At 35.3% G+C, this 71,910-nt stretch overlaps 6 protein-coding genes across 7 annotated transcripts; 2 read left to right on the forward strand and 4 right to left on the reverse strand.

Annotated features, from left to right (window-relative positions):
- Positions 1–10,996: 10,996 nt before the first annotated feature.
- Positions 10,997–15,667, reverse strand: LOC145135978 (uncharacterized). The gene is made up of 9 exons (XM_079070190.1): positions 15,372–15,667; positions 14,859–15,281; positions 14,271–14,418; positions 13,941–14,182; positions 12,912–13,852; positions 12,494–12,837; positions 12,142–12,408; positions 11,843–12,048; positions 10,997–11,743 (listed from the first exon to the last, which is right to left on the reverse strand). Exons 1-9 carry the CDS (start codon positions 15,642–15,644, stop codon positions 11,042–11,044), a joined length of 3,546 nt encoding a protein of 1,181 aa, XP_078926316.1. The 5' UTR covers positions 15,645–15,667; the 3' UTR covers positions 10,997–11,041.
- Positions 15,668–17,034: 1,367 nt separating this feature from the next.
- LOC145138887 (uncharacterized) lies at positions 17,035–22,171 on the reverse strand. The gene is made up of 9 exons (XM_079072899.1): positions 21,936–22,171; positions 20,938–21,326; positions 20,428–20,847; positions 20,207–20,354; positions 19,863–20,104; positions 18,867–19,786; positions 18,447–18,790; positions 17,887–18,359; positions 17,035–17,797 (listed from the first exon to the last, which is right to left on the reverse strand). The coding sequence occupies exons 2-9, from the start codon at positions 21,205–21,207 to the stop codon at positions 17,069–17,071; spliced, it is 3,546 nt and encodes a 1,181-aa protein (XP_078929025.1). The 5' UTR covers positions 21,208–21,326; positions 21,936–22,171; the 3' UTR covers positions 17,035–17,068.
- Positions 22,172–27,900: 5,729 nt separating this feature from the next.
- On the forward strand, positions 27,901–30,153 carry LOC145140800 (protein ORANGE-LIKE, chloroplastic-like). The gene is made up of 8 exons (XM_079074189.1): positions 27,901–28,300; positions 28,550–28,667; positions 28,774–28,887; positions 28,976–29,062; positions 29,152–29,228; positions 29,319–29,446; positions 29,521–29,657; positions 29,840–30,153. The coding sequence occupies exons 1-8, from the start codon at positions 28,083–28,085 to the stop codon at positions 29,915–29,917; spliced, it is 957 nt and encodes a 318-aa protein (XP_078930315.1). The 5' UTR covers positions 27,901–28,082; the 3' UTR covers positions 29,918–30,153.
- Positions 30,154–31,747: 1,594 nt separating this feature from the next.
- On the forward strand, positions 31,748–33,011 carry LOC145138742 (ubiquitin-ribosomal protein eL40 fusion protein). The gene is made up of 5 exons (XM_079072771.1): positions 31,748–31,906; positions 31,999–32,085; positions 32,321–32,423; positions 32,596–32,662; positions 32,779–33,011. The coding sequence occupies exons 1-5, from the start codon at positions 31,804–31,806 to the stop codon at positions 32,803–32,805; spliced, it is 387 nt and encodes a 128-aa protein (XP_078928897.1). The 5' UTR covers positions 31,748–31,803; the 3' UTR covers positions 32,806–33,011.
- Positions 33,012–35,219: 2,208 nt separating this feature from the next.
- LOC145135955 (beta-fructofuranosidase, insoluble isoenzyme 2-like) lies at positions 35,220–37,257 on the reverse strand. Its single transcript, XM_079070173.1, has 4 exons — positions 36,400–37,257; positions 36,142–36,300; positions 35,789–36,048; positions 35,220–35,630 (listed from the first exon to the last, which is right to left on the reverse strand). Exons 1-4 carry the CDS (start codon positions 37,255–37,257, stop codon positions 35,360–35,362), a joined length of 1,548 nt encoding a protein of 515 aa, XP_078926299.1. The 3' UTR covers positions 35,220–35,359.
- Positions 37,258–38,509: 1,252 nt separating this feature from the next.
- LOC145140778 (beta-fructofuranosidase, insoluble isoenzyme 1-like) lies at positions 38,510–42,375 on the reverse strand. Of its 2 annotated transcripts, none has more exons than XM_079074166.1 (5): positions 41,983–42,375; positions 39,619–40,481; positions 39,376–39,534; positions 39,025–39,284; positions 38,510–38,928 (listed from the first exon to the last, which is right to left on the reverse strand). In XM_079074166.1, the coding sequence occupies exons 1-5, from the start codon at positions 42,182–42,184 to the stop codon at positions 38,658–38,660; spliced, it is 1,755 nt and encodes a 584-aa protein (XP_078930292.1). In that variant the 5' UTR covers positions 42,185–42,375; the 3' UTR covers positions 38,510–38,657. The 2 variants fall into 2 exon arrangements, with proteins under 2 accessions (XP_078930292.1, XP_078930293.1); XM_079074167.1 differs by lacking the exon at positions 41,983–42,375 and adding an exon at positions 40,585–40,712.
- Between the last annotated feature and the right edge of the window lie 29,535 nt (positions 42,376–71,910).

A 71,910-nucleotide genomic window follows, 5' to 3' on the forward strand; every position in this document is an offset into this window, starting at 1 on the left:
TTGGAAACGAAGCTACCCAAAGTATATGCAAGACATTAAAGATGGCAAGGTGAAGCCGACTTCTGCAGGTATATACACTATTTTATCTAAAAACTCATCATCTTCTCGTTCTTGGGTCCTTGATACATGATGTGGTATTCACATTTGTTCTGATTTGCAGGGGCTAAGAAGAAGTGAGGACGTGGAGCATGGTAGAATAAACTTGATCATGGGGAATAGGCGATCTTCACCTATCACCAAGGTTGGAGTTTATAGTCTAGTGCTTAGTGATGGAGTTAGTTTATATTTATTGAAATGTTGTTGTTCGTCAGAAATGACATGAAACATTATTTCCTTTCATGCATTGTTTAAACAAGGTTTTAGATATTTTTTTAATGTTGTGAATGGTTCTATTTCTGCTTATAAAAATAATATTTTTTATTTTGAAGCTTTACCTTGTGATGGTGTGCATGAAACTGTGATGTGTGTAGAAAATTTAGGCAATAGTGTATTTCCAATTGATTAGTCTAATGGTATAGACAAAGCGTTCTTGTGGCATTGTCGTCTTGGACACATTAACAAGAAACGCATCACCCAACTCCAAAAGGATGGAGTGTTGGAATCGTTTGACCTAAGGTCAAATGATGAATGTGTAACATACATAAAATATGGTCCCAAAAATTTCGGTTTAAATTATTACATAAACAGTAGTTATCAAAACATTCCATCAAAAGCGTGTATCATAACAATAAAAATCAGAGTAAACGTCCCAGACTAAGTCATCATGGTGTGTGCAATGCAGTCATCCCGAGCTCTTCCCTTTGCAACTGGAAGTACCTGAAACCAAAACTAAAAACCGTAAGCACAAAGCTTAGTGAGCTTCCCTAAACTACCGCATACCATACACATAATCACATATAAACATATCGTGGGCACCGCCCATTCATCGGGCCCTACCCGGCATCGGACAATGTCCGACATCGGGCCCCGCCCGACATCGGATAATGTCCGGCATCGGGCCCCGCCCGGCATCGAGCTGAGCTCGGCATGCATATAAACATATCAACAATACACATATAATAATCACATAACACAAGCATACAAACATTCATCGGGCAATACCCGACATCGGATTGTAATCCGGAAAGCATACAAATCTTCATCGGGCACTGCCCGACATCGGGCCTTGTTCCGGAAGCATACAAATACAGACACATGCAAGAATCACGAAGACATCAGGCATACAAACATTCCTCGAGCATCGCCCAGCATCGGACCGTAGTCCGGAAACATATAAACATACATCGGGCACCGCCCGGCATCGGACCGTAATTCGGTAACGTAAATATCATATATACATCGGGCCCTACCCGGCATCGGACCTTAGTCCGAAAAACATATAAACATTCATCGGGCACCGCCCGACATCGGACCTTAGTCAGGAAAACATACAATCATAGATACAGGCCGACATTGGTGCCTTCGATTCGTTCAAACAGGAAGAAACTCACCTCGCACTGCTGAAGTCCCACTGATATTTCTCTGGCTGCCGGCTGACAAATCCCCGAACTGTCAACAACAAAACAAACCCAATTAATCATTTGGGTTTCAATGCATAACCATAAATCCACACTTGGGGTAAAAGGACCATTTTACCCTTATCCTAGCTTGGTCCAAGACCAAGGCCCAAACTCACACTCTGAAGGCCCAAAAACCAAATAATCAACCAAGGCCCAACTATGGCCCAATTTTCCAAATTGGGCCCAAACCCTTCATATGGTCCTTACCCTAAAACCCATCCAAAAACCCTAGTCCATATACTTGTTCTTATATGGCCCATCAATAAACCAATCACCAAAGCCCAAAAGATGGCCCAACTTGAAGCCCAAACATAATTAGGCTTTCACATAACATGACGATTAGGGTTAAGTGTTCTTACTTAACCCATTAAGGACTTAATCCATTAAGTCCATCACTCCACTAGGCTAAACATACAATGTAATCGGGTATAGGACATAACTTCAATCCAATGGTCCAAAACGTGGGTCCCGGCAATCCAAAACTAACATCTCCAAAATTAGGGTTTTCTAAACCCTAATTAGGGTTTCCAACCCAAACACAAGTCCATTAGTCCCAAAATCTGAGTTTTAGGCTGGTTAGGGTTTCACCAAGTCAGGCACCACCCACTTCCACCTCGGGCGGTGGTGGCCGATGGCGGTTCACGGCGGAAGCCACCACCTCACGGTGGTGGTGGCGATGATTCTAGGCCAAAACAATGACAAAAGTAATCCAATCACTCACATAAATACATAGCCATCAGAGATGGTGGCTAGTGGCGGTAAAACGATGGCATCCACCACCTCACGGTGGTGGTGGTGGTGGTGGGTTTTTCGGCCAAACATTGCTCATACAACAACACAAATACCGAAAGCATTATGTACACTCGAACACACTCACACAGCCACCGCCTAAGCGGCAGAAGTCACTGGAAAAGACGAAAACATCGGCCCAAGGGCCACCGACGACAGTAACGACGTTTCCAACGTCGTATCCACAGAAAAGAACGAGAGAGAAGAAAGGTAGGTTGCGGTTAGACTTACCGAGAGCTTCCCGTTCGATCACGACCACGCAACGACGAATACAGCCCATTCCTTGGTCTTCGGTTGTCCTCCCGGCTGCTCACTACGTTACCGACAGCGGGGTTGTGGATGGTGGCACTCGACGACGAGGTAGCAGAAAGTAGGGTGGTGGTCGGACTCGGCATTTCAGGCGGTGGCTGAGAAGGCTCCCTCATGGTGGCGGCTGGTGAAAAGCTAGGGTTAGGGCTGCATCAAGAAAACGAGGGGGAAGGGATACCGGGTTAATCCCGTGTCTCATTCTCAAACATATTCCATTTTTTTCAAGTTTGGCCCCTCCCTATAAAATCTTTTTCATAATAAGTCTATATATTACCATTCAGCCCCCCAACTTCCAAAATTCTTTTCAATTTAAGCCCAAAAACCACAAAACACACCCAATTGATTATTCTTTAGCCACATGCTCAATTATTCTTTAGCCACATCTTCAAGAAGAAGACCGGCATGGATGGAAAGGTACACACTTTCAAGGCTCGGCTGGTTGCGAAGGGCTTTACTCAAACCCTATGGGTTTACTATGATGAGACCTTCTCCCCAGTGGCAAATATAAAATCTAGCAGGTTAATGCTCGCCATAGCTGCGTTTCATGACTATAAAATTTGGCAGATGAATGTCAAAACCACTTTCCTTAATGATAAGTTGGTTGTGGATGTTTACATGAGTCAGCCAGAGGGTTTTATTGATGCAAAGTATCCAAATAGAGTGTGTAAGCTTGAGAAATCAAACTATAGATTGAAACGGTCATCTCACAGATGGAATCTTTTCTTTGACGAGAAGGTCAAGGAGTTTGGCTTCTATAGAAGTGAAGATGAGTCTTGTGTATATGTCAAAGCTAGTAGGAGTATAGTAACCTTCCTGGTATTGTATGTTAATGACATACTTCTGATTGGAAACGACATTACAACTTTGCAAAAGGTTAAGTCTTGGCTTGGAAAGTGTTTTGCTATGAAAGATCTGGGAGAGGCTGCCTATATTCTGGGAATAAGAATTTTAAGAGACAGGAGTAAAAGACTAATTGGACTTAGTCAGAATACATACTTGGAAAAGGTACTAAAACATTTTAGTATGGAGAATCCCAAGAAAAGAGAACTGCCTATATAGAGTAATACCAAACTGAGTAAGACTCAGAGTCCGAGTACCAATATAGAGATAACAGAAATGAGTAGAGTTCCATATGATTCCTCCATTGGATCTATCATGTATGCTATGACATGTACTCGCCCTGATGTGGCCTTTTCTTTGAGTATGGTCAGCCGTCATCAGGGAAATCCAGGTAGAGCTCATTGGATAGCAGTTAAGAATATTATCAAATATCTGCGAAGGACTAAGGAGTGGGTCCTAGTACTTGGTGGCAGTGATACATTGAGAGTAACTAGGTATAGTGACGTCAGATTTCAAACAGACAATGAGAACCTCCGTTCTCAATCTGGATGGGTGTTTACCTTAAATGGAGGAGTGGTAACCTGGAAAATTTCCAAACAAGAGACAGTGACTGATTCAACCTGTGAATCATAGTACATAGCAGCGAGTGAAGCATCAAAGGCGGTAATTTGGTTGAAGAACTTCATCGAAGACCTTGGAGTTCTTCCAGCCATTAAGGAGCCAATGGGAATTTTCTGTGATAACAAATGATTGGTTGCCTTGACAAAGGAACCAAGAGATCATGGCAGATCAATACATATCGACAGAAAATACTATTTCATCAGACATAGAGTAGAAGAAGTTCACATCGTAGTGAAGAGGGTATCATCAGAGGAGAATACTGCAGATCCACTCACAAAGGGTATGAGTAGGGTCAAACACATTCAGCATGCCAAGAGCATTGGTCTGAAAGATGATATTAGTTTTAGTAGTTAGACAGTTAGTTTGAAACTTGTAACAAAGTAAATGTAATTGACTTTTGGTGATTAAATAATAGAGAATTATTTATGAGTGTGTTTACTACCTTTTGTCAATTGTTTATTATTGTGTTTCATTTTGCATGTTTTACTTCCCGAATAATTCGATTATTCAAAACTCCACAGTCGTTCGTACTTTTGGAAGTAAGTAGTGAATTAAGACTGTCATGAATTAGATTTTAGATTGTCTAAAGAGTTTTAGACATTACAATGGTATTGTTGTAATGTTCATGAGTACTTTGAAATGGAGATTTAAGTATTGGATTAACGCTCAGAAAATTACTTCATGGAATTCATCACGAGTAATTTTGAGACGATAATATCTTATAATCTTAAAACGGAGATATGTGAGTTGTAGTTTACAAGTCAGTTGTGCATTTATGATACGTAAACGCATCAGTAACTTGATGTTATAAAACGTATTGGTGTGCATGATCTGATGAGTAAATGGTGCAAGCATATAAGTCAAAGTTTATTCGTTCCTTTTTCCCTAACAGGAAAAGTGATATATTTGGGGCCCTCGGTTATTTGGTGTTGACTTATAGTGTCGGGTCCGGCCAGGACTAAGTTGATGTGTTCGATTAGAAGTTCTATATCATTACAAATCAGAAATCGGGAAACAAAGTATTGGACAATGAGATTGATTTTGTTCCATGTCTCATGTCCAAATGATATCTTGCAGAACGGAGGATTATATGATCACTTATCTTAGGACACGTAACTTATTGGGTCAGAGTTCGACAACGGCTTTTGGAAGCTACAATTTGCTGATCAGTTTAGAAGTTATACTGGTAATTATAGTTATTAGACTTATCCAAGTGGGAGACTATTGGATTAGGTGTCTAAGCTCATAACTATAATTGGTATATACTTGAATTGATAGTAGCATAGTCCTTTTGGGTTGCCCTCAAACCTAGTAACTAGACATGATGATTTTGGAGAGAGAGAGAGAGAGAGGTTGATTTATTATTTGAGTAATAAATTGAAATAATTGATTTATTAATATATTATGAAAATAATATATTAAATAGAAATCATATTATTTAATTAATAATTAATCAGAAATTAATTGAAATTAATTTTGGGATTAATTAGATTAATTAAAAGTGCAAGGACTGTTTGGTTATTTATTGAAAGTTGAAGAAAGAAGGCCCAAGGACCTCATTGGATGAGGTGGACGAAAATCACATGGGAAAGCCCAAGAGTTTTCGTCTAAGCCCCTTGAACGAGGGGAATGGGCTGCTTGGTCACCAAGCAAGGGAATTTAGGGTTCCTCTTTAAACCTTAGCTTTGGCACCAAGTTACCTCACCTATATAAAGGACCTAGCCCTTCACATTTCATGAACTCCTTCCCTCAAGAAGCCTTGGATGAATTTGGATATCCCTTATCCTCTCTCTATTTTCATGCTCTTGCTAGTTTGGGTGTGATCCCATTAGATGCGCGACAATTATGGTGCTTGCTTCCAAGATATCAACAAGAAGGTGTTCTTTGTTATTTGCTACAATAACAACAATGTATGTAATCCTTAACCCTACTTTGGTATTTTCGAAAATAGGCTGGTGTTCTTAGGGTGTCCTTTTGATGTTCATAGTTATAGATTCAATAGTGAAAACATAGATCTTTATTAGGGTTGCATGCACACTTAAGAGTTTAAGTTTGTTTGTTTTGCATAAAACCCATCAATATGTTCCTTCTTTCAAATATAACCTCTTATCTGTTGCTAAGCTTACCAAACAACTTCAAACCTTTCTTATTTTTACTGATCATACTTATATGATACAGGACCCTTCTTCGAAGCATAAGCTTGCATTTGGCATTCTTGGGACAAAAATCAATGACTTATATGTTTTTTTATCATTGATTCATAAAGTCAAATGCGTCCTTTAGTTTCCTGTTTTTAATATTCCAACTCAAGTTCAATCTGTTGTTTCTAGTTTGGATTCAAAAGCCTTGTTATGGCATCGCCGTTTTGGGCACTTGCCTTTGAATAAACTTCATGTTCTTTCTTTGATTCCTAATTGTAATAGTACTGCAATTAATCCTTGTGTTGTTTGTGCCCAAGCTAAACAGCCTAGATGTTCATTTCCTATAAGTAATTCTGTCACGGATGTTGTTTTTCAACTAGTTCATATTGATGTGTGGGGTCCCTACAAACATCCTACTCATGATGGTTATAAGTTTTTCTTAACCATTGTTGATGACTTTAGTCGTCATACATGGATTCACTTATTGAAAAATAAAGGATATGCATTCAGTCTCATGAAGGCTTTTGTAAAGTTTTTTCAAACACAGTTTAACAGAACTATTCAGAAGATAAGGACTGCTGATGCTTATGATTTAGGTTCCAGCAATGAAGGCATAGAATTCTTTCAATCTCAAGGGATTATTCATCAAAAATCTACACCTGATACACCTCAACAGAATGGGCTTGTCGAACGTAAACACAAACATATACTTGACACTACTCGATGTTTGTATTTTCAATCCAGTATTGGTGTTCAATTTTGGGGTGAATGCACTAAAATAGTAGTGCACCTTATTAATAGAATGACTTAAGAGCTTTTACAAAATAAGACTCCTTGTGAAGTTCTATTTCAAATCAAACATTATTTGACTTATTTGAGAAGTTTTGGATGTCTTTGTTTTGTTAATACAACCAAAGTAGGGAGGGATAAGTTTATGCCTAAAGCACATCTATGTGTTTTCATTGGTTATCAGTTTGGTCAAAAGGCTTATAAAGTTTACAACATGGTCACTAAGAAAATTTATGTTTCAAGGGATATTCGTATTTTTGAAGATATTTACCCACTTCATGCTATTACTATCAAACCATTACTTCCCAATCCATGTTCTTATATCCCATCTTCTGTTTGTGATACTCAATTCTCTTTTTCTACTGATAATTCAAATAATGACCTTGGTGGGATGTCAAGTCCACCAAGCAAATTACACCCTTTGTTTTCAAATAAAACGTAATATAATGGTAAAAAGGGGTATCGATCATCGGGGAAATGGTTGTATTCAATCACTAATGCAATCTAAAAGAACTATTGTAAATAAACTAACTAACTACAATTAAACTAAAAGGGGGGGTGTTATGATTGCTTGAAAACTAAAAGACTTGAATAACTAAAAACTTGCAATTAAGCAAGAAAATGAGATGCTCAAATATTAGAGAGAATTGGTAAACCAAGGCAATTCAACACAATGAACATTTGTATGTTTATCATTAGGATTTAACATGAAGATTATCATTCACCCCAAATTGGTTATAACAATCATGAAGCATGATATGCCAAGATTTCTCATAGGTAGTATGGAGGTTGAGGAAGCCCACAACACACCTTCTTAATCAAAATCAAAGATCCAATTGAAGCAATTGAACCCAAGAAGTTGATTAGCCTTAAGAATGAAGAAATCCCCAATTCCTAGAGGATGTCAATGCTTACACATCCATAAAGGAGTTATGATTCATAAGCTAGAGATGATTTCTACCATCATAAAGCCCTTGTTCTAAGTAAATTCAATGATTCAATGCTAAACCAAAGAAATAAACCAACAATTGCTTATTAAAGTACCAAGCTCATGATCAAAGCACTAAACAAGCATAGGAAATATGAACTAGAATCATAGACATAAGATAAATGATAAATAAGCATAAATCCTTCAAAAACCCACAAACATTCAGAGGTTTTAGCCAAGGTCTACCAAAATAGAGAGTTTAGTCACTCATGGCAATAGAACAACAATCACAAAAGTCTAATTGCACAAAGAAACTACCAATAACTTGGAAAGATGAAAAGAAATGAGTCTTGAGCTTCAAAATCGCCTTCGTCTGGTCTCTAATGGTGTAAAATCGAAGTGATGGGTGATAGATCTGATCCCCCAAGGTTATGGTGTGCCAAATGACCAAAATACCCAAAACTGGACAGTTGTGCGGGTACCCGCGCAAGTGCTGCTGGAATGCTATTGGCTCATTTTTCCTCCACTAACCATCCCATTACCAAAGATTCTCTTAATCCCCTCCATATCCCACATGATTCAAACTAGCCAATCATCTTTTAGCTTCAAAAATGGATGCTCCAAGCCCAAATTAACTATCCATGATCCATCTTCACAAGCCCACTTCATCCAAGCCTTTATCTTTTTAAGCCCAAATCTCCCTTGGTGGATCCGCAAAGCCCAATAATGCATCGAAAAGCCCACTAAGCCCAACTCTAGTCAAACCACAACCGCAATGAGCTCCAAAACCCTGCAAAATTCCTCATGCAAAATAAAAAGTCCCCGATATGATCCATGATAAAGAAAATAAAGAATATACAATGCAATATTAATAAAAAGAGCTAAAAATCTAAAAATAAACTAATAAAAATAAGGAAATAAAATAAGCTATCAGACCTAAATACCCTATTTCATAATATTTCTCCACACAATAGTCCATCTTCTTCATCAAATTCTGATCAAAATCCTCCAGTACAACAATAGGATTTAAGACGTTCACTCAGAATCCTAATTCCTTCAACACGATTAACAGATTATGTTTGTAATCATGTTCACACAATTGATGATTCTAGTGGTTGTACTCATACTTTGACCAATTTGTGTGTTGGTTTTTCACCTCCTTTGGAACTTTCCACTGATGAAAGTACTTTTTCTTATGTTTTTCATACTCAAAATGTTCCCATTGAACCGGCTTTTTACCATCAGGCCAAGGGTGATCCTGCTTAGGAAACAGCCATGGCTAAAGAACTAGAAGCTTTGCAGATGAATCAAACATGGGAAGTAGTTAAATTACTAAAAGCGAAGAAACCCATTTCTTGCCGATGGGTTGACAAAATTAAACATAGGTCTGATGGCTCAGTTGAACGTTATAAGGCAAGATTGGTCGCGAAAGGTTTTACCCAAAATCAAGGGATTGACTTTCACCGAACTATTTCACCGGTTGTGAAATTCATTATTGTTCATTGTTTAGTATCTCTAGTTGTTAAAAAGGGATGGGAAATTCAAAAAAATGGACGTTGATAATGCCTTTCTTCACGGTGATTTGTACGAAGAAGTTTACATGAAACCTCCACCTGGTTTTTCAGTTCCTTCACCTTCTATTGTTTGTAAGTTGAAGAAATCGTTATACGGTTTAAAACAAGTATCTCAAAAGTGGTATTCTAAACTTTCACAGGCTTTACATGATCAAGGTTATGTTTTGTCTCCTAATGATTCATCATTATTTCTTAAACGCACTTCAACCACTATTTTCATCGTTGTTGTATATGTTGACGACATTTTGGTTACTGGAAATGACACTCAAGCCATTACAGATCTTAAAAGCTATTTGGATAATCGTTTTCAAATTAAAGATTTAGGACAAATTCATTTCTTTTTGGGGTTAGAGTTCAATTCTACCTCAAAGGGCATAGTGGTTCTACAACAGAAATTTATCAAGGATCTTTTGTCTCTTTATCCTGTTGATGATTGTGCGACTGTTTCTTCTCCACTTCCTTATGATCTTAAAGCATTGTTCAAGTATCAAAATTTACTACCAGATGCCACTTTATATAGACAATTAATAGGAAAATTAAATTACCTTCTTCACACTAGACCTGATTTGGCTTATACGGTGCAATTCCTAAGCCAATTTAATCAACAACCTTGTCAAGAGCATCTTGATGCTGCTATGCATGTGTTTTGTTACCTTAAAGGAACTATGAATCGTGGGTTAATTAATAATTTTAGTTGAGGCGCTTTGTGACAGTGACTAGGGTACTTGTCCCTTAACCAGACGATCTGTAAGTGATTATTTTATACTCTTTGGAGGAGCCCTAATCTCTTGGAAATCAAAAAAGCGGGTTACTCGTCTCCCTTTCTTCAACAGAAGCTTAATATCGCTCTATGCGTAGGGTGTGTGCTGAGTTGGCATGGCTGAGTCGTCTGTTACACGATTTTGGTATTGATGATGTCACTCTGATTCCTCTCAAATGTGATAACCAGGCTGCTATCCATATTGCTCGTAATCTAGTATTTCACAAGCGCACAAATCACATCAATCTTGATTGTCACTTTCTGCTCGAAAAACTTCAAGTTGGTTTAATATTAGTTTCTCATGTTCCTACAACCAATCATCTTGCAGATGCTTTAACTAAACCTTTGCATGGATCACAAGTGCACAAATCACATCAATCTTGATTCAGGGGCATTTTAGTCATTTAGTAGAAGAAGTTTGTTACTATTAGTTAGAACGGTTAGATAGAGTTAGAAGTGGAGATTTTTTTTATATATATTAGATAGTTTGCTTTCTTTGTAATGTAATTTTCTTTACACAATTGAATCAATGAAAGATTGAAAGATTTGGTTCATCATTTACTTTGTTTCATCTATTTCTTCATTTTAATTCTTACAGTGTATCGTGTACAAGTATTAAAAAAATGGCGTGAAGTAAATATATAGTTTTGTTGCATTTACACGCATATGGCCTAGAAAGACGAAAATACATCTAAACATAGGTCATTTATTTTTACCATAATCACTTGTGTTCAATGGAAAATTACCAAACACAAAACCAAAAACAAGAGGAACCAAATAATTATGGAAGAAGAGACCCAACTCTTAAACACCAATTCACCATCCTCAAATTGACCATATCCACTAAAATACTCTTTTTCATTGCCATCATATTCAAGATTTTCCTCCTTTTCAGCTAACCCCATATGAGAGAGTATATGAGGAAAAACTTTCTTACAAGATTCTTCTCCAATCAACAGATCAGAATGCCCAAATCCCTCCACAACCACCCTCTCATGTCGAAAATTAGGTTGGTGCAACTTCATATACTTGTTACCAAGCAAAGAAGTCTGAGGAGTAGAAAGAAGTGTTCTTCCACCCGATATGTAAAGTGTTGGAAGACTTATTCTCTCAGCGTGAATCAGATATGAGTTGTTTCCTTTGCTATCAACTATAAACCCTGCGTTACATATCTTTCTGAGGTGTGGAAAACCAGCCATAGGGAGACTTGGAAGATTTTTCTTATTTATCCAACTGTGAAGACTTGATGTTACATTGTTGTGCCAAAAAGCATTCCCAAATATGCCAGAAAATACTTCACATTCGTCACAATTGCATCTTTCATAACGTGGGATGAAACGAGCTACAAACTTTACCAGTTTCTGATTTAAATTTGTTTTTGTTGTTTTGAGTATAGGGAGGATGGTGTTTCTTCCTAATATCATCATTGTTATCTGCATGTTTATGGGTCAAAAGTTTTCTTGTATTACTTACTACATTTACAAAGTTAATTAAACATGTGACAGAAGATGATAATTGTTTTGTATATTTACCGGGAGTAGAGGAAGCCACATCTTGAACCTTGAAAAAGTTGTGAGCTTGAAGAACATGGATGAGTTAGTGCAAGAGAGTGAAGCGATTCTTGCTGCAGAAACATGGCCTCCCATTATAGCTATGTGAATGGCTAGGCCTCCCACACAGTGTGCTACCACATGAATCTTAGTTGACTTCTCATTCAATTTCAAGATTTTATCAATCGCTGACAAGAATAACAAAATATTAATACTAATAATAATAAAAATATTATACTTTTTTATATTGGAATGAAATGAGCTATTCTGTGTTTCTCTACCTGCTGGAATATCGAATCTGCCAATATCTTCAATAGTGAAAGAATTTGAAGAATTAAGAGGGTGTAACCTTGGTTGAAGAAGCCATGTTTCATGTCCTTTGTCTAGTAAAGTTCTAACCAAATCATTTTCCTCGGTTGGAAGCCAAAAACTGTCAGTGGAATACCCATTAATAAGTAGTACTGGATACCGATTTTTCAATCTTCCAAATCTCAAAGAATCATCTGTTTTGATCTTCCATTGTCTACAACTAATTACAAAACCATCCTCTGCATAAATCAATAAAAACCTATTCATATTTCTAAGATTTTCAAGGTTTTGAGAGTTTAATCCTTTTGCAAAAGGAACACGTACCTGTTCTTATCTCATGGAGGGTACTGCTAGGATATGGCCCATCTATGGGTTCTACATGGGGGGAACCAATGAAATTTCCTCGAGGTTTCTGTATGACATATGTTCTAAAGATAGATTGTAATAAAAGCAACACAAACTTCATTTTGTTGTTTCCTTGCATACTAATCAAACTCCTCATGAGTGCAAACGTGGATATATGAAGCACTCCTTTTAAGTCTACCATTTCTTCACTCGGATCATTCTTCTTGACTTTCTTGAAGGTCACTTGCAATGTTGTTGACTCTTTCCATCCATATAGTCCTAGGAGAAAAGGTTTCATTACCTTCTTCCCTTCAAGAATGTATCTGTATCAAAATGTAGTTTTGTTTAGCTTTAAGAAAGATATATATTTAATGGAAAAAATGAATAAAGATTGTACCTTGAACCAGAAGAAGCTACAAGAAGGAGGCGATAATGCATGAACTGTGTGTAAGGAGTTCTAATGTCTACTTCACATAAATCCACTTCTCCATCGATTACATATAATCTGTCCCTCTCTAAAGCATTGAAGTCAAGATATCCACTGACTATTCCTCTTAGAAGAGGATGAGATTTTCCAAAATCCATACTTCCTTGATCAAAATCTTTTATTGATTGTGCATTCATTTTCAATTCTAGATGAGCAACACAAGGCATACCGTCAATATGCCCTCTCATAACTTCTGTAAACCGAACATCACTTCTTGATTTCCCCTCTAGCTTCCAAGAACATATTGAACCACGTTTTTTATCATCACTTTCATCCAAGGAATCTTTTCCGTCATCACCCACGTGAGTTTTGATAATATCTTGGATAAGGTGTCTGCTTACATGCTCAGAGGCAGTAGCAATAGTAAGACAAGGATTTATCCCGATAGAGCAAGGGATTAAAGACGCATCACAAACATAAAGACCCGAGTGAACTGAGGAAGGAGACTTGGTGTCAAAAACCTGACCATTTGAGTTACAAACTCCACTGAAATGATCGGAAGAAGCATTACAACCACCTAGAAGATGAACCGAGGTACTTCTATACCTAGACATGAACAATATTCCTCCTAGTTTCTTGGTTAGTTTTTGTAAGGACATGATTTTGCGTGGAAGCAAGGGATCGTTTGGTGGGGTGAAGTTTATTTTATCTCTGCTTTTATTGAATGTGATTTTTCCATCACTCTCATCATGCCCTATTACATTCAAAGTCATTGCTTGAGTGCTCTTTAGACCGAAAGAATGCTTCAGTTTGTCTATAAGTCCATGTAGAAACCAGAAGCCGGTTGGCCATCCATACGTTAAAATCCCTTTAAATATCAAGTATGGATAAGCTGTTGGTAACACCCCACTCTGATCCAAAACCGTATATAGTAATTGTTAATGTGAAAACTTGGTTGCATGCTTTGAAATACATATATACAAGAAAAGTGACAAAAACCTGAATTGTAAACCCCAAAGAAGAAGTGTATGATGAGGAAATGGCAGGCCCAGGCCTTTCTTGAAAGGATATTTTGGAGAATTGCTCTTTGTGTAAGCCATATGCACCTAGAGGTGTTGTGCATCCAGCAAGATAAGCAGAATTGTTGCCATTACAACTGAACCCTTCACCAAGTCTGCTTGAGAGCTCTAGTCCTCTAAGTTGTGAACGGAATAGCAAATCAGCAGTACCAAACACTCCCGCTAAAAATACCCAAAAAGAAAACATTTCAGCATCATGATATATAATATGCATAAAAACATTTCATTTGTTCGTAGTTTCCTGTGTTACCTGATAGAATAACAAAATCAGATTGTAGATAGTCAGTCTCGTTAAGATATACAAGCCACCTACGAGCTCGTTTCCCAAGTATATTTGTGTCCTTTGGGTTTTTCACCACATATCTAACTTCACAATCTGTTTTGATAATACATCCTGCCTGCAACCCAACACCAAATTAATTCCCATTTTTGACATTATTTCTTAATTACGCCATTTTGTTCTAACCCAACACCATTATTTGCATGATTTTTGCATAAATGAATATAACAATACCAAAGTATATAGCATCAAATTTTGTGTCATACTATTTCCTTACACAAAAAACAGTGTCAAACTTTCATGTTTTAGGTTTCTATTTCTGTTTTATTTAGTCCTATAGATAGCTATATTTAAAATGTAACAATTATTACTTATAATCATTATTTTTTGTTATATAATTAATTACTCATATATAGTTTTTTTAATCTATTTATTTAAAGTTTTGTATACTTCTTAATGATTATAATTAAAAGCACGACATCATATAAAAACTGATTCAAAGTAGACGAATAATTTATTTGGTTATAATTATTTAATAGTATAAAAAGTCAAACATACCTCAACCGCGGAGAACAAATAATTCTTGTCAGTAGAGTTTTTTGCATTATAAGGACAACCAGCAACACAGTTTCCACAAGCTATGCAGCTCCCTGTTTCTTTAGGTCTTTTGAAATGGTCTCCCTGTCCTTCTACATCAAAATTTATACTCACCTTTAAAGAACTACTAGTTTCTTTGAACTCATCACCAACCATTAATTTATCCATAGTTTTAGCATTAGGAAATTTCACAGGAACGCTTTGTATATTAAGCATGGAGGAAGCAGAGGCTTCACATGACTTCCAATTCGACTCCCATTCTTTTGGCCATTTTGGGTTCCTTCTTGCTCGAACAGGTGTTGGCAGCATCACACCAGCATTCACTAGCGAACCACCACCAAGCCCACAAACTGTTACTGCTACAGAATCATGTTCTTTATGTATCTGAAACCAAAGAAAAATGTATTTTTATATATTAAACCAGATAAAGAATTGGATCATAATTGAGTTGAACACATGGAGAGAAATAAAGACCTGGAACAATGCATCTTTTGAGCCTAAACCGAACCCCAAGCTTTCATCTTCAAATCTAACAGATGATAACAATCTCAAACTATCTGTGGGAAAATCTTGAGCTTCCCATTTTCGACCTTTTTCAAGCAAACAGACCTTTATTCCCGCCATGGACATCCTACAAGCAGCAACAGAGCCGCCATATCCTGACCCCACCACAATACCATCATAACTATCATCATCTTCCTCATCACAACCAAGATAAGATTCCTTTACGCCATTATTATTCTCCATTTATCGAGATAAAATGTAGCACGATATTTGTTGTGCAACATATATAATAAGCTTAAGTGGTGCTGGAGCATTTAGACTTCAACTTGTTGACTTTATTGGATCTAGCTACGATTCATTCAAATGTTTAAACTATTGTATCCAAATTTAATGCAACTGGCGGCTTAATTTTACGATGACTTTTTCTTCTTGACAAGCAGCAGCTCTTCTGAAATTTTTAATTTCTCTTTACTACAAACAAGTATCTGCGTCAATTATTCAAGGTTACACTAAATATGTTCGTGTTTTTTTATCCTATTTTCACTGTTTTTTTTTTTTTTTTTTTGATAGTCGATTGTTAATTTTGTGATTTTATATATTCCAGTATTAATTAGGATCTTGAACCACAAGAAATCTTTGTTTCTTTAGATTAATTTATTTAATTTAATTGCTTGCATCCATATGGTTTATGTTTTTGACAGAGATTCCAAAGTCCAAATACGTGGGGCTGAGCATGTTGGGCATAGCTGCATCCCCAAAATAAATGTTAATATATTAAATTTAAATAAGTAAACAGATGTAACTATCTTAGCATAAGAACTTGTACCATGCTGTTTGGTTTCGTCGACTCACTAATTAATTACAGAATCAAAGCGACTTCATTGCCCTTGTGCGTTGCGTTTATACATCAGCTTTGAAGTCAGAATTGATGATGGCCTAATGGGCCATAGGCTAATTCAATGGGGTTGAATAATTTTTTTAAGGGATATTCATTAATTAAACTAACTTTTTATAAACAAGTTTATTTGTAAAAATAATACTTCCTCCGTCCCAAAATTATAGTTCATCTTTCCTTTTTGGTTTGTCCCAAAATAATAGTCCACTTCTAAAAATAAATAACATTTTTACCAAAATATTCCCTCATTATTACTTAACAAACTAAGCATTTAATGGAACATTAAATGCAAAGTAAGGACAAAACTGTGATTTTATTAAATAAAGTTAGTGGTAATTAATGCTTTTTTTAATATGTGTGTTTTTTGTCTGTAGACAATAATATTGGGACGGAGGGAGTATATATTTTTCATTTTTTAATAAAATTATCATTTTTTCTGAAAATGTTTCATTTTGGATTTATTCTTGAAATTTTGGAGTTTTTTTTTGCTTATTTGTACGATTTTTTCCAAAAAAAAACTCTATTTATATCCGAAATATACATTCCAAAGTGTTTGATATAACAGTTTTTCAATCATTTGTCTAATTTTAACCCTTTATATCATATATACTTCCTATTTCTTGTGTTTCTTTAACTTTTTGTTAGATTTTAATAAAAAAAAACAAAGTATTTTCTCAAAAACGTTGGCTTTACTAAAAATTTCCGCCAAAAACCAGCAACTTTTTCATAAACGTTCGCTTTAATTCAAAATTTATGGTTCAAAGTTCAAACACTAAAATAAGAATTTTAGAGGTAAACAATACAAAGTTACCGAACATAAAGCAACAAAAAACAAGAGGAACCAAATAGTGATAGAAGAAGAGACCCAACCCTCAAACACCAATTCTCCATCCTCAAACCGATCATCTCCACTAAAACACTTGTAATCGTTTCCATTATCATCAAGATTTTCCTCCTTTTCAGCCAACCCAATATGAGAGAGTATATGAGGAAAAACTTCCTTACAAGATTCTTCTCCAATTAACAGATCAGAATGCCCAAATCCATCAACAACCACCCTCTCATGTCTAAGATTAGGATGATGCAACTTCATATACTTGTTTCCAAGCCAAGAAGTCTCACGTGTCACAAGAAGAGTCCTTCCACCCGATATGTAAAGTGTTGGAAGACTCATTCTCTCAGCATGAATTAAATATGAGTTGTTTCCTTTACTATCAACTATGAACCCTGTGTTACATATCTTTCTAAGGTGTGGAAAAGCAGACATGGGAAGACTCGAATTACTTTTCTCATTCATCCAACTGTGAAGAGTTTGTGTTATGTTTTCATGCCAAAATGTATTCCCAAATATGCCAGAAAATACTTCACATTCCTCACAATTGCATCTCTCATAACGTGGGATGACACGAGCTATGGATTTTAACAGTTTGTGATTCATACTTTCTTTTGTTCTTTTGAGTATAGGAAGGATGGTGTTTTTTCCTAATATCATCATTGTTATCTGAAAGTGTATAGGTGTATTATTACTTACTATATTTAAAAAACTTATTAAAAAGGTGACAAAAGACGATGATTGTTTTGTATATTTACCGGGATTAGAGGAAGCCACATCTTGAAAGTTGAAAAAGGTGTGAGCTTGAAGAACATGGATGAATTAGTGCAAGAGAGTGAAGCGATTCTTGTTGCAGAAACATGGCCTCCCATTATAGCCATGTGAATGGCTAAGCCTCCAACACAATGTGCTACCACATGAATCTTTGTTGACTTGTCATTCAATTTCAAGATTTTATCAATGGCTGCTGGAATATCGAATCTGCTAATATCTTCAAAAGTGAAGGAATTTGAAGAATGAAGAGGGTGTAGCCTTGTTTGAAGAAGCCATGTTTCATGCCCTTTGTCAAGAAGTGTTCTTACCAAATCATTTGACTCGGTAGGAAGGCAAAAACTCTCAGTGGAATGCCCATTAAGAAGTAGCACTGGATATGGATTTTTCTCTCTTTCAAACCTCCAAGAATCATCCATTTTGATCTTCCATTGTCTGCAACCAATTACAAATCCATCCTCTACATAAATCAAGAAAACCCCATTAATGATTTTTTTCATCTTTTAAGTTTTTGAGAGATTAATCTTTATGGGAAATGTATGTATACCTGTTCTTATCTCATGAAGGGTACTGCTAGGATAAGGCCTATCCATGAGTTCTACATGAGGGAAACCCATGAAACTCCCTCTAGGTTTTTGCATGACATATGTTCTAAAGATAGATTGTAATAAAAGCAACACAAACTTCATTTTGTTGTTTCCTTCCATACTAATCAGGCTCCTCACAAGTGCAATCATGGATACATGAAGCACTCCTTTTAAATCTACCATTTCTTCACTTGGATTATTGTTCTTGACTTTCTTGAATGTCACTTCCAGTGTTGTTGACTCTTTCCATCCGTAAAGTCCTAGGAGAAAAGGGTTCATTACCTTTTTTCCTTCAAGAACATATCTGCATCAAAATGTAGTAATCTTTAACTCTTTAATTTCATAAAGATGTCAACTGAAAACATGAATAAAGATTGAACCTTGAACCAGAAGAAGCTGCAAGAAGGAGGCGATAATGCATGAACTGTGTGTAAGGAGTTCTTATCTCAACTTCACATAAATCCACTTCTCCATCGATTACATATAATCTATCCTTCTCTATAGAATTGAAATTGAGATATCCACCTACTATTCCTCTCATAAGTGGATGAGATTTTCCAAAAACCAGATTTCCTTTTCTTGTTTTCGCATTCATTTTCAGTTTAAGATAAGCAACACAAGGCATTCCATTAATATGTCCTTTCATAACTTCTGTAAACCGAACATCACATCTTGATTTCTCCTCTACCTTCCAAGAACGTATTGATCCACAGCTTTTATCATCTCTTTCATCAATGGAATCTTTTCCCACATAAGTATTAATAATATCTTGGATGAGGTGTCTGCTAACATGCTCAGAGGCAGTGGCAATAGTAAGAGACGGATTTACCCCTATAGAGCAAGGGATTAAAGAGGCATCACAAACATAAAGACCCGAGTGGACAGAGGAAGGTGACTGGGAATCGAAAACCTGACCATTTGAGTTACAAACTCCATTAAAATGATCTGAAGAAGCATTGCATCCACCTAGAAGATGAACTGAGGTGCTTCTGTATCTAGACATGAAGAGTATCCCTCTTAGTTTTTTTGTTAGTTTTTGGAAGGAAATGATTTTTCGTGGAAGCAAGGGATCAATTGGTGGGGAGAAGTTTATTTTATCACTGATTTTATCAAATGTGATTTTTCCATCACTCTCATCATACCCCATTACATTTAAAGCCATTGCTTGAGTGCTCTTTATACCAAAAGAATGCTTCAGTTTGTCTATAACTCCATGTAGAAACCAGAACCCAGTTGGCCAACCATACGTTGAAACCCCTTTAAATATCAAGTATGGATAAGCTGTTGGCAACACTGCACTCTGATCCAAAACATGAGTAATTGTCATTATGAAAAACTTTTATGTTTCAAGAAAACCAAAGAAGAATGAGAAAAACCTGAATTGTGAACCCCAAAGAAGAAGTGTATGATTTAGAAATGGCGGGCCCAGGGCGTTCTTGAAAGGGTATTTTGGAGAATTGCTCTTTGTGTAATCCATAAGCACCTAGTGGTGTTGTGCATCCAGCAAGATAAGCAACATTGTTGCCATTACAGCTGAACCCTTCGCCCAGCCTGCTTGAGAGCTCTAATCCTCTAGTTTGTGAACGGAATAGCAAATCAGTGGTCCCAAACACTCCAGCTAACAAATAGTAAAACACCAATAAGAAAACATTTCAGAGTATCATGATAAGATGCATGAAAATATACCTCAATCTAATATTCTAATACCAGTTTCGTATACCTGATAGAATAACAAAATCAGATTGTAGATAATCAGTCTCATTAAGATATACAAGCCACCTACATGCTCGTTTCTTATGTGTATTTGTGTCATTAGGGTTTTTCACCACATACTTAACTTCACAATCTGTTTTTATACTACATCCTGCCTGCATCAAAAGAAAACTTTAAGCCTGATACACTGATAATAATCATAATACAAAAGTATAACTTATTACATACCTCAACAGCTGAGAACAAATAATTCTTGTCAGTGGAATTTTTTGCATTGTAAGGACAACCAGAAAGACAGTTTCCACAAGCTATGCAGCTCTCTGTTTCTTTAGCTGTTTTAAGATGAGTTCCCTGTTCTTCTACATCAAAGTTTATACTCAGCTTTAAAGAGGTAGTTTCTTTGAACTCGTCATCAACCATTAATTTCTCCATTGTTTTAGCATTAGGAAATTTCACAGGAACGTTTTGTATATTAAGCATGGAAGAAGCAGAGGCTTCACATGACTTCCAATTGGACTCCCATTCTTTTGGCCATTTTGGGTTTCTTTTTGCTCGAACAGGTGTTGGCAGCATTACACCAGCATTCACTAGTGAACCACCACCAAGTCCACAAACAGTTGCTGCTAAAGAATCATGTTCTGTATGTATCTGAAACCATGGAAAAAATGTATTTTTTAGTAATCAGATAAAAAATTGGACCAATGGATTGAATAATCACACATGGAGAGAAATAGAGACCTGAAGCAATGCATCTTTTGGGCCTAAGCCAAACTTCAAGCTTTTGTTTTCAAATCTAACAGAAGATAACAATCTCAAACTATCTGTAGGAAAATCTTGAGCTTCCCATTTCCGACCTTTTTCAAGCAAACAAACCTTTATTCCCGCCATGGACATCCTATAAGCAGCAACAGAGCCTCCATATCCAGACCCCACAACAATAGCGTCATAATCATCTTCATCTTCCTCACCAAAACCTGGATAACACTCCTTTATGCCACCATTCTCCATTTACAGAGATAAAACTCAGAACTATAAATGCTTTGTGCTCCATACATTTCGACATGTATATATAACAAGCTTCTTGCATACTGCAGGCCGTCTTAATGTAGTTAAAGGGTGGCAAGAATCTGAACAGAGATTCAAAACAATTAAATTAAGCGGCCTTGGACATTATTTAACATATGTAATTTGGACAAAAAAGTTGTGCTTTGTTACAATGTTGCCTCCTGCTCTACGTTATTTTTTTACCTAGATGAGTGTTCTGATTCTTTATTTTGTCTTTACTGCTAACAGAACTCACAAATTTGCCTTGTAATAGCGTTTGGTCTTGTGTTCGTATCACAGAATACTATTATATATGTAATTCTTAAAGGATTGTGTTTTTGTTGTTTTCTTGCAATTTTGGTCAGTTCTTTTAACGATTTTGTTTTTATCGTTTTCTTGCAATTTCATTCGATTGGTCGATTTTGTTGCCTCTCAAAATGGAGGGCCCTTTCGAGACTATATACTTGTCCTTTTTGGAAGAGCAGAATACTCTATCTCTTAGACAGACTTCAAATGCTAGTCAAATTCGTCCTCACCGAACAGTAGGTTATACCGTACAAGTTCTTAGAGCTAGTGGAAGCATAACACGACAAACATTGGAGACTTATTCTTGAAAATCAAAATTACGACTCCGATTTCGGATATGGTTTGAAATAGAAAGTAGAATACACACTAAAAATGAAATGCCTAACCTGAAAGAGCAGTGATTATAATTAAGATCGGAATTGAAACACATTTTCATGGTTCGCAAATATAATCCAATTTCTTCATCATAGGGCGGCGTAATGATGTTCACCGCCGGTGCGCCAGGAACAGCGTTTACCATCTCCGTCGTCCGATGTCGCTCACAAGTCACACTGGTGTCGTCAGATTTCGATCGTTGATTCTGTCAACCGTCTCTATTTCTTTTTTTATGTTCTCACAAGAAGAAGATAAAAGATTTTTGGTATATTTTTAAGGGTTTCAAATTTACATACTTTGTCCTGTCGGGGACATCCCGATAAAAATAATTACATTCTTTTATAAATAACCATTATCTAAAGTTGTATTATATATTTTAAATTTATATATTTGATTATATTACATATTAAAAAATCAAAATCAAAGAATGAAAACAAAAACCCATTCAAATGAACAAAAGCAAACCATGTTACAATGATCATGACAAAGACTAGATTGAAACTTGAAAACAAAATATCGACATTAAAAAGAAACACAGTAATGATAAAAATATCAAACAAATCAACATCAAAATAGAATCATAAAGTCGAAAGCATAAATACAAAAATACAAAACAAATATCAAACATACAAACCAAAGACTAAAAAGAAAGAAAAAATATATATAAAAAATCACACTTTAAAGATCAAAACAACAAAAACATCGTTGATAAAGGTGGTATGTGTCGATAGATGATTATGGTCATGTACGGACAAAGTATAGTCAAGAAACGGGAGTTTTGGACCAAAAGGCAAAAGCACCATAACTAAGGTGTATGTTTGTGTTGTGGTCCATTTTTTTGAAACTAGCTTGAATTAATTGTACTTTTCGGTTAAATAGATTTTTCATAGATACTAGAAATTATGCAAACTAGGAGAAGCTCATGTTCCGCATGAGATGAATAGAGTTTTGACGTTAATTGAGTTTTGAATTGACAAAATGGATAAAACAGCAAGAAATGTGACCAAAGTTAAAAGAGCTGGAAAATTTGTGGCCGCAGTCTAAAAGAAAAAACCAAAAGGGGCAGTTTTGGAAAAAGCTACAAAAGTGTGGCAAAACCGTCAAAAACTAATAACTTTAAAGCAAAAGTATAAACAATATAAAAATTTGTGGCCAAAGTAAGAAAGTTAAAACTTTCATGTTCTCTCATGCCCACGGGAATTAATATATATATATATATATATATATATATATATATATATATATATATATATATATAATTTACACTCATTCGTTCGATAAAAAAATCTAAGAATTATTTTTTAAATCAATTGTGGTGTGACAACTAAATACTAACATGTTATAATAATTTTTTTCCTTAGTTAACCTTGATTCATGTGATAGAACTATCTCATTGAACATATCTTATTCTTCACTAATTTGTTGATTGAGTGATATACCATCAACAACTCCAGAGTTTATCTTATGGAATAGCGTCAATGTAATCAATGATTAATAGTGTAGTAAACAACAACATGGTTGGCTAATCAATTATGTCACCGCTACCGGGGATAGGCTTTGCCTTTCTTATTTCGTTATTGTATCTCGTATTGAATATTTTATGTGTAATCAATATGTTTATGACTTCAAATTTAAATCATAGGGAAACCAAATGATACTTTTTAACAATCATAACAAATCTAATGTCACTTGTCAATATATGATGATCCTTGTTCGAAAGTAATGCGGATAACACACGAAACCAAAAAGCATATAAAGACACAGTATCTATGTGGTTCGGTCAAGGTGACATATGTCCACGGGCAGGAGGGGAGTATTTTTATTAACAGAGTTCTCAAACAGATATTACAAGTACAACCAACAGAGATTTGACCTACTTACTAAGGATACAAAGAAAATTTTCAAATGACTAGCAAACATCCTTATTTATAGACTAGAGATCATACCTAAACCCTAATGGGTTTGGCTCATTAACCCATAGGGCCATGAAAGATGTCAACCAATCACAATCTGTCATGCAACCGCTTCTGTAACCTTCATCCTTAAGAGACGTTACATTGGCACCAACAATGCACCACTGGCGCATCATGTGACATTGCATGGCACACCTTGTCACTTAGTGGAACCTCCAGTGCATGGCACATCATCGAGGTATCATGACGATAAGTGTGACATTGAGTAGCACATTCACACTTGGTGGCACCTCCTATGCATAGAACGTATCTGAGGGGCCGTAACGGCACATCAGGTGCCATTAAGTGGCACATTGTCACTTGGTGGCACCTCCTATGCAAAGTGTTTCTCCAAGTGTGTCATCACATCCAAGTGTGTCATCATATCCAATAGTGCCACCATATCCAAGTGTTTCATCATATCCAAGTGTGTCACCATATCCAGGAGTGTCATCCTATCTAAGTGTGCCACCATATCCAAGTGTGTCATCATATCCAAGTGTGTCAACAGAGTGTTCCAAATGCTCAATTCACATTTAACAATCTTTACCTTGACTTGAGTATCCTTCGAACTCCACCTTAAACCAAGAACTTCCTTTCATTTCCTGCCATCCATCCCCGAAGGGATCTAACTCCTGTAAACACCAACCAAGTCCAAGCAAAGCTTGAACTTCTCTCTAGAAAAAAACCTTGTCAACATGTCTTATGTATTCTCCTTGGTACCAAAATTTTGAATGCAAAACCTATCATAGAATACGATAGGTTTCTCCACCTTCAAAACAAGACTCTGAACAAGACCAACCGCCAATGATCTTCTTATATTTAGATCATATTCATGGTATGAGTCTATCGATCCAACCAATTCTGTATGTTGTGCATTAGCACCATACACCAGACAAACATCAAATGTTCCCTTTAAGTGTAGCAAGATCCACTTAACCACTCCCAGTGAGCTTTCCCCCGATTGCCTCAAACCGCCAAAGACCGCAAGACTTTAACAATATAGTGAGAAATGTATAATTATCCTGCTCTTCTATCCTTCTGAATCTCCATCTCTACTATCTTCTTTTCAGCTCTTAAATCGTTCATCACAGACTCATTCTTCAGAAGCTTCTTCAAGTTATCTTTCATGACATCAGCATCACCAGACACTTCTTCCTTAGGTTGTTCAAAGGATTCCTCACGTCTATATTGTTCCATTCCACCATGTTGTTCCTCATTTATTACAAATTTATGTGGGGTTTGTGTTGTAAACTCCACCTACTTGTTAGCACTGTAACACCCGCAGATTCAGGCTAGTCAATTTAGATATTATAAGCATTATAAGTGACTTTTTATGGAAGATTATTTAGGATAAATAATTTTAACTAAAGTTATAGTATATGTGACAATGATTCTGTGCATATAAAGAACGCCTAAATATGATGACATTGGCAGTGATCTTAAATACTTGATAAACCCAAAATTATTTTACCTTTCTTGCACCCACTTGTTTGGTTCCTTTTTATATTCTACTTTGTGATTTTTTTTGCAGTCTTCCCGATATTTGCAAGCATTATTGTTACTCAAGGCGTACATCAATATTAACTACTCCCAATTCACCACCAATACCTCAATTTCTGAAAGTTTGAGGAAATCGATTAATACATCATTGAAGAAGAGTTCCATCAAAATAAACTAAAATAGCATCGAAAACTACGTTTGATCTTTCATAGATGGAAGTCAATCCAGTATTTTGAGGGCGGATATTGTAGTGCCCAATTCCAAAATTAAAAAGAATGTTATTCAACTATTTCCAAATAACACACAGTTTGACTAGTTATTGGATAATGAATTAAGCATGCATATTGTTTAGTTTCTTGAGCTCTGTGATATGTTTAAAATTAAAGACTTGTATGAAGACCAAGGATACTTTGTACACAATCACAATTCACAATCGTACTAAGCATTAGATTTCTCCTCTCCTACTTGGTCCTAGTGATTACATGGGCCTTGTTGGCGAATAAAATTCAAAGAAATATCTTCATCCCATTAAAAATACTAAACTAATCAACAATATAAATTCTCTTATATGAGAACATTGAGAAAGATCATACAATACCTAGGCAACTGTTTTATAATTTGTCAATCTAAATTAGCAAATGTCGTTTGTTAACTCATTAACAAATGTTTTGCTTTACCAATAACCTTAGTTGTCGACGACTCTCAACGTCGACTTTCTATTGACCTTGATTTTTCGGTTGTTCAACACGGTGAGGTGTTATTGGGTGTGAAAGTGATCCTGGAGAACACGATAACAATGTTCTTTATTAGTGTCGTATTGATCGAAGAGTCTTTTTTTGTTGCAGGTGGGTGGAACCCTAAATGTGATTGTATGTGAGAAGATGGAATCGCAGGAGAACAATGGGAGTTGAGATTCATCAATATTAAACATAATGGGATTAGAGGCAAGGAGGCTACTACGAACGAATGTGGACTATGTACATCAAAATCCTTTGGTAATAAATATGATGTTGAACGTTTTTGGTAATAATGTAAATGAAGAATTTCCATTGATCAATTCAACCTAAGGATCCGTGAAGAATATGTGATGAATGTGGGTCAAGCTCTCTAAGATAGGTAAACATTCTACATTTGTAAGATTTTTGCATATACATGATCCACCGATCCTTGCTTTGAAATTGTGTTCAGTTTGGTAGGAAACTACCACCTATTTGCAGTTGCTACTCGCTTTTGTTCGAGATGAGAAAAACCTATGGAGAAAAGGTGAAGAAGAAGACTATTCTAGATCAACTTAATACAATCCCAATATAAAGGAAACCAAGAACAAACTTATGTAAATATTGTAAACGGAAACATGGCTAAGGCTAGTGAGACATGTGTGGTTCGAGAATTTAAAAACATAGTTCGAATAACAAAGATTTATTTGTGGTTCCTTATTCCTCATGCATGGTTGTTGAATGTGTATGTAATGCTCAGAGTATAGCTAATCTTTACAATGTGTGTCATAGTTATCTAAGGAGCATATTGTCATTTTATTTTAAGTTTAGTATAGACCAAATTTATATAAAAAAATCAAGTTTAATACGGATTAAATCCATAAAAACATACATTGTTTTGGATTTGTGATGTAAGTTGAAGGTTTTTAAACTAAATCCAAAAATAAAATAAAAAAACATAGGGATCAAATCTGCAATTTACCCGTATAAATATAATTTTGATTTGATGCAAGGAATGAGGATTTTGTAGACCTGACAAACGTGGCATGTCGTGTCGGGTTCGTGTCGTGTCAAGACATTAAACAGGTTGAAAGAGCTTGACCCTAACCCGACCCGTTTAATTATCGTGTCGTGTCGTGTCAACCCATTTATTTTCGTGTCGGGTTTCGGGTTAAGGTTTAGACATTGTAAATATGTTGTGTCATGTTGGGTTGAAATATTTTAAAGGTTAGAAAGTAGGATTTGTGGAGGTAAAAATGAAAAAGTAAAACACTGGAGTTATTAGATGGAATGAAAAAATTTATAGTAAGTTTAGAAGGAAAAATGAAAATAGTTAAAGTTAGGGAGTAAAGGGATAGGTGGTGAGGATGACTAAAAGTCTATAACATATAATATATTTATAAAAATATGAAATTTATAACATATAATATATTTATTAAAATATTAAGTAATTTTAAAATTTTGAATATTACTTCTAATTCTCAAGTTTGTTCACTGTAAGTCTATAACATATAATACATTTATAAAAATATGAAATTTATAATAAATAATATATAATTAAACGGGTCATATTCGAGTCATTATCGTGTCGTGTCGTGTCAACCCGTTTACATAAACGTGTTGAAATCTCTGACCCTAACCCGTTAATTTTGTGTCGGGTTGGTGTTGGGTTTTCGTGTCATGTCATGTTTTGTCAGGTTTTCTTGCCATGTTTTGTCAGGGATTTTGACATCGTCTAGCGAATAATGATGCACCACGTCGTAATTGATGGTTTAAAGAGCTTTCATTTGCCAAAACTGGAGTAACGACGAAACGCTAGCATGATTTCATTAATGGAGGAGATGCTGTGAAAGATCCTTACTCCATCAGCTGACAAAAACCCTTACCCTTTTTTCCTTTATCTTCCTAACACTTCCCTCTTTGTATCTAAACAACTGTTGTTATTCGTCTTCAATTCTACCATACTTGGAATCTTGGATCGACCACCATGGCTTCTATTTCTCTCAAATGCTACCTTCTTCCCTCCTCTATCAATAATAACAACAATTATTTCAATTTAAGTTCATCCAAACGCATAATTCGATTGAAGTGCGTAAACCCTAGCCGACGTCGAGAAAAGAACAATTCACGAGCTTCAGTTATCTGTTGTTCTTCAGCTGATTCAGCCGCGTCCGGTTCTGTATCCTCTGGCGATAACATCCCAAGGTATGTTTCTATATCCAACCTCATTTTTTTATTTCAATTACATGAAATAACCACTTTGATTATATGAACCAGATTTCTTCTGTTTACTCTCTGATTTCTTCTTTCATACAAAAACAAAATCAAATTATCTTTCTCTGAGTAAATTGATGCTTGTTAAAGAAGTTAAATACATACACAACATGTTCCAGTAAAATCTCAACTCAATAAAAGAGGAATATATACTTACTTTCACAATTATCGCCGATGCAGCAACTTTTGCATTATAGAAAGTCCAGAGACTGTTAAGGATTTTATTCAGATGCAGACCAAGGAAATCCAAGACAACATAAGGAGTAGACGCAATAAGATCTTCCTCCTCATGGAAGAGGTACAACTTTCATTCTGAAACCATTCTTTGTCTGCAACATGATATACCATTTCTCCTCCTTTCAAACTTGTTGTCTGCACAAAAATTGAATTGTTCAAATTCACAGGTGAGGAGGTTACGAGTGCAACAACGTTTAAAAAACCTTAAACGAAATGAGGGCAGCTTTGAGGACAACGAGATGCCTGACATCCCATCTTCAATTCCTTTTCTACCTTCAGTGGTAAATTACACTTTCTTTTATGGTGTATTACAATTTACAAGCAACTGTTTATATGCTAACAAATCTTTATTTTTCTTATCTTCTATAGACACCAAAGACATTGAAGCAGCTCTATTTGACAAGTTTTTCATTTATATCAGGAGTAATAGTCTTTGGTGGCCTTCTTGCACCAATAGTAAGTTTATCTACATCTACTCAAATGATTATTCTTCTTCCAAGTTATTTCATATGTAATTGTAACATGAAACATTATTTTCATATCAGCTGGAGCTAAAACTAGGTGTAGGTGGAACCTCATATAAAGATTTCATAACCCATATGCATCTACCTATGCAACTGAGGTGCGTGTGAATCAGTTACTATCTCATACAAAAACTAATAAAAGTTTGATTTTTTCAAAGTGGAAAATAACAAATTTATATTAATTCCAGTGAGGTTGATCCGATAGTGGCATCTTTTTCGGGAGGGGCAGTGGGCGTAATTTCTACTCTGATGTTGCTTGAAGCGAATAATGTGAAGCAACAAGAGAAGAAAAGGTGCAAGTATTGTCATGGAACTGGTAAGTTTTCTGCATTACCATATATGCCCTTGTGTTGAGATTTAATGTGAATTTGAATGAATTATAATTTATAGGATACTTGGCATGTGCACGTTGTTCTTCTAGTGGGGTGTGTGTAAACATAGAGCCGATTTCTGTATCAAATGCTTCAGATCGTCCATTAAGAGCTCCCACTACAAAAAGGTGTCTCAATTGTTCTGGAGCTGGAAAGGTACCAAAAAACCATACTTTTTTTTTTTTTTTTTACAGCTGTATATGGTTGTTTCTTTTTGACTTAATGGGTTAAGCCAAAAAATGAACTCCTCTCATGTCAAAATTCATGAAGATTGATTAGTATTGTAAAACTTGTTTTTTGGAAAGTGAGGGTAAAATAGTCATTTGTTGTGGATTCAGGTAATGTGCCCGACATGTTTGTGCACAGGAATGGTAATGGCGAGTGAGCATGATCACAGAATTGACCCATTTGACTAAAGAGCTTCTTGGGAAATGATGTTTTATTGGGTCTACAAGTGTAGAGAGAAGACAGTATAACAAAATTTGTATTCTGATAATTGTTATGAGTTGATGATAATTTTCCGTTTAGATAAACATGATATATGTATCAAAGCTTTTACTGGTGATATGTTGTGTATAGTACACATACAATGCACACCATACGCCTTATATATACAAGAGAAAAAGTTATATACAATGGTTTACTGAATAAATCTATCTCGTGTTATGTATTTTTGTTGGGTAAATTTTGTCTATCAAATAGGGCAATAAGATAATTTATTTTTCAAAGGTTTGCATATCATTTGGAACGCAACCCTGCATTTTTTTTTTCAAAAAAATATATGAATGCTTCGTGTTTGTTTATATGTACTAATACTTATAGAGGCCATGGGGCTTATTAAAAACTATAACATGTCTGTCGCGTATGAACTAGCTTTTTCCAAAAAATATTTTTAAATATACCTTTATATGTTATTTTATATTTGATATTTGTTTATCAAATAGTATTCACCAAACTCTATTACTTTACCGACTAGCTTAACAGAGAAAAACTATTTTTTTAGTTAGTGTGTTCAACACAACCTTATAATCTATTGTTGATCCGACAATTTAAGAATACATAAAAGATATGCTATAAGTACGCTTCTAGTATAAATATTGCTTACAATATTATGATGGACATATTCTAAAACTAAAAAAAATATAAACTTAAATTTATAAACCGAATACTCAAAGATATGTATGGTCTAATTTCGGTGCATAGCTTAATGAGTATTTGGGAGATAATAATGTTTGAAGGACTTGTTTTCTGAAAAGACAATGCTAAGACAATGTTTGACATACCAACTAAAAAAATTAGTTTGCTGAAAAACTAGTTGATCGCAAGAAAGATAATTGATGGCTGATAATCTAGTTAAAAAAATAACGTTTTGTAAAAATAGCAAAAAACATAAAATGACATAAAATGCATGTAGAAAAAGCATTCGGTATAATAAGACAAAATACATAATATACTTCATTAAATTAAATAAAAGTTCATTGTGTAATCCTATATCATATTTACAATGTTATCATGACTATTTACTTATTTATTTTTTTTATCTAATGGCATCTCTTTGAATGTTATTATGATTTATGGCTAAATCTTGAATGATCGTTTGATTCTTCCATTTGTTATATCGTGTTATTGAACAATGTTGAAAATCACATCTATAAGTCATTAGATATAATGTATACTTTAGTATGTGTTGTAAATCACAGGATACCTTTTCTTGGTTTATAATAAAAAGATAAAGATTTATTTGCAACAATTGTTAAAAAGTTTCATAAGTTCGTTGAAAAGCCTACATCTTATAACTTATTTTCTGATTTACCAACCATAACAATCTAAAAAGAGCTCAAAAAAAATAATAATAAATAATAATAACTATGACATGCCTAACATGAATTTTTATACACCAAAATCAAATGTTGAATCTCTTAACTAACTTGATGAATAAAAACATTTAAATATATAAATTTCTTATATGATACAACAAACTAATACTTCTTTTATAAATTTACGTAAATATTATATTTAATCATAAATGTATTTTATTACATGATTATAAAAAATCCTTGTTAGATAAAATCATAATATTATGAAAATATGTTAAATATGTTTCACAATCATAGATTCATAGTCCATATACACTTCAAAGACTCAAGAGTAGGATAAGCCCAAGAATTGAAAAAGATGGGCTTGAAACTTTCATGGACAAAAAGGTACAACTCCAAACCCTAATTACAAACCAGAGTATAAAATCCTCATAACAAACATTTATCAGCCTCGGCAAAGTGGAAAGAGATAGAGAAACGGAAAGATGCAGATTTTCGTCAAAACCCTAACCGGGAAGACCATTACTCTCGAGGTTGAGAGCAGTGACACCATTGACAATGTCAAGGCTAAAATTCAAGACAAGGAAGGTACGTAGTTCTATTCTTTTTTATGTTATTATGGAATTGAAATATTTTCTTTCACTTTGACACGATTGTGTTTGAACCTTTTGAAATTATAGGTATTCCACCGGATCAGCAGCGATTGATCTTTGCCGGAAAGCAGCTTGAAGATGGCAGAACTCTCGCTGACTATAACATCCAGAAAGGTTCGTTTTATCACGTTTTATTATTGTTATTGTTTGATTTGCAACCTGATTCTAAGAATCCCTGATGCGATTCGTAAGTTATGGCATACACGATCCTTTAGAACTCTTGCTGATTAAGATCGACAGTCATTTGGAATCAATTTTGCAATAGTTACTCTAATTTTACAGTATGAGGCTGTTAATCTGATTATGATACTGAATTGCTGATTATGCTATATATTTAATTCTGATTCAGAGTCAACTCTTCATTTGGTGTTGAGGCTAAGAGGAGGAATCATTGAGCCCTCTTTGATGGCTTTGGCTAGGAAATACAACCAAGACAAGACCATTTGCCGCAAGTGAGTTCCTTTTTTTTTTTTTTCTGTATTCCTCTTTCTATCCAAAGGTTGTCATGAATCATTATGATGCTTTTGTCTATTCTTAAAGGGTTTTAATCACATTATATAAGTTAACCAATAACAAATTTGTTTAAATTCCTTCCATATTTTAACAAAAATTGCTTGTTTGCAGGTGCTATGCACGTTTGCACCCAAGGGCAGTAAACTGCAGGAAGAAGAAGTGTGGCCACAGCAACCAGGTTTTTATTGCTTGCACTTTGTTTTTATCTGCAAGTCTTGCATTTTTAAATGTTTCTTCTGTTTACAATTCATGATTTTTTTTTTTAAATTGAGAAATTCTTTTTGTGTGTTGCAGTTGAGGCCAAAGAAGAAGATCAAGTAGGCGCTAGCCCAGTTGTTCTATGTGTTTGGTTTGGAAGTTTCTGCATCATTTCTAGTTATTCTGTTTCTAAACTATTGTAAGAAGTAAAACCAAAGGCTTTGTTGCTTAGTGGAGTTGTTTTAATACTTTAGATCTCTAAAGACATTTGTAGTGTGGTGTAATCTGGATGTGCATTCACATTTTTGGTCATGGATTTTTATTATCAATATGTTTGCTATCTGTTTAGTACCATTCAGAATTAAATGGTTCTCTCTTGCCAGAAATTCAATGGTACCATGTTAGCTGGTTTTAAATTTCATGTCGTTTTTTTTTTGTTATCTTTTATGTTGTTTAAAGTATGGAAAACCTTGTATGAAATATAAAATTTCAGAAAAATATGAAGAATTAGTTTGAAACGACATGAGTTTGTGTTGCCTAGTTTTTGTTTTTCAATGATTTAGGCTGGCATTTGTTTTGGGTACTTTTGCAATTAGGTGGTACCTTGTTTGTAATCAATGTCCAAAACGTAAAATGCTCACCGAAATCTGATGAATATGTGGGAATTGAAATAGATTTGCTTTAATAGGTTTACAATATAGTATGTTTATTTTTCCCAATTAGGTATTAATGAGTTAAAAATAGATGCATGAGCTTCTTCTTTTAAGTGACATGTGTTTTCGACCGATGGCTTGATATCCCAGGATGGGGACTCAATAAGTCGATAGTTATGTATACCACTTATGTAAGGAGGTGTGTATACATCCACATTCCTATATACGATAGTATGTGGTAGGTGACTATATGAGCTATATTTTGGGTGGGAGGGTTTTGTTTGATTTAGGTGAAATTTTTTTATCATTCTTTCAAAAACTTAATTAACCGGTTATCGGGATGCGATGAGAGTCTACCCTGTATATCTGTTGGGGAAGGGATTCAGTGGGTGTGCTTTTAGTCTGTAACACATGAGATCTTTGCCCTAGACCCTAGTATCTGAAAGTGACAACTTCAACATGTATCATATCATTTAACATTTTAAATTCTTTTTACTTTTTGTCTGCAGATCTGAGGAAACCACTTCTATGCCATGCAAACAACGCACATACATATGCCCTTACAGACTGATTTTTTTGGAAGTGCACAAACTTAAAAACGTTTGCGTGTGGTCTTCTTGATACAAACATGGACTAAGGTCTTCACATCTCATTTAAACCTAACAAAAAAAAACATGTAACTCTTTTCTCTCAACGCCTCGATACCTCTCCTCATCATCGATCGTTCCTCCACCAGTCGTCCTCCATCGGTCGTCGTCCTCCTTCCGACTGACCACCAGAATCACCGTCTACCAGACGCACCGACCACCGGATGCATCAGAAGCTCCGACCTCAACAACCATCTACGAATGCAATTCCTCCCTTCTCCACACGACGTCTTCCTCCTGTTTGACCGATTTTCCCTCTCCTTATCCTTCTCCTTTCACGTAACGCTTTCCTTCTCCTTTTCCCCATCTGATTTGAAATCAATTGTGTTTCTGATTTTTGAAGAAATGCATATGAAATCTGATTTCTAGAATATCAATTTTTTTTTCTTGATGGGATGTTTGGTGGATGATTTTTTTTTCATGTTTGTTTATGCTAATTTGATTATTCTGGGATGTTTCAAGATCTGTTTTTTTTTTCAAAATCAAATTATGTTATGGGATGTTTGATGTTTGTTTAAAGTTGGATGATTGTTTGTTTATGCTAAAAATCAGATTATCATTGCTGATAATGACTTAAGATATCAAAAATCAGAATTTTTTTGCATTGGTAATGAGTTAAGAAATCAAAAATCAGAATTTTAAAGCTTTGGTAATCAGAAATCAGATTATGATTTGATATGTTTATTTGGTAATCAGAAATCAAATTATGTTTTGGTATGTTTTTTCAGCCTGCAGACATTAAAAAACAAACAAACTTCTTATTACAGACTGCAGACGTTTGATTCACATCTTCTCTGTTGCAAATGTGGTCCGCAGACTGCAGACCTTGTGACTTCGAAACAACAAACAACACCTTAGTTGTCATTTATTATTTTTGAGGTAAAATTTATGTTTTGAAGGTGTCACGGGTATCCATGGAAGGCAATATGGGAGACCACTTCCAAACAACTGATGACTGCATTTAAAAAAAAAACGAAGATGGCCATCTTCATCGAGCCCCTCCAAACATGGCCAAAGACACATCTATATCCTCATGGTGTTTATATACGTGTTCAAGGTACAATTTACGTTTATTTATTTTGAACGACACAACTTTATCCATTTCTTAATAATATATTTTTTTTTTTTTCAAACTAGCAACTTGCTAGCTAGTCTCTTAATAAAAATGCACATTCAAAAAAATACTATATATTTATACAAAAGGATTTCCCCAATCTTCATTCTACTTGTCATCGGCATAAACAACTGAAACTAAGGTCCTCAATAATTTAATATAAAATATAATTAAACTAGTACCATACTAATAAAAGTAAAAACAAAACAATAATAACTACCTTCCATTTTTTATTACCAACTATCCTAAAAATAGGTAAAATTCTATTTAATGTGAGCCGTCTTCATAGACCAAGCATGCAGTTTTTCCACTGTGATAGTCTCATGCCCATTATTAAATACATACAAACGTGTATTACATGAAGTCGCTATCATCGGATAAACTCTTGATGTGATCACTGTTTTTCCTCCCTCTGCAAAGCTTTCCACGACTGAATGATCAATCAAACTTCTAAGAGAAAGCTTCTTTTTGGTTAAGTCAACATCCACAAAGCCTCCAAATGATGGCTTGTACTCCTTCTCATTCAACGAGGAACTATATATATATATATATATATATATATATATATATATATATATTTTTCACAAAACATATTAAAACTTATGTTAATCCACAAAACTAGATAATATATATGTGGTATATATCTTTTCTCTAATAATTAATAATAGAGAGAAAGGAGAAGGGAAGCTTACGTTGTAGCATCAGAGCACATGAGAGCTTTATACTTTTTGTCTTTAGTTTTGAAGATTCTAAAGAATACAGGAGTGTACTCTTCAAGGTTTTCTGAAGCTAGTGTCATTAAGCCAAATGGCCCAACCCCACCATGTACAATCGCACCTCTAACCCCACAAATACTTTTACCAAGATCATGTTGTGGAAATTTCCTCCATTTTTCATCGTACATCTCAGCCTTTTCCAAATTCTTAAACGTAAAAGTAACATCCACATCCGCCTGTTTTTATATCACAATCAATACATAAAACATATCCAATCATATGTTTAATATGTTGATCTACAATTGTTATAACTATAAGAAAATACAAACCTGGATTGCAGTGATTCCTTCGACTTCAATGGTATCACCTTTGTGAACTTTCACGTTTCTCATCTCTACCTTTTGATGCCTCAGTTTTTCCAATTCCTTGATTGGCCATTGTAGCAAACTATGTCCACTCTCATCCAACCAAACCTTTCGTGGAATTAACTACATGAAGTATATATTAAATCAAGTTATTATAAAGTCAAAAGAGATTATGTCACATACTCACATTCACATAAATAAATACACAATAAATTAAATCACCTGAATTCCAGCCCATCCTTTCGTTATATCTTCAGTGCTAGTGCTCGACTCATTAGCCCAACCCCATACAATCCTCCTTTTCTTGCTCGGATCATAAAACGACTTAGAGGCATAAAAATTTCCATAATCATATCTCAACCCGGCCCACCCATCAATAGATGTGTTATCTGGAATATATCTATCCATATCAAGGTCGTATCTACCAATGGTGTAGTATTCACACCTAGTCACTTCAAGGCTATTCTTAAACACATATTTCACATTTTTACCCAAAGCTGAAGTATCCAGTCCATTTGTTCCTTGAGATGACACCGGATAAAAGTCAGGACATTCCCACATACCCGTATCCGTTTTAGAGTGAAACGGGTGTTTGGCTTTGACCCATGTAACAAAATCGCGACTTCTATACAAATAAGCAATGCCTCGATGCTTGTGTCTACTACCAATGATAATCTTCCAATGACCGTTGTTGAACCATGCAGTTGTGGGGTCACGCCAAGCTGAAATGTTCTCACTTGTTGGTTTGAGGAAAGGGTTGTCAGCTGGTTTGATCCATTTTCGTAGGTATGGATCCGAATAGTTTGCGGGTATGGCATACACTTGGACTTGGTGACCCGGTGCAGGTTTTGGGTCAACTATTCCTGTGTAGAAGATGACAGGTTTATTACCTGGCAAGATTGTAGCGGATCCTGACCAACATCCGTATTTGTCAAATGGTTTCGATGGAACGATTGCGTGTTCAAGATGAATCCAGTTGACCATATCTTTTGATACTGAATGGGCCCACACAATGTTACCCCACACAGCACCTTTAGGATTGTATTGGTAGAACAAATGATAGAGTCCTTTGTAGTACATGGGTGCTGTTCATATAAAGTATAAACCATTGTATCAAATATTGAACTCAATTACATAAAAAGAACAAACAAAATTCTAATTAAAGAGAGAACTTACCATTGGGATCTATGTTGGTTTCATAAAAGTTGTGTCCCCATCGATTTCATACAAGAAAAAGAATGTCATAATTAATTCAAATGCACATAAAACTAACTGTGGATGCAATGCATGTGGAGGAGAAGAAGAAGATGTACATACCATTCATCCAATTTTTCTTGGGTTGGAAATGATACCCAGTTCTGTATGTCTCTTTTACCTTAACAGTGTCATGAGTATGAGTGTGTTTATGATGATGATTATGGTGATGATTATGATGATGATTATGATGATCATGCGTGTGGAAGGCTATGACTCCTCCATCTCTTCCGCCTAAGTTGTTGAACGTTGGTAGAAGACATATCAACAATGACAAACCCCATGAAAACCTACTGAAACCCTGCATATTACGTTGTGGAATTGACGAAAGAAGATGATACAATATTGTAATGCATGTAAGTGTAAGAAACGAACAAGAGTTGGTGGAAAGCAAAATTAAGATTTAGGAAGAATTTATACACAAAGATGAAGTTTTTCATAGATACACATTTCCGTATCTGATCTTTCGCTAAATTCGTTAGAGTGAAACTTATTTTGCTGTTCTATTTTCATTTTTAATTATTTTCCAATTTTAATTATTTTAATAAATAATAAACTTATGAAATAAGGATTATAATTAATATTTTATATTGAGTTGTCTTGATCTTAAAAAAGATATATTATTATAAATATATTTTTGGCATATATATGTGAATTTTAATACCATAAAATACAATGTCATTCAAACAAACGTGTATAATCTGAGAGAAACATGCAAGTCTTTTAGGTCAAGATTTCGAAATATTCCTACTACAAGTGGACATGAAATGGTCATATATTTTAGAGAAAATAGTACTTATAAATGACAAAATCCTAATATTTAGCGATTTTCATTTCAAACAATGACAAACTTATATGGTTCTTTGGTTATCATTGAACGAATTTTGAGGACAGTATGAAGTAGTTATAAATTCAGTCCATTAGTTGTAATGCAAAAACGTATTTTGAATTATAAATATATATAAAATAAAAGTATTTTGACAAAATCCTTATAAGTTGTGAGTTGTGACAATTTTTCATTTCATATCCTTGTTTATCTTACTTTTATTTCACGTTTGGAATGCAACAATAATGGTGGTGATATGGAACTCAATGTCATTAGATATATTAATGTAATATTTATGAATCGATAAATACAATCCCTCTTTTTTAACATATAAATGGCATAATACCGATCCTTGAATTATTCCCAACCCTTTTTAAAACATGACATGAATTGACAGAATTTAATTGATACGAGCCGTCTTCATGGACCATGCATTTAGTCTCTCAATTGTTATGATTTCAGAACCGTTGTTAAATACATGTAAATGTGCATTCTCAGCAACTGCCAGTGTCGGATAAACCCTAGATGAGATAACTGTCATCCCTCCTTCTGCAAAGCTTTCTATGACCGAATGATCAATTAGACTCCTAAGTGAAAGCTTCTTCTCGGCTAAATTGACATCCACAAAGCCCCCAAACGATGGCTTGTATTCATTTGGATTCAATGAGGAACTGTTTTTATTGAAAACAAAACCAATGTTAGTCCACTTCACTAATAACATTTGTAATCCCTTAATTTAATTTGTTTTTTTTAGAAAGAGGACTTACGGAGTGGCATCAGAACATAAGAGAACTTTATGTTTATTGTCAATGGTCTTGAAAATTCTAAAGAATATAGGAGTGTACTCTTCTAGCTTGCTTGAAGCTAGAGTAAGAAGCCCAAATGGCCCAAGCCCACCTTGAACGTTTGACCCCTTTATCCCACAAATACTTTTAGCAAGATTTTCCACTGGGAATTTCTCCCATTTTTTATCATATAATTCAGCTTTATCCAAACTTGAAAATGTAAATGTCACGTCTACATCCGCCTGTATTTATAAATTTATATCACATTAGTTTAATAATCAAACATCATCATCATATATTCAACTTGCTATAATTACTTCAAGGAATACAAACCTGAGCCGATGTAATCCCTTTGACTTCAATGGTATCACCTTTGTTGACTTTTACGTTTCTCAATTCTACCATTTTACCCCTTAGTTTATCCAATTCACGAATTGGCCATTGTAACAATTTATGTCCACTTGGGTCCAACCAAAGCTTACGTGGAATCAACTATAAAAAAAACATAAAAATCAAAGTAAGTTTAATAATTAAAAAAAAAAAAATCAAGTCACTATATAAATACGATAAAATTACATGAATTCCAGCCCATCCTTTAGCGATATCTTCATTGGTAGTGCTTGATTCGTTAGCCCAACCCAACAAAATCCTCCTTTTCTTAATCGGGTCAAAAAACGTCTTGGAAGCATAAAAGTTCCCATAATCATATCTCAACCCGGCCCACCCATCAACTGACGTGTTATCAGGGACATATTTGTCTTTAATGACATTGTATGTTCCAATCGTGTAATAATCAAACCTAGTCATGTCAAGGCTAACCTTAAAAACATACTTAACATCGTTACCTAATGCTGACGTATCCAACCCATTTGTTCCTTGAGATGATACTGGGAAAAAATCTGGGCATTCCCACATACCAGTGTCACTCTTCGTGTGAAATGGATGTTTGGCTTTTGTCCACTTAATAAAATCTCGGCTTCTATACAAATAGGTAATGCCTCGATGGTTGTTCTTACTACCAATGACTACTTTCCAATGACCATTGTTGAACCACGCTGTTGTGGGGTCACGAAAAGACGAAACGTTTTCGTGTGTTGGTTTGATGATCGGGTTGTTGTCGGGTTTGATCCATTTTCTTAGGTAAGGATCCGAATAATTGGCGGGAATGGCATAGTTTTGGACTTGATGACCTGGTTCTGGTTTCTTGTTTATTATACCTGTATATAAGATTATTGGTTTATCGCCTGGTAGGATTGTGGCAGATCCAGACCAACATCCATATTTATCGAATGGTTTCGATGGTACGATTGCCGGCTCCAACGGGATCCAGTTGATTAAATCGGTTGACACCGAGTGGGCCCACACGATATTGCCCCACACGGCTCCTTTTGGATTGTATTGGTAGAACAAATGGTAGAATCCCTTGTAATACATGGGTGCTGCACATATGCAAAAATTAAAAATAATAAATTAATTAAAGTTAACTAATAAAAATCATCTTATCATGTGTATATAAATTATTTACATTAAAAATAAGCTTACCGTTTGGATCTGTGTTCAATTTGATATAATTTCGCCCCGCATCGGTATCATGCATGGAAAATGAAACATGATTAATTTAATCACATATAAAACAGAAATTGAAACTATTTTAATACCTAGTTGTTCATTAGTAAGAGTATCAATCACAAATTTCAGAGTGTTATATTATAAACTAATGTATTTTAATAATTAATCAAAGAGTATTTGTTTTATTATCGAATAAATCTAAAGAGCATTGACTTATACCAGTCTTTTGGGACAGCGGCAACAATGTGACAGCCTCTACGATTTATAGTTAATAATGTAAGCTGTAAGATCTTTTAATAAAATAGACAATCAATGGCAGAATCAAATATTGACCCTATAATGTCACAAGTTACATATATAATATATTTAGGGTTAGTGACGATCTAATTTTTTTATTTATAAATAGATTAAATTAAATTATAATTTTACTTTAGTTATTAACTATGCTTATTCATCATAAGAAAATATGAATTTATTTTTATATTATTTTCATAAAACCCTATTTCAATAAATAAATAAAAAAAAAAAATCTTCGTGAGAATTAATGACTATTAATCACCATCACGGATCTAATGAAATATGAGGTACCAAGATGGACCAGAAATGAAGTGCAAATCACAAGGAAAATATATTACTTCTTTTATAAAATTCTTTTCAGAAATGCACTTCATTAATCACTCAATATATATATATATATATATATATATATATATATATATATATATATATATATATATATATATATATATATATATATATATATATATATATCACCAAATTAGCCAAAAAAAAGCTATCCTTTTCATGTATTTAACTAAAAAAAAAACATTAATTAGTTTTTTTTTTTTTTTTTTTTTTTTGTTACGGGAGAGAAAAAACCATATACAAATTATACATGAAATATATTATAATCACAAAACATCCATAACAAAAGTTGATTTAATACAACATTAACTTTTACAATAATAATAATAAATATAATTCTATACTATATTAAGATATACTGTTATTAATATTCAAAGAAGGCAGGCTCTTTCGGTCAAATAGCTCTCCTGACTCCTGAACCTCGCATATAATTAAAATGTGAATGCACAATGTTTTTCTCATGAAACCATAAAATATTTTTAATTATCAAATAATTAATTTAACCTCGTAATTGACCCAAGCCTTGCAAGTTTCAAAGCGACAGCTTTGTGAAGTTTCGAAACCAAAAGCAATTTTGGAAGAAAAAGAAGCAATAAAACACAGTTTATGTATGTATGTATGTATGTATGTACGTACGTATGCATGTGAGAAATACTACAAATAAACGACGGACGATCATTCATAAATAGTACGAAACAATTACGTGCAAATGAAAAAGAGACATACCGTTGATCCAATTTTTTTTTGGTTGAAAGTGATAGCCAGTTCTATAAACGTTCTTAACGTCCACGACATTATCAATTCTATAGTTGAGGTGAACCTTGTGGAAGGCCATAACTCCTCTTCCATTGAGATTAATGTTCAACATTGACAAATACCATAATAATAATGGCAAAACCCGTAAATATCTATTGAAGGACCTCATCATATAGAAACAAGATTTTGAATCTTAGAATATGAACATATGAACTCGTGCCTTTCACTTTCTCCACCAAATTAAGAATATATATGAAAAAAAAAAAAACAAAAGGGGATGGTTATCGATTCGAAGGGTTGGACTCAAAATAAGTGAAAATACTTGCTAGTGTCGGAGGAAGAGAGAGAGAAAGAGATGGATGGAGAAATTGAAGAACTAAATAAGTATTTATAGAGAGAAGGTCTTTATCCGCATCCAGATAAGGTTAAATTTCTTTTACTTTGACCCAAATCTTAATTTGCTTATATATTTCAATGTTTAATTATGTTTCATCTTGTTTTCCAAATGTTATATATATATATATATATATATATATATAGGAGGGTTCAATTGAGAAAAAAAAAGGTTGAGAATGGGGGAATCATTCTCAGCCACTCATTTATTTTTGCAGCAAAAGCCTCCGTCGTATCAACGGAAATGGGAAAGAAATAGACATGTGTTTTCCAACAAAACATGTTTCCTTAAACTATGCTAAGCATTACCTTAATATATACAAAAACATAGTTTTTTCGTTTTTTTAATTTTTAAGAAGCTATTTTTATCGAAAAATGATTTTAAATATACCAAAATTCATGATTTTTTATTCTCTACAAATAGACATTCATATTGATATAGTTTTAAGATAAAATAAAAAATTTATTTTTTTTATATTTTCAGCTATCGTTATTCATAAGTGAATAAAAATGAATCAAGTTTTTACTACAGTACATTCGTTATTCACTTATAAATAAAAACTGTGATTATTTTTTTTACAATTTAAGTATCATTTATATATGAATATAGCATATAATAAACATAGTATATATATATATATTCATATTTAAATATTAAACGATGCATTCACTTGTGAATATTACATAGTATATTCACTTGTGAATATTAGATGCTATATTCACTTATGAATATTAGATAATATTTTCATATCTGAATATTACATAGTATTACATGGTATATCACATGTGAATATTACATAGTATATTCACTTGTGAATATTAGATGATATATTCACTTATGAATATTACAATGTATTTTCACAAATATATATAATTTTCATATGTTATTCACATATGAATAACATACAGACTTGCATATTTGTTTTTTTGTTTTAATAATCATATACTGATTCAGGTGAGAAAACATATTCATATATGAATATAACGTGATAATTTAGTTTATGCATTTCATCAAACAGTTGGAGTGCATACAATTTAACTTTTTTAAAAATGTTAAAAACATGATACTTTGACTATTTAAATCTTACAAAATAGTAGATTGATAGAGAATTATATGAAATTTTTCAAAAAAAAAAAAACGATTTGATCTTTTTCTAACCTCAATTTTGAAGTTTTATTTGATAATCGATGTTGAATGAATGATATGAAGTGGATTTTTTGTTGATTATCGATGATGTTGATCTAATGACGCTGGGAGTATAATTAATCGTAGATGTTGAAGATCTGATCGTATTCAAGCAGAATTGAAGGTTGGATTAAAAGAACCAAAAACGAATTTTTGTTGTTAACTGTTGAATCGTGTTGATAAACATGTTATTGATGAAGATCGATAATTGATTAACACTGGTGATGTTGATGATGGTTTAATTGAAGAAATCTGGATGATTGTTGAAGGTTGGAGGAGAAATTTGGATGATGAACGATCGATTAGAAATGAGTTTGAACTGTTATCTATTTCTATACAGTTACGTATTTGAGATTGAAGGTTGAGTGGCTGAGAATGATTCCCCCATTCTCAACCTTTTTTATTTTCTCAATTGAACCCACCTCTATATATATATATATATATATATATATATATATATATATATATATATATATATATATATATATATATATATATATATCACCAAATTAGCCAAATGTTTAATTATGTTTCATCTTCTTTTCGGATTTTTCCTTTTAGTTTGCATTTTAAAATTATTTTTAGATTTGGTCTCACGGTCTCACAAAATTAGCATGATCTCAAATGAACATATATATATATATATATATATATATATATATATATATATATATATATATATATATATATAGGTTCATGTTCATTTCAGGTGTTTAAAGTAATTATTGTGTTATTGTATGCATAAATGTGGGCCAATCAAAATTTAAAAAATAAATAAATAATCAAACAAATAAATAAGGGTAATTTAGTAATTTGATATATAATTTCTACAAATACACTCCTATAATTATGGTAATTAGTTTGACCTACCTTTATCCCTTTTTAAAACAATCAACAATACTGTATTCTATCCCATTCGATCCTCCCTAACCCTAGCTCCAAAACAGAAGATCGCCACCACCACCATCGATCGAACTAAGTGACCATCTCCAGTTTTTGGCCGAACCAAAGGAAGGAAGGCACGAGGCATCGAGATTTCGCTCTTTCTCCTCCGAATCAGAGGTGCGAATATAGGAGCAGCGATTTCAATCGGCGACAAGGGAGGTCGTCTCCGTGGTTTGACGAAGTTGAAGGGACGAAGGAAAATGGTGGGGTGTCGCGATCAGCAGAAGTGAAGAAGTCGGGGTCCTCGGTGGGTTTGCTCGACGGAAGAAGAAAAGGGGTTGTGAAGGGTGTTTTGCTCGACGGAAGAAGAAGAGGGGTTGTGAAGGGTGTTGATCCGATCAGTAACAGGTTCTCTTCCCTTTTCTTTTTGTTTAACTGTTAGATAGAAATCATTGGGGTGTTTGGGTTTGTTTCATTTGATAGAAACCAATGGGTGTTTGGATTGGGTGTTTTACAGGAAAGGAAAGGAAACACAAACGTGTTCTTGTTTGCAGATGTATTTTAGATTGATTTACTGTAAACCAATGAAGTTTAATCTTCAAATGGTTTTTTTAATTTGATTTGATTTCAATATATAGAATGGATGTTCTGGGCTGATTGTTTGACAGAAATCAAAGAAATTTTGGATGTGTTTAGGTTTATTGTCTAATTCTTTCAAGGTGTAATATTTTTGGTGAATTGAGAATTTGTTCTGATTGTCTAATTTTTACAAGAAATTGAAAGTTGTTTTGATGCACACCAAGCGCTTGCTAAAATGCTTCAACTGAATGGTATTTATTCGTTCATAGTATTCTATCAGAAAAGAATGTTTTTTATGATTAATCATGAACATATTCTGTTAGAATTCCCCGAATTAATATAATATTGGTAAATGAATTCCAATTCTATCAGAATGGAATCACGAATTACAATTATGTTGGAATGGAATATGAATATTTTTTCACTAATTTATTCATTGGATTTGTTTCTACAGAAGCTGATGCTTGAAGAATGGACCACGAAATTTGAACGACGCCTCTTAGCAACATTATTCTTTTAGAATATATTAGTGCATTTGTTAGATTTTGATTTTTTTTCCAGATTTGAAAGTTTTTTTAGTTTTATTCTTTAACAATAAATGTAATTCTTAGCAATTGTTACATGTATTCTATAAGAATTAATGTAATTTTTGTTTTAATTCTTTAATTGATGGTTCGAGAATTTTGTTATTCTACAAGAAATTTTTAAAGTCATGATCAAGAAATATGTTCAAGAATATTTTTATTATTTAATGGTTCAAAAATATTTTTATTTTTGAACATACTCAAACATATTCTGTCAGAATGTCCGAATTAAAAACCTTATAATTCGTAAAATCAGATTTTTAAAATTAATAGAATCTACGATCCCTTAGAATATGCAAATTTCCTTTATTAAATATATATTAATTGACTAAAATACCCTTTTAGTTAAATTAGATGGTATTTTTCAATTATATTTAATTCAATAATATGTATTAATCACTTTCTTAAAATAAGTAAAATGATTGACCCACATTTATGCATACAATAACACAATAATTACTTTGAATATAATAACCTAAGCCTATATATATATATATATATATATATATATATATATATATATATATATATATATATATATATATATATATATATATATATATATATATATGAAAAAAGTAAATATAAACTACAAGGATGACATGTTCTTTTTCTCACCACGACATTCCTTTCTTGGCAAAAGATATCAAGCCAATGACTTCATACACCAATTTTCAACTCTTTGAAAAACTATATTCAACTTTGAGATTAAGCTGACAAGTCAGCTCGTGTTGGCAATGTTTGAATGTAACTTACTTTCAAAAATTGTGTAAACATAAAGTGTTGGAAAATTATAGCCCGTACATATTATTTGCGAATCTGCTTTTTTATAGCTTTTCATGACGTTTTGATTTAAATAAATCAAACTTATATTTATATTTAATAAGACAGTGTCACCACCAAGGGCGTTGAGCAAAATTAATTAATGTGGATACTGCCGCAAGTTGGAATGGTGGCGAGTCACCTCTTGTTTGTCACGTGTCTGTTAACTCGCATATATGGATCATGATAACTTAACGTACTTGAGACTTGACAGCAGTGATGGAAGGTTCGGATATATGGTTATATAGGGTTCTAAATTAAGATTCTTGAGTGTTAATGACATGGCTCAAGCATTAGCTTAATTAGAAAAAGGTAAGTTGCGTTTGATCAAGTGTGGATAACCTTATAAAGGTTTTGCATATGTAAATGTTGGAACAAGAAGTTTGAATAAATCCATATTTGGATAAACATTGAACGGTTTATGGTTTGGCTACGCGTTGGTGAAGGTTTATCCAGTAAGACTTTAATGGTGAATGATAAAGAATGGATGAAAAGCAAGAGAATGTGAAAGTGAAAATGACTTAGGACTTAATTAGGAGTGGTTACTTTTCCGTGACAAACATAATGAGGCTACTTATCAAATATGAATTGTGCAAAAACTTGCTGACGATGTTGCAAGGTACACTTATCCAATAATATTCAACCTTTACGCGGAGCCAATAGGGCAGGCCGGTGCTTGGCCACCCCCAACAATTTCAATTCACGTAGATATAAAGCCTAACAGCTCACCATATGGGCTATATTTCATTGGTTGTTGATTCCACTTAATCCCATTGCCACTGCTATCCCTTTGATTTTTTTATTTTTTGATTTTTTGATTTTTGATTTTTTTAAAGGTTATCAAATATCAAACAATTATGCATTTTCTAAATAAGGGTTAGGCTGCTCGGTGTGGACTCGGGAATATAGTCGGTGACATCGGCGAACACCGGGCCGAGGCCTCGGCATGCCGAGCTCGGCTCGGCAACTCGGCGATGGTTCACCAATGAAAGAGATTGTTTTTTATCCATTTATTACTCAAACCTCTTTTTCAAAAATTACATTCTTTCCAAAAAATATCAAATTTCAAAAATATAACCTTTTTTTTTTTTTTTCAAAATTTCAAATTTTAAACCCTGAATCTTCAACTACAAATATCACCATCCTTATTCATTCTTCACCCATTTAAATCTCCTTAATTCTATTCTCTTAACTTTATTATTTTTTCATTATTTTCTACACCTCATCACTAAAAATGACTATTGTTTGGTCGACTTAATAAGAGATTTTACTCGTTTATTCATGGATTGATGTAGCAGAAGATCCACACCACAATGACAACCCTGCGCCTACTTTTGGAGTAGAGTCGCCGACATATACAACCGTCAAACCCTTTAATCTCGAAGAAAAGATCTACTCTATGCCAAATGGATAAACGCACACGCACTCGCAACTCGGTTTACTATTATGTTTCGTTGGGTGACGCATGAAGCCAAAAATGATGAAATGAAAATACTTTGCTAAAGAATGCTCTTGAGGCGTACCGTCTTGAAACTGACAAAGATTTCAAGTTTGTTGAGTTTTGACAAATTGTGAGACAGAACCCCAAATGACGTCAAATTTGAAGTCTTTGTCTTCTAATTTCTAGTGGGTTGTGTATTTGAATTTCTAGTGTGATGTTTCTGAATTTCTAGTGGTCTTGTGATGTTTTTAATTTCTATGTTTTTTTTGAATTTCTATGTTTTTTTAATGGAATTTAAGTTTTTTAAAAAATAATATGTTTGCAATATTTATGTTCTAAATTATATATATATATATATATATATATATATATATATATATATATATATATATATAATGACAAGTGTGACAACCCACGTCATACAAATGACAAGTTTTGTCTAAAGTGTGGCAAAAATGACGTGGCGTCTACGTGGACCGTGACAAATGTGGCATCACACCCACTAGCCTTATAATACCATTGATGTTGGGATTTCCGTATTTCAAAACCAAATAATCAATTTTATGAAACAAATCATAAGATGATAAATTGTGATTCACAAATACCGATTTTCTTTAAGTCTTTAAGACGAAAGATAATCTAAATTTGAAATTCAAAGTCTCAAAAATCATAATCACACATCCAATTCTATCAAAAATTTAAAATACTTCGGCCCATAAAATGGAAAATCTGGGGCAAACACATTAATTCATACTAGGTATTGCCGATTTGAAGTGGTGTTGCCGGTGCAGGAAAAATGTGTAAAAAAATAAAAAAATCGAAAATTTTTCCATTGCGTACAGGAAAAATAGGTGTTATCGGTGCAACACCGGACACCATTACACATCCGCCCCTGCAAAAAATGTTCTTTAAACTCACCAACAAAATGTTAAAAATAAAAGGCCAACATCTAAAACTATAAACCCTAACCACTCAACCACTCGATGTCGTCTTCGCCTCTCTGGTCACCGCACACTAGCAATACCGATTAATAATCTGTCGAAAATTGTCACTCTCCGTAGTAGCCGTCTCGCTGTGTTGAGATCTCGTCGGCCACCATCTTATTGTCTTGAGATCTCATCAGTCACCATCTTCAACCGTCAACCTCTCTATATATGTAACTCTTTCTTTTTTTCTCACTTGTAAAATCCCTCTTCCTACCTTAATCTCACATTGGCTCTCTACAATCTATATTTGAGTGTATTTCTATATGGTCTTTTACTTCAAAATGAAGTACTCAAGAGTCAAAAGACTCTCTCATCTCTAAAATTACCGTCACACTCTACCAAAAATACATCTTTTTTCTTTTAATTAATGTATATTGTCGATTAATATAAAAGAAGTCATATATTATATTTGTAAATATAGAGTTTGTATAACACCAAAATATAACTAATTTGTTTGTCTTTATAGTAGAGTAGATTAATACTTGTGAAAACCAGGGTTAAAAAAAAGAATATTATTGATAATTTAAAATCGTAATAACTAATTTTAATATAATTGTATTTTGCAACTTATAATATATTTTATTAATATTTATTTACTATGTTTTATACCTTAATGTGTATGTGTAGATTAAAATTTTAGATATATTTTAGTACTAGATTATGACCCGCGTTAAACGTGGGGAACATAAATTAAATACATATCACATTAACTTGTGGCATTGTCTTAGGTGAAATTTTAATAAAAAAAATGTTAGTTAGGTTCATTTTTAGAATTTTTGAACCAAACTTTTTAAATAACAATATTTAATATTTATATTAGAGCAATTTGGTTTTTTAATACAATAATTTTTAACAAAAATGATTTACGTGATCTTTGTTTTATCACAATATAATGCAACTTCTTGATTAAAACAGGTTGTGTAGTAGCTTTATGAATTGATTTTGTTCGGCGTTCCAACTCCCATAGAGGCTCATATGGCTCTTTTCATATTGACCCTATAAAACCAAAAGCAACAATAAATTGTTATATGTACTAACAATGTTAAATTCTACAAAAAATTTAGATAAACATTACAAATAAAGTGTATTGGCATACCCATAAACATCAAATTCAGACATTGTAATTTGGTCAATTTCTAAAGTATTTTTTCCTTATAAGAATTAAAATATGATTTTTCAGGCTACACCCAATCACATATACATATCTTCCGATCAAATAAATTATTACAAAAGAAACATGTTATGAACAAAAATATAATATTAGTTTCATAATTTGTCAAAGGTTAACACTAATAAATAATAATAAACTTTCATAAATCTTGAATTTTGGTCACCACATCCAACTAACAAATGAAATTCAGTTTAGAGGATTGATTCAAGAAGTGCATCCATAACTTCTTGTAGCTGAATTTAGGAAAATGCTAAGACCTACACAGATATGAGGGAACGATCTGTGAAGCTACAATTGGTTTCTAAAGGGAAATACAAATTCAAAATCGTTAGCATATATCTTTCCTACCTGCTTCAATTATCAAATTTAGATTAAACTTGTCAAAATCAAATTAAAAAAAAAAAAAAAAAACCCGATATGTAACCTAGCAATCAAACAACATATTTTTCATAGAAACAAATATCACAAATCTACAATTTACACTTCATATAATATTCTTAAATTATATATTACATTTTCATCTTTAATGGTCACTAACACCTCTTTCTGCCTTATTGCTGTGACATGCATCTATATCGAAAATAAGAGAAAGAACTATAAATAACGAATGTTGACAGAGTGATCCTTTATTTAAGACGCAACAAAATTCTTCATATAGCCATTAGGATTCTTCTATAGATCGCTAGAAGGTCTCCATAGTGACAACCGGTGTGGTATCCATGAGAACGCACCACTTAAAGTAACAGTTTTGATTAATGTAAGTGAAAAATCATTTAGAATGTTTATCAAATGTGATTGGTTCCACTTGGATGTGAACATTAACATTCGTGTAGAGAAATTGAACTTCAAATGAACCCTACATAGCCAAATTAACAAATATGACAACACAAAAAGAAGTCTAACTTGACATATAACGAAATTTCCAACAAATTTCAAAATTTTAAGGTTTTGCTGAACAATTTTTTCAATTTATAAAAATTTTATTTTGTTACAACCCTATATGAGTAATCAAAAATCATGAAAATCATATATGATTTTTCTTTCTTTGGAATTAACAGTTTTTGCTTGCCTTCTCCAGAAGTACGATCTGTCATTGATGTTGATGATCGTTTGATTGAGGACATTGTTGTTAGATTATCAACATCGTAAACATCTTCCAGGTTGTGTTTTAATTCCTCATGTCTAGACATTTTTTTAAAGGATGTCCACTTAGTTAGTGGACTTGCTGCAGTACTTTTATCAAGATTTGAAGCGGGTGTGATGTTATCACCAGAAAACGAAACAACATCCTAAATATAGAAAATAAATTCATATGTCAATCTAAAAGTTAATAATATTTTAAAATATTTAAAATATTAGATTTGGTTATATTATACTTAAAACCTTTAAATTTAATATGTCTTGAAAACCGAATTATGCCGATAAAACGTTAAAAGAATCGGATTTTGGCGCATATATTTGTAGTACATAGAAATATGTTAGTTGATCAACTGAAATATAAAAACAAAATTAAATAAGTGCGGTGTCTGTAGTATTTTTCGTAAAAGAATGTTATCTGTTCGATGTTAAAAAAAATTCCAATTCAACAATGATTGTATTATCAACATTGAAGCTTGAGATTGCATAACCATCAACTTTATTTTTCAAATTATAATGTGAAATTTAAATTTTGAACGCCAATTTTTTATCCAAAAGTAAATTCAAAGGAGATGGAAAAATCTTCATATTACCCTCCTAAAAAAATGAACGGTTATAAAATTAGATAGACAAAAAGTAAAAATTAGTTTTATGTAAATGAAGTTAATATAGATAACTTCATTAAGCTTTTGAAGCAAGTCTTGTGTGCTTTTTTCCAGAAGTTTCTTTGCGTCCTGATCAAATAACGTAAGTGACACCATATCGGTAAAGTCTTGTACTCTAATGGTGATTTTGAAACTAAAACCACTGATATAAACAAATTCAATAATATAAAATTAGAAAATTTAACCGAAGATTATAATAATATGTAGAAAAGAGTTATTGAAAACATTGGAACAACAAATATGTCTTTGTTAATGCAAGTTGAAGTGTAACAATAAAAGACTTCTTTATCTTGTTTTTGGTCTGTTCCACCAATTTTGTCATCATGCATTAAAATGACTTTTATGGCTTTATCTTGACAAACATAGGTCCACACATTTAAAAAATCGATATAAAGGAAATAATTTTGTTTCTGTGACAAAATGAATGAACTAATATGCTTAAAGTAGATTGATTAATTTTTTTCATGACCTATCAACAATAACATAGTAATAACAGCTAATAAGAACAGAGTCAATGCAAGAAATTGGAGAAGAATAAGGAGAACATAGTAAAGAAAGAACCTGGAAAAAAGGAATTGGAGAAGAAGATCGCTGAAGAAGAACATTGTAAATCGTAGGACTCAATCCAAAATCGTAAGAATAATAACTTCAATGTATCGTATATATAAGGTGTTTTTGAATAAGCAAATGATTGTCTTCTAAAAAATTGAGATCCTAAGATATCATCTTGGAGATTTTCGGTTATTCATCTTGAAAAAAAGAAAGATATCAGTTATATTAATTCAAAATTTCAAATTAATTGACTTGCTTATTTAATGAGTTTTAAAATTCAAACCATTATCTCAAATTGATTCATTTTATGTGAGATATATTGGGAGATAATTTATTAATAATATTAACTTTGATTTTGATTCTCAAATATTTTGCTGATTTAATGGGATTAGATTAGATTTTATAGGTTAACAACTGAATTATTGATATGTTTATTTAATGAGTTTTTTTTTTTAAAAAAAAGGTTTGGATTTTGAAACCAAAAGCTATAAATAAGGAGTTAATTTATGAACAATATTAATTAGAGAAACTGATATCATGTATATAAATAAAATGATATGCTTCAATTGATAAAATAATTGCTGAATTTAAAGATTCTATAATTAATAAAGATTCTATAATTAAATGTAATTGTATTTGAATTCTATATGGGGAAGATGATGTCAGCAATTTGACTTAACGGTGGAAAACATAAGATTGAAACACAATCAAGGGCCTTGATTGTTTCGTTGGTGAATTAAAGGTTCTCGTTTAATAATATTTAGATATTATCAACATTGAAGTTTGAGATTGCATAACCATCAACTTTATTTTTCAAATTATAATGTGAAATTTGAATTTTGAACGCCAACTTTTTATCCAAAAGTAAATTCAAAGGAGATGGAAAAATCTTCATATTACTCTCCTAAAAAAATGAACGGTTATAAAATTAGATAGACAAAAAGTAAAAATTAGTTTTATGTAAATGAAGTTAATATCGATAACCTCATTAAGCTTTTGAAGCAAGTCTTGTGTGCTTTTTTCCAGAAGTTTCTTTGCGTCCCGATCAAATAACGTAAGTGACACCATATCGGTAAAGTCTTGTACTCTAATGGTGATTTTGAAACTAAAACCACTGATATAAACAAATTCAATAATATAAAATTAGAAAATTTAACTGAAGATTATAATAATATGTAGAAAAGAGTTATTGAAAACATTGGAACAACAAATATGTCTTTGTTAATGCAAGTTGAAGTGTAACAATAAAAGACTTCTTTATCTTGCTTTTGGTCTGTTCCACCAATTTTGTCATCATGCATTAAAACGGCTTTTATGGCTTTATCTTGACAAACATAGGTCCACACATTTAAAAAATCGATATAAAGGATATAATTTTGTTTCTGTGACAAAATGAATGAAACTAATATGCTTAAAGTAGATTGATTAATTTTTTTCATGACCTATCAACAAGAACATAGTAATAACAGGTAATAAGAACAGAGTCAATGCAAGAAATTGGAGAAGAATAAGGAGAACAGAGTAAAGAAAGAACCTCGAAAAAAGGAATTGGAGAAGAAGATCGCTAAAGAAGAACATTGTAAATCGTAGGACTCAATCCAAAATCGTAAGAATAATAACTTCAATGTATCGTATATATAGAGTGTTTTTGAATAAGCAAATGATTGTCTTCTAAAAAATTGGGATCCTAAGATATCATCTTGGAGATTTTCGGCTATTCATCTGGAAAAAAAAGAAAGATATTAGTTATATTAATTCAAAATTTCAAATTAATTGACTTGTTTATTTAATGAGTTTTCAAATTCAAACCATTATCTCAAATTGATTCATTTTATGTGAGATATACTGGGAGATAACTTATTAACAATATTAACTTTAATTTTGATTCTCAAATATTTTGTTGATTTAATGGGCTTAGATTAGATTTTATAGGTTAACAACTGAATTATTGATATGCGTATTTAATGAGTTTTTAAAAAAAAAAATTGAAACCAAAAGCTATAAATAAGGGAGTTAAATTAGGAACAATATTAATTAGAGAAAATGATATCATGTATATAAATAAAATGTTATGCTTCAATTGATAAAATAATTGCTGAATTTAAAGATTCTGTAATTAATAAAGATTCTATAATTAAATGTAATTGTGTTTGAATTCTATATGGGGAAGATGATGCAAGCAATTTGATCTAACGGTGGAAAACATAAGATTGAAACATAATCAAGGGCCTTGATTGCTTCATTGGTGAATTAGATGTTCTCTTTTAATAATATTTAGAGATTAGTTCGCAAAGTGCTGTAAATATTAAAAATAGAAAACTTTGTAGTGCTTAATGTTGGAAAAATTTAGTATAAAAATTTATATTTTTACTAACTTTGGACATATATAAATATATACATATGTTGTATATATAATTAACTCTAAGTGGGTTTGTGTTCTCCTCTGTGAGAACTTCGAAACGATATATTATATGTCCAAAATGAAGTATATGTGAATGAGATATCGGTACTTCGAAACGATATATTATATGTCCAAAATGGAGTATATGTGAATGAGATATCGATACTCAAAGACGGGTATTTGAGAATAAAGTTAGCAAAAGAGATAAATGTGGGAATGAGTCCCACATTGGTAGAAAGACCAAACTCAATTAGGTTTATAAGCTTGAATGCATGAAAGGATTACAAGCTTGTGTCTATGGTTTTACTTCAAAACCTACCTGCGTGCAGGGGGTGCAAATCTTGGATTTCATAGACCAAAATCAACGAACTTGCGCATGGGCGTAACCTGCGACCTATAATTATCAAATGAATATTCCACTATTCAGTTTCATTCTTCTTTATACAATATATATGCAATAATGGTAAACTTAAGGAAAGTGGATGAGTTGGAATACGATGAGGGGTTGAGTGGAACTGGTACCCAGAAATCGGATAAGTTGGACTGGTCAACCTGATCCGATATGGATTGTAGAAATTTGAATATTTTGAGTTGTCGATTGAAATTGAATGCCTTTAAAAAAGAAGCAGTAAATGGTTAGGGTTGATAATCGAGAAGAACAAATATGCAGAACATAAATATGGGACGGTAATCCATTATATAATGAGACATTATACAATGAGATTGAATGTATATATGAAGCTGAGAAAACCAGTACAAATTCAATTATGAAATAAGTTCTTGATTTTTTTAGATTCAGTTTATTAACATATCTTGATGATAATTTCATGGGACATTTTTTGGGATTTTTATTAATAAAGAAAAAGGAAACCGAATGAAGAGTAAGACTAAAATCTTGAGCAGGAAAACATATAAACTGCTTAACAATTGTGTGTATTATGTCCTTCTTTAACGGGATTTACCATATTTTTCTGATATATTTAAATTTATGAAAAAAATCTATCCATATTGTAACATCCCAAAAATATCAATAAAAATTTTCATTTAAAACATCGAGTCATACAACTAGTTGTTCCAAAACCAAACAAAGCCATCAGGGGATGCGGTGTAGTTAAGCCGAGTCATTCCCTTTGAAACTAGAAGTACCTGAAAATGTTTAAACCACAAAATCGTAAGCACAAAGCTTATTGAGTTCCTCAAAATACCGCATACTATACATATCAATAGGTCCAACCCGCACATTGGGCCCATCCCATCATAACCGGCCTAGCCTATCATATAAACGGGATCAGCCCCATATATCAATGGGCCCATCCCAACATACAAATGGGCCCAACCTAACATATCAACGGGCCCAACATGCAAATGGGCCCACCCCAACACACAATGTAAGGGTCACAAAGACTGCTAGCATCCTACACAATATAGTGAGAAGACTCACCTGACTCACGAAATTAGAAAAACCACAAGTCAATGCCAACAATGCCAATAATTGATCCTTAAGTCGTGACCAACCCTTGGTCACGTCGTGAGAACACACTCAGCCCGATTACAAACTCGGTCGCATGCCAACTCAGCTAACTCAGTCACTGACAACTTAATCAGCAGGCATCATGACGTGAACCCTCTTTGTGCATGTCGTGAACTCATTAGGACAAGATAATCGTTGAATCCTCCATCGTCATGTCGTGACATCATCTGTCACGTCGTAACCACAGTCTCAGGCAACAACTTAATGGTTTGAGTCCTCAATTGAAACATCCAAAAATATGGTCCCAAAAATTTCAATTTAATAATAAATAAAATATTATTTTCTCATAACATTCAAACACATGAACAAAACCAATGTATTAGTTTTATCATAAATCAGAGTAAAACATCATAGCGAAATCTCAATGGTGTGTGTGCAATGCAGTCATCCCGAGCTCTTCCCTTTACAACCGGAAGTACCTGAAACATAAATTAAAAATCGTAAGCACAAAGCTTAGTGAGTTCCTCCAAAATACCACATACCAAACATACAATAAACAGATAGTGGGCCCCACCCGTCATCGGGCCCCGCCCAACTTCAGACCCCGCCCGACGTCGAGCTGAGCTCGGTAAAACGGGCCCCGCCCAACATACAATAACATATATCAAAATAAACATATAAACATGGAATAATCACATAGATACATAGCATACAGATATCCATCAGGCCTAGCCCAACATCGAGCCTTAGCCCGGAAGACATATAAACGCAAGCACATGCAAGAGTCACAAAGAAAACTAGCATACGAACAACATAATATAAACATGGGTCGGCATTGGTGCCTTCGACCCGCTAAACCCGGTAAGGAAACTCACCTCGAATACAGAAAGGTAGCTGAACGGATCCCGGCTCTGAATATCGACTCTACTCAACCCTAAACATAAAAGATTTCCTTAAGTTCAGCACAAAAATGTCCAGAAGCCCCTTATAGGTCAAACTTAATCAAAGACTAATGTCAAAGTCAAATTCAACAATCCAAGTTGACTCAACTCACCGAGTTCATCCATAAACTCGCCGAGTTTATCTATCAGTCTGCAAAGTCGGGAAAAATCGATCCAACTTGCCGAGTTCCTCCATAAACTCGTCGAGTTCGCCAGAAATTCAACATCTTAATCCATTAAGTCGTCCTCTTTGAAGCTAAGAGCTTCATGACTCAGATCTTAACTGAAATGGCCTCAAGAAGGGTAAAGTTTCCAACTTTACCCCTAAGAACCACCAAAATGGGTTCAAAACCCAAACCCTAGGCTTAAAAAGGGTAAGGACTTAATCATTAAGCACTAAACTACTTAAGGCATAACCCTAAACTGTAGATTTGGCCCTAAAATTTGAAAGACCATGTAAAGTTTCCAAACTTACCACCAAGCATGCTTAGAAGAAGCTCAAATACTCAAAAGAAGCCATAAGATGGACTTAATGAATGCATGGAGCCCTTAAGACCATAAAGTTGGCACCTTTATGCCAAAAGAGCTCATGAGGATCATAGATCTGAAAGGATTGCACTTGGGACGTCCTACAACTCCATCAACCACCCAAATATGACTAAAAGCATCTAAACTAACCCAAAAAGAGATCTAATCAAATATTAAGCAAGGTTAGAACTTTATACCCGAAATATGCTGGAAATGGTGCAAAGAATCAAGATCTTGAAGGCTCCTACTTGAATCACCAGCTTGCACCAAGCTTCTCTTCTTTCAATGAGCTCAAAACACACCAAACCACACCCACAATAAGCTCACAACACTTAAGGAGGCTCTAGGGTTTCGAGATTAGCGTTAGGGACTATGGAGGCTGGAAATGAGGGTAACACCTAGGACTTAAGGTGTTTAAATAGGGTGCAAAACCCTAAAATTAGGGTTTCCTCCCCTGCAGCCAAATCATCGAGTTGATGCACCTCAACTCATCGAGTTGACTCATTAAACTCCGCGGCCGAAATGACTTCAACATGTCGAGTTGAGGCTTCCAACTCGACGAGTCCTCCAAGAAAATGCAAAATTTTGAAATAAAATCATACTAGAAACCAGGCATTACAATTCTCCGCCACTTGAATCAGGCTTCGTCCTCGAAGTTCGCTATCTCGAACAATCCTGGGTAATGCTCCCTCATCTCCTCATCGGGCTCCCAATTCCACTCTGACCCCTTACGATGTAGCCACCGCACCTTCACTAGCTCTACTACCTTGTTCCTCATGGTTTTTGTCTTCCGATCTAATATCACCACTGGTTTATCAATATAATTCAGGCGGTCATCCACCTGAATATCCTCCAAGGGTACAACTGTGAAATCATCCACCAAACACTTCTGCAGCTGAGAGACATGGAATGTGCTATGAATCTGGCTGAGCTCGGCTGGAAGATCTAGACGATACGCAACCCGGCCCACCCAAGCCAAAACCCAGAAGGGACCCATATATCTGGGGCCCAGCTTGCTCCGCTTCCTGAACCGGATGACACCTTTCCTAGGTGACACCTTCATGAGAACCATATCTCCCACCTGTAACTCCAAATCTGAACAACGCTTGTGGCATAGCTCTTCTGCCGACTCTGAGCTGTCTGGAGCCTGCTCCGAACCTGCTGAATCATCTCAGTAGTCTTGAGTACCACCTCGGTACTCCCCATGACTCGCTGACCAACCTCGCCCCAACAAATCGGGGTCCTACATTTCCTCCCGTAGAGCATCTCGAAAGGAGGTCGATTAATGCTAGCGTGATAGTTGTTGTTATACGAAAATTCTGCTAATGGAAGATACGTATCCCAACTCCCACCAAAATCTAACACGTATGCACGCAACATATCCTCAAGAGTCTGAATCGTCGGCTCACTCTGCCCATCGGTCTACAGATGAAAAGTTGTACTGAAATGGAGACGAGTTCTCTTCTCATCATGAAACCACTTCCAAAACCTGGAAGTAAAGCGAACATCCCGGTCGGAAACCACCGACACCAGCACCCCATGACGTGCCACCACCTCACAAACATAAATATCGGCTAGCTTCTCTACAGAAATACTCTCCTGGATCGGAATGAAGTGCGCGCTCTTGGTCAATCGATCCACGATGACCCAAATAGAATCCACTCTGCGTGCTGTCCTGGGAAGCTTTGTGATAAAATCCATCATGATGTCTTCCCATTTCCATACGGGAATCTCCAACAGTTGCATCTTGTCGTGAGGTCGCTGATGCTCGGCTTTGACTTTCCTGCAAGTCAAGCACCACTCCACAAACCATGCTATATCCTGCTTCATGCAGGGCCACCAGTAATCAGGGCGAAGATCCCTATACATCTTCGTCACCCCGGGATAAATGAAGAATCTCGACTTGTGAGCCCCCTCCACCAGAACTTGGCGCACCCCGCTCCAATACGGAACCCAAACCCACCGATGCGAAGTCAGCAGTCCCCGGCTATCATAATCGGAGGAAGCCACCGGACCCACTATCCGCTCACACTTTCGACGCTCTTCCTTCATAACCTCAACCTACGCCTCCCGAATCCGTTCCAGCAACGGAGTAATCACTGTCGTCCTCAAGCATATATCACGAATCGGAGTCGCGGCCGCCTTGTGACCGAGAGCATCGGCCACCACATTGGCCTTCCCCATGTGGCACATGATCTCACAATCATAATTCTTCACCACATCCAACTAACGACGCTGCCTCATATTCAGGTTTGGCTGATCCATCAAATCCCTTAGGCTCTTGTGGTCTGTGTAAATAGTACAACGAACTTTTAACACCCATAAAAATCGTGCCAAATTTAAACTTTTAAAACATTTCAAAACCATTAATCATTACAAAACTTGTTTTCAAAATGTATAATATCAGAGTATCCCAGAAACATAAACATAAATACGAGGAGCTGTACGATCACGCCTTTGCCTTGCCGCGATCCCCTGATGTACCTGAAACAATAAACTGAAACTGTAAGCCCGAGGCTTAGTGAGTTCCCCCAAAATACCGATACACTGCACATATCACATATACAAATAACAGCATGTACTGGGTCCACAACTTTACAGTCTGGATTACTCGTGGGCCCACAGAGTGAGTCTGGATTGCCTTCCGGGCCTGCAACTCACATCTGGATTGCCACCGAGCCCACCGTACGAGTCTCCCTCAGCTCATATCTGGAATGCTCCCGAGCCCACAGTACGAGTCTGGCATGCCCCACCTGGCCCTCAGCTCGTATCTGGAATGCTCCCGGGTTTGTTGGTTACCGCACTAAAAGAACCCCTTTCTAAACTTTCGTATTTCTGAAAGACCCAAACTTTCAGACTCAACAATTGTTACTCCAAAACATGCTACATGCATATTTATAAATAATATTTTACATTGATAATGTGATTACAAAAGACTGGATACAAACCGACTAAGTTTTAGTATATTACATAACTACCCAGGATATTGTAATTTTATACAAACATAAACCGAAATACAAAAGTAATAGTAAAAACTATTCTACATCTTCCGACAGTATATAACCATACTGGTTACTTATGTCCTGCAATTGTTAAACACTGATAGGGGTAAGCGGTGACGCTTAGTGAGTTCAATAATAGATACAATATAACGTTATGCCATATATATACTTCAATATGGCATAAGCAAAGAGGAACAAGGAACAACAAAGACATATGTGAATCATGAGACAAACTTTCCATATCAATCAATGATTTGATTCAAAGATATACGATCAATGAGACATGGCAATTTCTATACTTGATATACACCATTAAAGCTTCGGCCCAAATGGCACAGAAGACATACACTTTCTGATTTAAACAATTCGGTAGATTTCTGGCTTATAGCCCTGTCTAACCATCTGCCAATGCCATAGAATAGAAGTCATTCTCTTACGGAGACATGCTCTACATGGCCAGAGGCTACTGATGAGAATAAATCTCAGATCGATTAGATCTTTCACAGGTAAAAGATAAAGATCAAACAAAACAAACACAATAACAGAATCAACAATATGCTTATGATTCAAATATAGTCACGCCTCAGCAAAGCTCTATGAAGAACTTCCACTGTAGAGGTGAGCTAGGGTTTACAATCCTCAAAAAGAATAAAAATTAAAGCGTATTTACAAAGACTGCATGCATGCAGCTTAAATACTATACCCTAGAGAAAACATGCACGGTTGGACAGGCCCAAACCGGCAATCAAAATTGGGCTAAGGACCGAGCCCATGATGCAACACTATAAGCCCAAAAATCTCCCCCTTTGCGTCGAATGAGGCGAGAGATCAATTTCTTTGAGTAGGCTTCACAGTCTTGACAACCTTGAACAGCCGAGGGATGACTGCAAGAAGTGTTTTCCGAAACTGAATGTACCATCGTAGCATGTCAGTAAATAGCTTCTTATCGGCTGTAGAATTCTGATTGCACTTGTGGATAATCTCCAAGATATGCTCCAAGCAAGCAGTTGAGAATAAGTGCTTATCACATAGAGCGAAGATACATTTTTGCTTTTCGCCTCTGACAAACATTACTGTGTGAGACTGTGGGTCGATTCTACCCTTGACCATAACATTCACATCGCCCATTCTGCCGGACGGTTTGATCGTTGGACGCTTGTGAATGGCAGCGGCGATCTCTTGGTCCATTTTCGCCACTTCGTGAATGTAGCATACAAGCATTCGCTTGATATGGTCAATGATCGGCTGGCACTCTTGTGGATTTGACATCAGGATGTTGTTGAGAAGTATCCAGTCGTGGGGATTGAGGTTCGTAAGATCAGCAAGGGTGAAGTTATGAACCGAGCCTTCAGAGCCTCGAGTCACTTTGAATTTCACATTGACAAACTTCCCTGCTGAGTAAGGCTTCAGAACCTTGACAGTAGTAATCTTCTGTAAGCTCCATGTCAGGTGCTGTGGCTGAGCAAACTCCAGATAGAACTCCAAAAGATCCCGATCAACCTTCGGGTCTGGAGAGGGAATAGAAACAGTTGAGTTAAAGCAGTGAAAGATGAATGCTTTTCGCATGATCGGCATGTCAAACTGTGCATCCTTGGAGTTTTCAAGCCCAAACGACATCACAGGCTCAAGCCACAGTGTACAAGGTTCATCGATAGCATACTTTTGAAGCGAATCAAGAGTCCACACAGGAAAAATGGACTTCTTCTTTTCCAGGAGCTCTTTTTCTTTAAGCTCTTTTTCAAGCTCTATCGATTCCTTCATCAGTTTTTCTTCAAGTTCCTTATCAGATGCCTTTGTTTTCTGAAAAGGATTAGAGGGATCTGGTTTAAAAATATCTTCAATATCATCATCAGTATCATCATCTTCACCAATTTTCTTCTTCTTCTTCTTGCATCTATCACTGACCGAAGCTTCATTAACCTTCTTCTTCTCTCCCCCTTGTTTCGGTTGGACACCAGGCACCGGAACACCCTCAATACGACTAAGAATGGCCAGTGCAGGTCGAAGTTTATCAGCCAAATGCCTGCGAGTGGTGATGGTGATGATAGGATCATGGGCTTCAAGGAGGTGAAGTAAGATGGAGTGAACATCAGCAGCTGAGCCTCGAATAACTTCCCTCTCAGACTTCAAGTCATTGAGTTCAGCTATTGCAGTGCGAAGTTTGAGATTCTGGATTTTCAGTTGAGAGGTTCGCTTGTCGAGTTCATCCATGACTCGATTTTCAACTGCCAATTCTGCCTCCAGTTGAGTTAAGCGATCATTGACTTTATCATGCAGATTGACATTTGCAGCTTCAATGGCTTTTCGGGCAACTTCAAGATTAGCTCGTTCGAGTGCTAGAGAACGCTGAAGATTTGCAACCGAATCATTTACTGTCTTAGCATCCTTTTGAGCAGCAGCCTGTAATGAATCTAGAAATAGGTTAGCCTCATAAATTAGTTTGTCGACTTTTGCGGTCGCCTCTCTGCATTCTTTAGAGGAGGACTCGACTGCAAGCGAGGCCTTTTGACACTGGGAAGTGGAGGCGTCGATAGCCTTGGCTGCAGCAGAAAGGGATGCGCCATGTTCGTTTACAACAGAAGAAAATAATGCTTTGAGAGCAGCATCTGAATAAGCCCCAGAGGAAGAAGAGGAAATAAGTTGATCAAGTTTATCATTGACTGTTTTGAGATGACGCTTGGTTACAGGTGCATCTTCATCTTCTTCACTCCGGACACGGTAAGGACTGAAATAGGTGGAATCAAATTCCAAGTCCTCACCTCCAAGAACAGGGGTGGTGTCAGTAGATGGGGTAGGTGATAAGGGTTTGGTTGTAACAGGAGGTTCAGTGGTAACAGGTGGGATAGGAGCTGAAGAATGAGCTTGTGTAGTAGTGGTGGTAGTGGTAGTGTTGGTAAAGATTGGATTAGGGATGGGAGTAGTGTTAGATGGTTGAGATGTAGAGATGGGAAATATAGGAGGTATGGATACTGGGACAGAAACGGGTGGAGGAGAAGGAGGGAGGGAGCGAACTGGAATTTCGGGGGTAGGAGAGCGAGGCGAGGTATTACCACGACCCGAAGCCTCCTCGTCAGAGCTTTCGCTTTCAGATTCTGAAGGAGGAGCAGATGTGTGTTTGGGAGGGACATACTCTGAGTCTGAATCACTTGAAGATTGGAGTATGAGTCTCCGAGCGGGCTTTTTCTGCTTCTTGGGTTCAGGCTGGGACAGAGCGGCCTTATCTGACATTCGCTTCGTAGGGGTTTGCCCCTTGGTTGTTTTAGCAACCTTCGTCTCCTTCTGAGTCGCAGCTTTCTTTCCCCTCTTGGCTGGCTTGTCAGCTTCTTCAATGGATCGAACCATGGCTAGGGTTAGTTCCCGTGGACCCGAAGAAGGAAACTCCCTGTATTGTTGCAGAAGTTTACTTGCGTTAGGTAGACAAGCAAGCATGGTGTCAGGGATGGATCCAGTGAAAGAATACTTGGTGGGATCCGTGACAATTATCTTCGTTGTGTGAAAAGTAGCAATAGAGGAGAGAAGAGAGTCTGCCATCATTGGAACGTGAAGGCGATCCATTACCCACTTGGTGATGATTGACTAGTACCGTCCACACGAGATTTCGGAGTGTCTTGAGGAAGAACTCAAGCTTTGAATCAGTTGTTGCCAGATGATTGTACCATAGTCCAGATCAATCCCGTGATATAGACCGTAAAGCACAGTCATAAAGGACTTGCTTGCTCCATCTGAGCCGGCGCTGCGCTCAGAGAGTCCTTTGAACAGTAGAGTGAATAAGCCATTCCATGGAGGAGGAAGGCAAGACTTCTTGAACTTGGTGATGGTGGTTAGGGTTTCAGTGTACCCCATTTGATAAAACATGGAGAACAACTGACCAGTAGTGATCGATTCAGGGTTTACTTTGGTTGGTTCTTGAGAGAGACCAATTAGGGCACATAAGCGGTTCTTGGAGATGGAGGACTTCTCATTGTGGAGTTCAAAGTGAATCCTTTCAGCTGCTTTGTTGTAGTAAGCAGTGGAGTAGATTAGTGAGAGGCAGGCCATGGGAACAACTTCGACTCTTGACAGAGCGTCGACTAAAGGCGAGTATTTAAGACACTCAACAACATACAGCATGTAGGGTTCATAGACAAAGGGTGTGAGATCGATGATCAGGTTTTGTTGAGGTTTGATAGTGAGAAGGGTTGGGTGAACAGAGGTATCTTGAACTGAAGAAGATTCTGCCATTGTAGAAACTTGGAGAAGAAGATGAACAGTAAGATGAATCGCCTTTGTTCTTCGAGAGTTTTGAAAGTGATAAAAGGGTAAAGAGCAGCGTGCCAAATCCTTTTATACGTACAAGTAGGAGAGAGAAAAATCCGGCTGATATCTTGGAGTTATTTGAACTGGCGCCTGATTTGACGGATGAACAGTAGTCATACCCAGTGATGACGCATGAAAGAGAAAGGGCGTTTCCTTTGTACACGCCATTCCATAAAAAGCACTTTTGCAAATTATCTTAACGGTTGGAGAAATGCTGAGTCAGCCTTAACTCTATCCCAATCGTCACCCCATATTTCACATGAATCGTCATCGCTTTTTAAGTTTATCGATCATTGAAGCACCATTAATAGAACTAGTTTTTGGAAAAAAAAAATTCGTGCATAGAGTGTAAAAGATAAAGAAATAAAGCGACTTGTGCAAGATAATTTGTGATGTCTTAAAAAAACATAAAGCAACTGATTCTGGGCACGAATCTCTTCCTTCAAAGTCAAGAGAGACCTTAAAGTGCTTGTACGGCTTCCCATTAAATAACGATCAAATACTTGTTAAGAAGTATTGAAAGGCATATTTTAAATCTAAGGCTCATAACAGGTGTCTTTCGCTTCAATTCATGAATTCGAGACTTGATATAAGACCGAAACTGAATGAAGTACTTGTTAGATCAATGTAATCTATTGAACAAGTAGGTAGGAAACATATTCAGTGACTTGTTGAAATCGTAATTGGAAGAAAAAAAATTAAAACATGGATCCATTTGGAAGAAAAGCTTTGGTAATAAGCACTTTCATTAGGATCGCACAAAACGAAAAATGAGATTTCATAGAAGTGCATAATATAGATCAAACGTTAAAGTATTCACCGTCAATTCAGTAAGGGAGTTGGATTTTGGGTTTTACTTAAGTCGTGGTGAACGAACTTAAGATCATCAACACAGAATTGGTATAACCATAAACCTCAGTGGTTATGGCTGAGAGTCTCAAGGGTTACAAAATGTGAAACGAATCAGTGATGGAGAAAAATATGGTGGGTAAAAGAAACGAAAGTGCCTCTGCTAGAACTGATTGACAAAGCAGAAAACCTCTTAACTCAATTTGAGAGGAGTATGGCAGCTCATGATTAGAGTAAATGTTATAGCCTGATTGGTGAGACAAGATTTGTATTTATCAAGTCATTAAGGCTTTACTCAGAATCGTTCGAGGCTTTGGTCAACATACAACAGCATGCTTCTAGGGACACTTAACTAGTACTGAAGGAAAGAAATATACCTGCCTTAGTTCCATATTCTGATTTACTGGTTCTCTTATTACCTAATAAGAACAAAGAAACACACCACACAAACCAACAAACAAACAAACAAACAGAAATATTTTTGAATTTTTGGAAGGTTTCTGAAAAGAAATAAAAACAGAAAGATAAAATATTTTTGGAATTTTTTTTTTTAAAAATAGTATACAAAAGAATACAAACAAAACGCCTTGATATGAGAAGAAGCAAACGAGTTCAGATGGACCGAACCCGAAATAGACCGAACGCTCGGTTCATTTCGGTTCATGGTCGACCCGAACCCGAAATAGACCGAACGCTCGGTTCATTTCGGTTCACTCTATTTCGCCTCTTACCTTTATTGAAGCGAAGTCGATTTTGGTACTGACTCCGATTCCATCATGCCTAGGCCTTGCAAAATCTTGTTGAAACTTGCTTCAGGAAGAGCCTTAGTAAATATATCTCAGTGCGATATGTTTAGTCTTTGAGTGTTGTACTGGGTTGTGACAGATCCTAATTGCACTTTCAGAGTCGCAATATAGTGGGATTTTCTTCATATTTAGCCCGTAATCTCTAAGCTGACTCTGTATCCATATCACCTGAGATGTGCATGAGGCAGCAGCGATGTATTCAGCTTCAGCCGTGGAAAGAGAAACACATGTTTGTTTCTTCGATTGCCAGCTGACCAATTTACCGTCTAGAAATTGGCATCCTCCAGTGGTTCTTTTACGATCTAATCCACATCCGCCCAAGTCAGCGTCTGAGAACGCTTGAACAAAGAATCCTGAATTGGCCGGATACCAAAGACCGAGAGAGGAGGTTCGCTTCAGATATCGAAAGATATTTTTCACAGCTTGCAAATGAGGTTCGCGTGGGTTAGCTTGAAATCTGGCACAATAGCAAACTGAGAACATGATGTCAGGTCTGTTGGCCGTGAGATACATCAGTGAGCCAATCATTTGTCGATAAAGCGTCATGTCAGCGGCTGGCTTCTCCAATGAAGGTGTAAGCTTTGCCCCAAAAGCCATTGGAACTTTAACTCTGGAGTCTCCCATCATTCCAAACTTAGCAAGCAGTGTCTTGGTGTATGCCTCCTGGTTAATAAAGATGCCTTCGGGTCCCTGTCTAATGTTTAAGCCAAGGAAAAAGTTAATTGGACCCATTGAGCTCATCTCAAATTTAGTTTCCATCAACTTCCTGAATTCAGCTGTTAAGCTAGGATTCGTGGAGCCGAAGATGATGTCATCAACATAAATTTGGACTATCATAAGGTGGTTACCCTCTCTCTTTCGAAAGAAGGTTGGGTCAACCGAGCCTTGTTTGAATCTAGACATTTTTAAGAACCGAGTGAGAGTTTCATACCATGCTCTGGGAGCCTGCTTTAAGCCATATACCGCTTTGTCAAGTATGTAGCAGTGACCTGGATACTTTTCGTTCACGAAGCCCGGCGGTTGTTCAACGTGCACAGTTTCTTCAAGTTCACCGTTGAGAAAGGCACACTTGACGTCCATCTGATAGACTTCAAAGTTTTTGTGTGCAGCATAGGCAAGAAAGATACGAACAGACTCTAATCTAGCAACTGGAGCGAAAGTCTCTTCATAATCGATACCTTCTTCTTGACAGTAGCCTTTCACCACTAAACGAGCTTTGTTGCGAATCACGTTCCCCTCCTTATCCATCTTATTTCTGAATACCCATTTGAGACCGACAACCGAAGCATCCTTTGGAGTTGGAATAAGACGCCATACTTTGTTTCTTTCAAACTCATTCAACTCATCTTGCATGGCTTGAACCCAGTCAGAATGATCAAGTTCTGAGCAAACGGTCTTCGGTTCAACTTTGGAAACAAAGGAGTTGAACATGCAAAACTCTACTTGAGAAAAGAGTTCATCTTGTTTCGCTTTGATCTGTGATCGAGTTAACACCGTTTCTGAAGATTCTCCAATAATTTGACTCTGAGGATGATCTTTGGTCCATTTAATAAGTGGAGGATAATTTGGATCACAAGAGGGATCCAATTCTGCATTGATTTCTTCTTCCAATTCTGATAAAGTATCATCATTGACATGTGTACCCTCCCCCTCGAATGATGACACGAATTCTGGATCAGAATGCTCCCCTTCGTTTGGACTTTCAGTTGAGCCAAATGATTGTGACGTTGAATTCTCCCCCTGGAATGAAGGACCTTGATCTTGTTGTCGATTCGGACCCTCCCCCTGGACTGAAGGGCGGTCATTTGAAGGTTCGCCTTCAACTGGCCTCTCGGTTGCTTTAGGATGATCAGCAGCCATCTTTTGAGCAGCATCATCAATGATTTGCTTTAGACTGTCAACCTTGTTGTCTTTCGCTGTTGATTCAGAATTAATTTCCGTTTGAGGCTCATCAAAAAGAAGCATGTATTGCTCGAAAAGATTTGAAATTGGGGCTGTTACGTGACCAGTCTTTGGAAAGATTTCCTGAGTTGTACTTTCGGTTGCCTTCATCTTCTTAACATATCTATCGTCAAAAGTGACATAGTATGTTTCTTCAATCTTCTTAGAACGCTTGTTCAGAACTCTGTATGCCTTAGAATTCAGGGAGTAACCTAGGAATATACCTTCATCAGCCTTAGCATCGAACTTATTTCGCTTCTCGTTAGAATTGAAGACGAAGCACCTGGAACCAAACACATGGAAGAATTTCACATTCGGTTTGCAATTGTTTAAGATCTCGTAAGGAGTGTGAGAGAATCGCTTGTTTAGATATGATCGGTTCTGAGTGTAACAAGCGGCAGCGATAGCATCAGCCCAGAAATACAGAGGCAATGAAGCGAAGCTTAGCATAGTGCGAGCTGCTTCGCACAGAGATCGGTTTCTTCTTTCAACAATTCCATTCTGCTGTGGAGTATATGGGGCTGAAAAATTATGAGTCGTTCCCTTCTCAGCAAGAAAATCTTCGAAATCTTTGTTTTTGAATTCTAAGCCGTTGTCGCTTCTTACGTTACGAACAACTTTCCTTAGTTGACTGTCAACCTGCTTTATGAAGAGCTTGAGCCTTGGAGTAGCCTCAGATTTTTGCTTCAAGAAAAATACCCATGTGAAGCGAGAGAAGTCGTCGATAATGACCAAAATGTACTTATTTCCACCAATGCTTTCAATGGAAGAGGGACCACACAGATCGATGTGCAATAATTCCAATGGCTCTATCACTTTTGTATTGATAATGGAGGGATGACTTTGTCTACTCTGTTTTCCCAATTCACAGGCTGCACATAAATGTTCTTTGTCGAATTTGAGAACTGGAAGACCTCGAACATGATCTCCTAAAACCAGTTTGTTTATATCCTTGAAATTAAGATGAGAGAGACGTCGATGCCATAACCAGCTTTCATCTGAATGAGCCTTCGTGAGTAAGCAAACTGCTGGTTTACCTCGAATTGGATTGAGGTTTAAAGGGTACATTTCCCCTTTTCGCTTCGATTTCAGTAGAATGTTATTTGACTTCTTCTCGACTATCTCTGAGCCTTCATCATCAAATGATACCTTCAATCCAGTCCCAACGACTAGCTGTGATACGCTGATAAGGTTATGTTGAAGCCCTTCAACATATGCGACCTTTCTAATTGAGAAATCACCATTCATAATCATTCCATAGCCTTTAATAGTTCCAAACGAGTTGTTGCCGTACTTCACAATACCACCATCCTTGAGAGACCGAAACTCCCTCAGTTCTTCCTTCCTGCCTGTCATGTGACGTGAGCAGCCACTGTCAATATACCATTCTTCGTCAAACTGCTCGTCACGCATAACCTGCAAAATATTAAGCAGATTTAGGAACCCAAAGTTTCTTGGGTCCTTGTGAGCCTTTTACAGGAGAGGGAATAGTAAGAGAAATATCAACCAAATAAGTACGTTTAATTAAAGTTGTTTCATCTTTTCTTTTTATAGTGAAAACTTTAATTTTGTTTGACTTAAATTCGACAGGCGTACGATTTGAGGTGTTGACGTCTGCATTCTTTTGGATTTCTTTTGGACGTCTGTCATCTTCTGGAAAGAGATTTCCTTTCCCCTTTAAATCCTTGAAAGAATTAGAACGAGAAGAGTTAGGTTTGGAAGTGACATCAGATCTTCTGTTCATTTGATTGGTCTTGCAGGGTTGAGAAACGTAACCGCTCTTTCGGTTGCTATTGAGTTGAGGACCGAAACCGTTCTTTCGTTTGTTATTGGGTTGAGGACCGAAACCGTTCTTTCGGTTGATGTGGTTCTGAGAACCGAAGCTCTCCCTTCGGTTCATTTCAGTCGAGGGACCGAAACCACCCTTTCGGTTCCTTACTTCCTGCGAACCGGTGCTTTCCTTTTTGTTCCTTACCTCCTTTTGTTTAGAAGGTTTTTCATAGCGAACATAATTAGGATTTTGAGATCTCCAGAACAGCTTCCTTTCGGTAAGGTTTTTCTTGTACCTCACATTTCTTTGATGCTTTCTGTCTCTCACCTGTTTTGGGTTTCTGTGAATGTTAGCCTTTTTCTCAGAACTTTGAATATTAGCTTTGCACTTAGGTGAATTGGTTTCGCTTGAAATAACCACTTGCTCATCTGAAGACTTTTTAGTCCCACTTGTGCTCGGCTCATCAAAACGAGTAGGATCATTAAGTGGTTCGGCTATATATCTGCCTCTCACTCTCCATGTGGTCTTCTGTGACAAACCTATTGTTTCATCAGCATTGTCAATAGGTGCTGACCAGAAGAATTCATCACATCCGTCAACATTATATTATGTTATTATCGCCGTCAGTTCGGCTGTTTGTTGCTGAGTTACTCCATTAACCTTGTATACTTGATTTGGAGTTGATTGTACCTTTTGATACACAACCGCTTTTTCTTTAAGGACTTTGGTCGTGTCTTTGGATAGTCGAGCGTATTCAACTGAATTTTCAGAAATCAGATTTTTGTGGGTTTTAGGTTCGCTCTTGACAAACTCAGAACAGTCCACCACATCCTCTATAGAGATTTCACTCAGATCATCGTCCTCATTAAGTTCAGATGCACTTTCAACATTAATTTTATTTTCTGAACTTAATTTGGCACTCAACGAGTCAAATTTCTGTACAGTTTCGGCTCTTAACTTCAATCTATCATTCTCATCTAACAGATTTTTGAGCATGTCCTTATGGTCCTTGGACTTTATGTAGGATTCAATTTTGTCAAGACCGATTTTGTATGTAGGTGAGATCTCATCAGAGGATACAACACTTTCACAGATGTAAGCTTCGGCATCGATTTCATCCTCCTTTAACTCAAGGAAGGGCAAAATCATGCGATGTATCTTCTTTCCTATTTCACGATCGAGATGCAACTGTGTGATATTAAAATAAAGTCTTTTAGCAATCAAACAAAACACATTTCGTTGTTTTAACAATTTAAGATTGTCTCTTTGCAAATAAATCGACTCATCCTTAGACCTAATCAACTCTTTTTCCTTCAGCTCAATCCACATCCTCCTTTCCTCACTCTTCGACGATACCCTGTTAATTTGATCAGTCAGGTTAGAGTTTGTGACACGGGTTTGGGAAAGACTACTACTTATACTAGAAAATTTAGATTTTAAGCTATTCAGTTCCTTTTCATAGTTAGTAACAGGTATTTTTAGAGAAGCAAG

Source organism: Lactuca virosa, chromosome 9 (assembly GCF_052849685.1).
Source record: "Lactuca virosa cultivar CGN04683 chromosome 9, Lactuca_virosa_CGN04683_v6, whole genome shotgun sequence".
Classification (NCBI taxonomy): domain Eukaryota; kingdom Viridiplantae; phylum Streptophyta; class Magnoliopsida; order Asterales; family Asteraceae; genus Lactuca; species Lactuca virosa.

Bases quoted from the DNA above. Each gene is read 5' to 3' on its own strand.
- LOC145135955 (XM_079070173.1), bottom strand. From the start codon at position 37,257: ATGTACTACAAAGGACTCTATCATTTGTTCTACCAATACAATCCTAAA. The intron at 36,301-36,399 runs GTGATTTAATTT...TACTTCATGTAG, and splicing joins AAGGATGGGCTGGAATTCAG to TTAATTCCACGAAAGGTTTG. The intron at 36,049-36,141 runs GTTTGTATTTTC...ATATAAAAACAG, and splicing joins AAGGAATCACTGCAATCCAG to GCGGATGTGGATGTTACTTT.
- LOC145140778 (XM_079074166.1), bottom strand. From the start codon at position 42,184: ATGATGAGGTCCTTCAATAGATATTTACGGGTTTTGCCATTATTATTA. The intron at 40,482-41,982 runs GTATGTCTCTTT...GCATATGTGCAG, and splicing joins AAAAAAAAATTGGATCAACG to CACCCATGTATTACAAGGGA. The intron at 39,535-39,618 runs GTAATTTTATCG...TTTTTTTTATAG, and splicing joins AAGGATGGGCTGGAATTCAT to TTGATTCCACGTAAGCTTTG.
- LOC145138742 (XM_079072771.1), top strand. From the start codon at position 31,804: ATGCAGATTTTCGTCAAAACCCTAACCGGGAAGACCATTACTCTCGAG. The intron at 31,907-31,998 runs GTACGTAGTTCT...TTGAAATTATAG, and splicing joins TAAAATTCAAGACAAGGAAG to GTATTCCACCGGATCAGCAG. The intron at 32,663-32,778 runs GTTTTTATTGCT...TGTGTGTTGCAG, and splicing joins AGTGTGGCCACAGCAACCAG to TTGAGGCCAAAGAAGAAGAT.
- LOC145135978 (XM_079070190.1), bottom strand. From the start codon at position 15,644: ATGGAGAATAATAATGGCGTAAAGGAATCTTATCTTGGTTGTGATGAG. The intron at 14,183-14,270 runs GTAACACAGGAA...GGGTATTTTTAG, and splicing joins TGATTTTGTTATTCTATCAG to CGGGAGTGTTTGGTACTGCT. The intron at 12,409-12,493 runs GTACGTGTTCCT...TGATTTATGCAG, and splicing joins CCTCCATGAGATAAGAACAG to AGGATGGTTTTGTAATTAGT.
- LOC145138887 (XM_079072899.1), bottom strand. From the start codon at position 21,207: ATGGAGAATGGTGGCATAAAGGAGTGTTATCCAGGTTTTGGTGAGGAA. The intron at 20,355-20,427 runs GTATGTAATAAG...CTTTTGATGCAG, and splicing joins ATTTGTTCTCAGCTGTTGAG to GCAGGATGTAGTATAAAAAC. The intron at 18,791-18,866 runs GTTCAATCTTTA...ATTTTGATGCAG, and splicing joins GCAGCTTCTTCTGGTTCAAG to ATATGTTCTTGAAGGAAAAA.
- LOC145140800 (XM_079074189.1), top strand. From the start codon at position 28,083: ATGGCTTCTATTTCTCTCAAATGCTACCTTCTTCCCTCCTCTATCAAT. The intron at 28,301-28,549 runs GTATGTTTCTAT...TCGCCGATGCAG, and splicing joins TCTGGCGATAACATCCCAAG to CAACTTTTGCATTATAGAAA. The intron at 28,668-28,773 runs GTACAACTTTCA...TCAAATTCACAG, and splicing joins TCTTCCTCCTCATGGAAGAG to GTGAGGAGGTTACGAGTGCA.